At 45.2% G+C, this 72,089-nt stretch overlaps 3 protein-coding genes and 2 long non-coding RNA genes across 5 annotated transcripts in view; all 5 read right to left on the bottom strand.

The window, feature by feature from the left end:
• Window positions 1-5,833: 5,833 nt before the first annotated feature.
• Window positions 5,834-7,057, bottom strand: LOC123420248. Its single transcript, XR_006618925.1, has 4 exons — window positions 6,966-7,057; window positions 6,776-6,888; window positions 6,432-6,465; window positions 5,834-6,325 (listed from the first exon to the last, which is right to left on the bottom strand). It is a non-coding gene; the product is annotated as an uncharacterized LOC123420248 (long non-coding RNA).
• Window positions 7,058-27,392: 20,335 nt separating this feature from the next.
• LOC123420245 lies at window positions 27,393-30,012 on the bottom strand. The gene is made up of 2 exons (XM_045107309.1): window positions 29,838-30,012; window positions 27,393-29,516 (listed from the first exon to the last, which is right to left on the bottom strand). The coding sequence occupies exon 2, from the start codon at window positions 29,468-29,470 to the stop codon at window positions 27,443-27,445; it is 2,028 nt and encodes a 675-aa protein (XP_044963244.1). The 5' UTR covers window positions 29,471-29,516; window positions 29,838-30,012; the 3' UTR covers window positions 27,393-27,442.
• A 4,049-nt stretch (window positions 30,013-34,061) lies between these two features.
• LOC123420241 lies at window positions 34,062-37,221 on the bottom strand. The gene is made up of 2 exons (XM_045107307.1): window positions 36,946-37,221; window positions 34,062-36,624 (listed from the first exon to the last, which is right to left on the bottom strand). Exon 2 carries the CDS (start codon window positions 36,576-36,578, stop codon window positions 34,530-34,532), a length of 2,049 nt encoding a protein of 682 aa, XP_044963242.1. The 5' UTR covers window positions 36,579-36,624; window positions 36,946-37,221; the 3' UTR covers window positions 34,062-34,529.
• An 11,711-nt stretch (window positions 37,222-48,932) lies between these two features.
• On the bottom strand, window positions 48,933-50,156 carry LOC123420246. Its single transcript, XR_006618923.1, has 4 exons — window positions 50,065-50,156; window positions 49,875-49,987; window positions 49,531-49,564; window positions 48,933-49,424 (listed from the first exon to the last, which is right to left on the bottom strand). It is a non-coding gene; the product is annotated as an uncharacterized LOC123420246 (long non-coding RNA).
• Window positions 50,157-70,489: 20,333 nt separating this feature from the next.
• Window positions 70,490-72,089, bottom strand: part of LOC123420244 — a 2,620-nt gene continuing 1,020 nt past the window's right edge. The window contains exon 2 of the mRNA XM_045107308.1: window positions 70,490-72,089. This exon is cut by the window's right edge and continues 524 nt beyond it. Coding sequence (XP_044963243.1) covers window positions 70,540-72,089 — 1,550 coding nt within the window. The 3' untranslated portion in view covers window positions 70,490-70,539.

Below are 72,089 nucleotides of genomic sequence, written 5' to 3'. Positions count from 1 at the left end.
AAAACAACAAGTGCACACTTGGCAACTAGGGTGATAGAACCAGAAAGTTAAGCGTGCTCAGGCTGAAGCAGTGAAAGGATGAGTGATCGACCGGAAAGTTAGACGACTTGAAATGAGTGATCCATGCTAGAGCAGTGAGGATGGGTGATTAGAGATTAAATTGTCAAATAATTCAAAGATTAGAAAATTGGAATAAAACATAAAAAATATTCAAAAATAAAATTTGAAAAAAAATAAAAAAAATATACCTGTTCGGGTCAAAAAAACAAAAAAAACAAACGGATCCTTTAGTCCCGGTTCGTAAGTAGAACCGGGACTAAAGGTACTCCCTCCGAGGCGGCCACGTGGAGCACCTTTGGTCCCGGCTTGGAACAGGGCCGGGACTAAAGGTTAGGCCTTTAGTCCCGCCCCTTTAGTCCCGGTTGGTGAACCGGGACTAAAGGCCCTGTCCCCACTAGTGATTTTGGGAACTTTTTCGCAACACCACTTGTCTAGTGTATTACTCATGCGTAAAATTTCACAATAAAATGACTTGGGGTGAACGGATAAAAACAAAACTGACACTCCTATATTAACCTTACTATTCACACATTTTGTAGTTGCAGTTTTGTCTTTTTTGCCAACAATACCATGCAAGTCATTTTGTTGCGGAACTGTACACGTGAGTAATACACTAGACAATGACAAATTTTGTTACAAAAAGTTTCAAAATTATTCTACTATTTAAACATTTTTAATGCTAAGGTACATGTGCACTAAGGTTGCAAAAATCTGCACCGGTTAGATTGTTTTGTTCTATTGCGATTTGTCATCTCTTTCTTTGAATAGCTCGACGATGTCTGAAGTCAAATAGTAGTAAGCAAATACTGAGAAGGCCATGCATTTTGGATTGACCGATTAACCTAGAACAATCTTGTCCCTCGATTAAGAAACATTCTGAAGCATAAATACATATGTGCCAAAAAAATGCATGTTAAAGCAAGTGCGTGTTGGAATAAACCAAAAACAGTCTTCACTGCAGATTTACAAAGGTAACTAACACCCGAAGTCACCATGGCAGTTTCAGGAAAGGGATACGAAGGATGAAATTCACCTTTCCATTTCCTCCTGGACGTGCATCCTTTCCTTCACCTGCAGTCCAACATTTACTCAGTCCAATAAAATTGAATCGTCAAGACTACAAGTATTTTACCCTCGTTGTTGGATCTTGGGGCCCATGGATCCTGGGCTCGTGCAATTAACATGGCAGGTGACCATTCCGGCGTCGACTTTGCATATTTCTAGCAAGCAACTAACCAAGTGGTAATCCTTGCAAAGCCCCCGTAAGGGTCATTTTTGGTCGGTTGTGACACGCTCTTAGCTGTCATCACATGTTGCGCGTTAAACGCTTTCTTGCAATTATTTTTCTATACACGTCTTCAGGTTTTAGATGTGTATTTCCGGTTTTAAGGTTTTTGTCTGCTTTTCCCTAGGTTTTTGAAATACTGATAACTGAAAAACAAATTTGCCGTGAAAACACACGTTTACTTGCTTCCGGTAGATGCACAAATTTACTTCCGCAACAGACACGGGAAGAAAACAAACGTGTTTTTCATCCTTGCGTGAGGGGAACATATTTACTTCTGCAACAGACACGAAAAAAAAACATGTTTTTTCTTTGTTTTTGCAAGAGGCACATATTTTCTTTTTATGAAGGCACATGTTTGATTCTGCAAGAGGCATGTTGTGTCTCTCAGAAAAAAAAGCCTTTTTTTCTTTTAGGAGAGCCAAAGATGTGTTTCTTGTGGAGGCACCTGTTTGCTTCTATCTCAGAGAGGCAAATCATATCGCCTTTTTTGTTTCACGAGAGGCAAAGATTTGCTTCTCGTGGAAAAATATGAAAAACCCGTGCTTTCGGTTTCTTTTTTAATTTTGGTTTTCCTTATTTTTTCATGGAAAGAAAGTTCATTAAAATCCATTGATATCGGATCTAGTTCTTAAAAACATGATATGAGAAATCTAACAGTGAACACTTCTTGATTTAAACGCCCTTTAAGAGGTAAAACATTTTGAATAAATAAATCTATTAAAAAGGAAAAAACTCACATGCTGCAACATGTGGCGTACATGCAGTAAGCCACTTGTCACAATCTGGAATATGAGAGTGACCTTTCCAAGGGATACCCCTTATTAGTGATTTCGATATTTCTCGCTAGTCAAATTCTGCTCATAAAATAAGAACTCTTTCAAATTTCCTATATGACGCTCTCTGCACCAGTGAGTCAATCAAACACATAGGAACGACCGACCGAGCGACGTACTGGGATGGCCCATTAGCTAGCTTTAGCTTAGGGTTTTCTTTCAGTTAGGGAACCTTAGGAAGGTTCTTGAACAGGTTTTTTCCTACTGGTTACTTTTATTAATTTTTATTCGTTCTCCTAGGATTTTTTTGTAGTCTTTTTTCTTTTCTTTCTTCTGTTTCTTTTATTTATATTTATGTTTTTCCATAAATTCACAATTTTAAAAATTAAAATCTTCAAATTTTGTGTATAATTCCAAATGTTGTTCATTGCTTTTAAAAATAATATTTGGATTCAATTTTTTTGTTCTCCACTTTCTCGGCTTTTCACCGTACATTTTCCTCATCGATCGCGAGCTTCTTTTTTTGAAGGTCAAAGAAGTTCTTCATGGCCTCCTATTTCTCTTGGCGCTTCTTCTCTTTACTCTTCTCAGTTTACACCTCCTTTTGGGTTATGAACCCCTTCTAAGTTTCTTGCAACATGGGTGTCGCCGCATCATACTTTGGATGTACCTGGCAGTTGGTCGTCCGCCTTTGCCTCTTTGCACTTGTGTCAAAGATCGATGAGCCCCCCACCCCCCAGCCTTATTTATGGTTGGCATGTTGTTCCTTTCACTTTTCTCAATCCTTGTTTTTCATCCAACAATGGGTCAAGGTAAATGGATTGCTCCCATGCATATAGGGCCTTGAAGGTTTCCGTAGCTTGGGAACACTTACATATCACATGAAACCAACGAAATACATGCACTTGCGTAGACGGACAAGTTATGCTCATACAAAGAGGGGAATGGAAACATACCGATTCCTTGACACCAATGCCACTATCGAGACGACCAACGAGATGTTTATAGAAGCCACAATTTTTTTTAATCTTATTGGATTAAGCTCCACCTCTTTTGAAGTGACAAATCACCCGTTCTTAAATTTGCAGGGATCAAATTAACTTCCTATGTTCATGGAAGAAAGCATGGAGCCTCTTTCAAAATGTTGAACCTTTTTGCTCGGAGCCGCTTTGGGGATTTTGTCCAATTTCCACCCAAACTTCGCAAATCAACTTGTCCTCATCCTTCGTGTATGCTCCATTCCTCACGCTTTGGGGCCTCTTCTGTGACCAAGCTTGATGAAATAGCTCCTCCCCAAACAATGATTCTTCCTCGTTGTCGACACTCTCATGGCCTTCAGTCTCATGGTCTTGATTGTCTTGGGCTTGAGGTTCTTTCCCTTGATTATCTGCGGGCGTGCGGGACTGTGGGCTAGGACACCGGACGTGCGGGCATGTCGGGGTTACTTGTTTTCCCACATGTAGGGATCTGGAAGGGACCGCGAGACACGAGGCTGGACGTGTGGACATTATCTGTTTGGTCCACACGTAGGCGTGTGGGCTGGTTTTCTTAGATACCACACAAAACGTGTGGCAAGACCCCTTAACGCCCACACGAGTGTGCATTATCGCGACCCTATTTTTATGCTCAAAGTCACGCATGTCGTTTTTGTAGTGACTATGAAAAAAAAAAAGATATCCTTAAAAGTGGATAAAAAAGGAATCTTTATAGACAAACGGTCAACTACTCAACCTTGGGAAACTGACTCTACAAGAGAAATAGCTTATACCATCCTCCAATTCAACTACTCGAGGACAATGCATATAGGGGCATCCTCATAAAACAAGTTTGTAAAGTAGTCATCTCCTTTTGTTCATTATGTATTATGGTGCGGCTGCCTGTGAGGGACGCTCTTAGGGATGGCATCCGCAGGTATGAGTATGGATGGAGCCTTTCCATACCCTTACCCGCCCCGTCTGATACTATCCATAATCCTTACCCATACCCGTCAACGGATACAATTTTCCCCATACCTGTTACCCGACAAGGTAGACGGATACCCATGGGTAAAATTCATTGTTTAATAATTCGTCCGATTAATCCGTTAACTTGCCAGTTAATCGCTACTCTTAGGGTGACCGAATCGAATAACACATATTCATCGTGTTCACTTGTCACGTCGATTAATTGGCCAGTTAGACGATTAATCAGTTATCATACCGATTAATCAGTTGCCAGACCGATTAATCACTACTAGCCCATTAACTGATGGGCAAATGAATCCCAAAATTTTGGCACATAACCCTTCCCACCCCTCTTGCTACTAAATATCTAGGGTTTGGCCCTCCTCCCGCTTCCTCATGCTCCTTTCATCCCCTCCTAACCTGGTTGGTGGCTAGTCGTGTCCTCACTAGTGCGAGTCACCACACTACACCTGCAAGATCTAGTTGATCCGCCATTCTTCTCGCCTGCCTGGACCCCACCCCCTTGTCCACTCCCCATCCTCTCCCATGGGATGCTCGCCAATCTCTTCCTCACTGGCGTCACCAGCCAGCAAGGTACTACCATCTTCCCCTCGATCTTAGTGGAGAATCCAATATTCATATATTAGAAAATTACGAATTACAATTTCGTAGATGGGTGGATGGAACTGTTGGTTTTGGTTGTTATGTGTAGTACATTGTGTGATGTATGTTAGCAAGTATATGTATAAATTAAAATGCTTAATTGATTACATTTTGAGATTTTCTATATTTGGTGTATAACGATTATCAATTTTACCTCTTGTTTATTTTTTATATACCTATAATAGAATATTTTGGTATATTACATAGCTAGGTGCCTGGAATTATGGTATAATACATAAAAAATCTAGATATTAGTTGGAAAGTTTTTATTTAATCTAATAATTAATCCAGTTAATAGGTCGATTCACCGATTAATCGCTACTCCCAAACCGACCGAGCAACTACCAGTTACCGATTTCTTAAACATTGGTAAAATTACCCATATTTACAAAACATCAATTTAAGTAATTTATAGTTATAAACTGCATTGTATCATATAGTTTACAAAGATAGATTATAACTACAACACATACTTATAAAACAACATCATATAGTCACAAACAACAACACATAGGCATACACTTTTAATTCATAAATTATTGACATAGTGTATATTGTAGAGAAATTTTTTAGTTTACATAGATTTTATATGGTGCATGGGTATATAGGTACGGGTTATATGATCCATATCCGTACCCGCTCTATCCGAAGGGTTTCAGATTTTTCTATTTACATATTAATGGATAAATTTTTGTTCCATGCCCTTACCCTAATAGGATTTTTACCAGCAGGGTTCGTGGGTAATGGGTACCCATTTCCATCCCTAGACGCTCTCATGCTCTCCCATGACGCCGAACCGCGTGGATGATGTGGAGCACAATCCTTGAAGCTTGACCAGAGAAAGAGTTACCCTCTCCTTCCGTGGATCTTGGTGGTTAAGTTTCGTTTCCCTAGCTCTACGGAGTTTTCCAGGAATCTTCCTTCCTTGATCGAGGTTGCTTAATTTGCAAATGTTGTGTGAACAATTCGTTTTCTTCATTTATTGCAAAGTACTTCAATATCTTCTTTTTGTTTGAGGAATTATATATGAAAAGGTACGAAATCTCATATTCAACTACTAGTAGCACTGACTAGAGACGACAACTGAAACGAAGTGTGGAAGATATTCCATGATGCCATATTATTTACACACATGCATGCGCGCGCACACACACACATGCTTCAGAGTACATATGGCTTCACCAGCAGTTCATATGTCGCAAATAGGGAGTACAGAAACAGCAAGTACATGTGTTACAAGTCGATTTCTCGCCACTTGTTCAAGAATCCAAGATATATACAAGCAATCACGACAACACTCCTCGGCCTCAAATCAGCAGGTACGGCATGAGGACAGGTAAATAGGCGATACAGTCATTGATGAGATGCGTGGTCGAAGGGGTGACCGAGACGATGGCAGCATGGTTTTGGCAGCAACAGCGGCGACCGAAAAAGACGAGGATTGGGACGCTTGTCGGGGTTGTAGAGGACCACAATTCTGCGGGCAGTTCCGGTCGGCGTCGGCAAGATACAACCCATCGGCAACAAAGGATGAGTGGGCACAAGAGAGAGGTTGGTATGTCGTGTGCGTAGCAGCGCTGTGTTGAAAGTTTCCATATCTTCAGAAGAAACATATTCGAATTACTGAAAGGACAAAGAGGATATAGGAGACCAAATTGAACGGAAAGCACACCCGATGTAAAGAGAAGTAAAGGAAATACTCACTGAATATTCCTGTAATCTCAACTGTAGGTCCCGCCTGTTAAACAACCAGCCGACAGGATAATAAACAACCAGCCGATTAGAGACAATTAGACACAGACGGGCTAATCAACTAGCGCTCATGGTCAACTTCATAACTAAATAAGCTAGTTGACTGTAAATTGTAGCATAGGATAACTGCAAGTATGTATATGAAGCATATGTATTTCAGTGGATAAAAACATAACAATGGAAATTTATATAGAGATGTAGTACTAGTTGATTACTTGTAGGTTGTAGCCATCTGAGTATGTACGGGGAAACATAATAGATAGCAAAGGAATTAAGACAAGAGGTCGAAATATCACCGGCTATTCAGTGTCGTCGTCGCTGCTGATATAGATCCGTCCATCTTTTTCGACAATAATCCTGACATGGTCGTACCTAGGAACCGGCGTCTGCGGCGCCATATAGTAGGCGTCTAGAGAAAACCAGAACACGCATGCATCAACGACACACGAAAGAAGCCAGAAGAAGGAAGGAAATTTAAGAGAGTACCGTGGCACGGCACGGCGGAGATCGTCGGCTGTATGGAGGTCGATCGTCGCTGGGCGGTTGATGAGGAGGTCGAGCAGTATCACAGGTTTGCGAGAATGGAGGGGAGGAGACGACGTGGTTGCCCTATTTATAGTCAAGAGTTGCCCTAATGGGCCGGCCGGCGGTGGGGCTGACGTCCGGCACGAGGCGGGCCGGGCACGTTTCCGATGCGGATATTCTCCTGCTGCTGCCGTCTGCATGTGGACGTGGAGACAATGAGTTATCTTCTGGCTCTCATCTGCCTGTGATGCTGAGGAGGTGACACCGTGTGTGGACGTGGAGCACGTATCTGAGATCTCAGATCACTAATATATTTCCATTTCCATTCCGTGACGTACGACGCTACGACTACCATGCCCATGCATGCGTAGGTGATGGTCGTGCCGGTGGATCTTGCGTGCGATGCTTGATGCCTAAGTTTCGTGCTGGGTCAGCCGTCAGCGGTATATATCGCCCCACAGGCTACGTTGCAACACCAATGTTCCATACGTACGTACGTTCATCGCCATGACCGGCAGCAGGTGGACGTCAAAGAGCTCGATCGGTCAGTCTGCTCGGCCGGGGGAACGGCCGGGGGAGCGTCATCACCTGAGCATCAACAACCGCGCCACGTTGAAGGAGGAGGAATTTGGTTATTTGCCACTTTACAAAAATAGGGTTTTCCTCCGTTTTATATTATAAAGCCTCGATCAAAGCATACAAGACACCACACGATTCAGCATGACACACGCATACGAGGTTTAAAACGCACATAGGCCGGCTGGCAGCCGCCTAGTGGCAGAGTACAACTCAGACTAAAACGTCATGATCGGGGCACAACGCATGGAACCCCAAATAAAGAAACAAAGTAGCGAAGCTAATCCGGCTTCGAAGGTGATGGTGGAAGTGGCGTCGAAGGGGACGTCAGGCGAGTGGCGACCGCTCTCAAAGCAGTGGGATGGGTAATCCTTGGCCTATTAGACCAAGGCCATCCACGATTAGACGGCCTTTGACAAAGGCCGTCTGGTTGGGATGGGTAATTCTTGGCGCTAAAAGGGCCGCCCTACTAGTGTGCCCTTTAGCTAAAATCCTGAAGATTACATTGATGACAGTTATTGGTCGGAACTGCCCACTATCCGAGGCCCGGGGCACCTTCGGGATGAGGGAGATTATCCCGAAATTCAACCGCGAGAGGTCGGCAACACCCTGTTTAAACTCGCGAAAGAGCACCATGATCTCTCCCTTGATGAAATGCCAGAATGTCTGCAGATGTCGGCTCTCTTAAATAATCATGACCAAACACTGCAATCACAGCCTTGTAGAATCTGTATAACAATTCTTGGCATGTAGACTCACTCATACGGACGTATTCATTGATAAGATCACCGAGTACTCCATAAGCAAACATCCGGATGACAGCAGTGCATTTTTGGTGAGATGAGAAGTCAATCCTTCCAATGGCATCTTCTTTTCACTCGAAGTACCTATCGTATCCGACCACCCCCTCTCGAATCCGGTTGCAAACATGCCTAGCCATATGGAAACGAAGCCGGAATTTCAGATGTTTGAAGAGCGGATTGCTTGTGTCAAAGTAGTCCTCCCATAGAAGAAAATGGCCGCTCTCTCGGTTGCGATTCAAAGCCAGAACATGCCCCCGAATCGAGCCCCAGAACAGCGGCCGATGCATGTTAATGTGGTCATGGACCAACACGGCGAGCAGCATCTCCTCATCGTCGGATGAGGAATCGTCGGAGTCGCATAGAACATTATGGAAAAAGAACTCGTCGGCGCAGCCCATTTTGTACCTTAAGGCAACCCGTGAAACAGCTTGCGGGCGTGGACGAGAAGCTGACCAGTGACGGCGGGTTGCGGTCGGGGAAGCTGCGGTGCCCCGGCGGCGCTGCGGCCGACGGCGTGGGGTAGGCGTTGCGGTACAAGAGGATGCAGCCAGAACTGGGCGGCGACAACAGCAGCGAGGGGACTGGGGCGAGGCGAGGCGAGGACTAGATGGGGTGGAGAACGACCAATGTACCACCGGGTAGCGGGCCAGGGAATGGCGGAAGCGCGCGTCGTCCGCGCCCGTTTTGTGTCCGCGCCGACCCAAATCAGGCTAAAAATTAAACCGGAAATGGATCGGCAAGCGAACGAAAAGCGGACACGCGTCCGTTCGGGTCGGCGCGTTGGAGTTGCTCTTAGGCCTTCCCCGCCAAAAAAAACGCTTAGGTCTTAGGGTGTGACCACTAACCAGTCCACAACATCTTAATTAACCGAACTGTATGTGTGTACAGATTTAAGAACGTAGTTGCAGGAAAATATACTTTGGTTTCTAGTTGTACATGCACCTTATATGGTGATTTTTTAATAATTAATTAAAAATCTAAATAGTTTTGAAGTATCTTTATATTAAACATGACTTCGTTTTGCACTAGTATATAAATTTTTACGAAAAAAAGTCAACATTGACATCTGGGTAAAAAGACAAAATACACTATATTTTGATTAAAAAATTATCTTTTTGAAAAGAAGTCAAAATATAATTTTCTTTTTATGGACCTGTTCTCACAAGTATAATGAAAGGTCAAGTTTATTTCAAAAAAATTTAACATTTTGTTGAATTGCTATATTTTCTTTGCATATAATATGTATATACAACCAGGTTCCAAAAGTCCCCTTCCCGTTATTGTACTCCCTCTTAGAGTGGAGACCGAAAGGAGCGTGGAAGTTTCTAGCCGATATGTTGATGTGACAATATACATGCTCCCTCGGTTTTAATTTACTTTGCATGTTAGTTTTCTCTTAAGTCAAAATTCATAACTTTGAACTAAGTTATTAATATTTTTTATTATTATCTACAATAACAAATTAATATGTGTAGATTCACCATTGATTATTATTTTCATATTATTTTATTTTTGTTGTTGTAAATGTGCATATTATTTTTTATATACTTGATCAAATTGTATAAGATTTGACTAAGGACAAACTTACTTTGGAGAATAAATAAAGAAAGAGGAGTACTATGTTTTATACTACATGTGTTTCTAAACATAAGTCTCTTTAGATATTTCACTACAGCCTACATACAGAGCAAAATAAATGAATCTACATTTTAAACTATGTCTATATATATCCGTATGTAATTTGTAGTAAAATCTCTAAAAATACTTTTGTTTAGGAACAGAGGGAGTACTTACCTGTGGAAGCTACTTTGATCACTGAACGAGTCAGTTGCATGAATGACTTACCGTGTCCATGTACTTGTTTTTAGAAAAGGAGGCATCGCCGCGGTCTCTGCATCGAGTGATGCATGCAGCCTTTTAATTGAATAATGTAAAAAGAGTCCGATCCGAGTATAGCAATCTGAGAAAACCAAAAAATAAAGATACAAAGCGCCATATGCGCCACAACCAACAATGGTAATAGAACTAGATGACTAGCCACCTTTCCTATTATTGAGTCGTCATCCAAACCGGTTGAAAATATCCTGAGCTACCATCTCTCAGCGGGCACACCCAGTAACCATAGGCTCCCTGGCTTCCGCAGGAGTGAGTAATAACCACGTGCGGATCAAGGCGGTAGCCCTGAAGATAACCTGCAAAAAATTGATAGATTTGCATCTGTTAAATACTAAATCATTCCTGCAGTTCCAACTAGCCCACATCAATGCACAGGTTCCCACACAAATAATCTTTGTCAAATTAGCATCAACACCCACTACCCACGTCCCAAACAATGTGTTAATACTATTAGGGGGATGATATTAAAAGCAATGTGAATAGAACGCCATAAGAGTTTAGCCATAGGGAAGGCGAGAAAGAGGTGTTTAATGGTTTCACTGTTGTGACAGAAGTTGCATCTTTGGTTGCCTTTCCAATTACGTTTTGCCAAATTGTCCTTCGTTAGAATAACTCCTTTGTGGACAAACCACATGAAGATCTTTATCCTCAACGGTACTTTGACCTTCCATATATGTTTGGATTCTGGAATCGGCCCCAAATCTATGAGATGAAGATACATAGATTTTACAGTAAAAGCTCCATTTTTAGTCAACTTCCATTGAATAGTGTCTGGTATATCCGAAACTTGGATGTCCATTAACCTTCTGACAAGGTGAAGCCAACTGGTCCATCTGTGACCTATTAAGGATCTGCGAAACTGAATAATATTTAGAGGCGCGTGGCTCAATATTGTCGCAACGGATGCTTGTCTATGTTGGACAATATTGTATAATTGCGGATATTGCAGGGCTAGTGGCACTTCCCCTAACCATGTATCTTCCCAGAATCTAGTAGATTCACCATTACCAATGATAAACCTAGTCCGTTGGAAAAAGGCATTTTTTGACCTCATTAATCCTTTCCAGAAAGGAGAGTCATTCGGTCTTATGGTCGCCTGTGCTAAGGTCTTATTTTGCAAGTACTTATTCCTCAGAATTTGTACCCACATGCCTTTAGTTTCCACTGATATTCTGTACAACCACTTACTTAGTAGGCATATGTTTTTAACCTCTAAATTCTCAATCCCTAAACCCCATTGCTCCCTAGGTATGCAAATCATATCCCACTTAGTTAGCCTATACTTTGTTTTAACTTCGTCACTCTGCCAGAAGAAACGGGACCGATAGAAATCCAACCTTTTCCGTACCCCAACGGGTATCTCGAAAAAGGAAAGAATGAACATGGGCATACTGGTTAAGACCGAGTTAACTAGTACCAAACGTCCTTCATAGTATAAAAGCTTGCCTTTCCAGCAACTTAGCTTTTTTCAAATCGGTCTTCGATACATTTCCACTCCTTATTTGTTAACTTCCGGTGATGAATAGGAATACCTAAATAGGTAAACGGTAGGTTCCCACTGTCGCAACCAAACAGTTGGTTGTAAGTGAGTTGTTCAACTTTAGCCTGGCCAAAGCAAAACACTTCACTTTTGTTAAAGTTAATTTTCAACCCAGATAGTTGTTCAAATAAGCATAAAATGAGCATACCGTAAGATTGAGACACCCCCATCCACGAGATGCGGGACAAGTCCCCCTATTAGATCTTTGTCACAGGCCCTCCTGATCATTAAAGCCAACATATCTGCAACAATGTTGAATTAAATCGGTGACATAGGAGCGCCTTGTCGAAGACCCTTCAGAGTCTGAAAGAAATGACCCACGTCATCGTTGACTTTGATACCAACACTTCCTTTTTTTATGAAACAATCGACATGCTTCCTCCAAAGCTGGTCGAACCATTTCATACGCAAGGTCTGCTATAGGAAGGACCATTTGAATTTATAATATGCTTTTTCAAAATCCATTTTGAAGATTACCCCATCTAGTTTCTTCGAGAGAATCTCATGTAAGGTTTCATGCAGGACTACAACCCCTTCTAGGATGTTACGTCCAGGCATAAAAGCTGGCTGAGTAGATTGAACCACCGAGTGGGCGACCTGAGTTAGCCGATTAGTTCCCACCTTTGTGAAAATCTTGAAGCTAACATTAAGCAGGCAAATAGGACGAAATTGTTCAATACGTGTCGCCCGCACCTTCTTTGGTAGCAGCGTGATTGTACCAAAATTCAGATGAAATAGTTTTAATCGCCCACAGAACAGGTCATGAAACATTGGCATAAGGTCATCCTTAATTATATGCCAGCATTTCTTATAAAACTCAGTCGGGAACCCATTCGGTCCAGGAGCTTTGCTGTTTTTCATCTGCCCAATAGCCTCAAGCACCTCTTTCTCCGTAAAAGGAGCGGATAAGAGCTCATTATCGGCATCTCCGATTTGAGGAATATCCGCTACCATTTGCTCATCCATAATGATAAAACTATTAGCCGACGCTCCAAAGAGTTGTTTATAGTATGTTGAGATGTACAATTTTAAGTTCTCTTGACCTACTATCGTACCCTCATCCTGTTCTAGTTGCAAAATCCTCTTTTTCCTATGTTTGCCATTCGCAATCAAATGGAAAAAAATTGTATTATCATCCCCCTGGACAATGGCCCGCACTTTGGCTCTAAGTGCTCATTTCATTTCCTTCTCTCGAAGGAGAACACGCACTCTCTGTTCAGCCTCATCTTTGGAAGCCCGTTCATTTGCATCCAACAACCAAATCTCAGCTTTGCGATCTAGATCATCTATAAGTTTGAGAAGCATGTCCTGCTCCTCCTTATAAATCCCAAATTCGTTTTTTGCCCATCCCCGGAGGAACTGTCTAAGATGTCTAATTTTGTTTTCCATCTATCAACATTAGACGTCCCTCCGCACTCAGTACTCCATTGCTTAGCAATCATGTCCATGAATCCTTCTCTTAGAAACCAACTTGATTCGAAAGAGAAACTATTCTTCTTACCCATGTGAATTGCATCCCCGGAATCTAGGAGGAGTGGGGTATGGTCAGAGAAAGCTCGCTGAAGTGCACATACCGAAACTAGTGGGAACTTCTGTTCCCATTCGATGCTAGTATGTACCCGGTCTAGCTTTTCGAATGTCTGATTTTGTAAGGAATTCGCCCAGGTGTACTTTCTTCTTGAAAGTTCAATCTCCCTGAGATCCAAGCTTTCAATAATTGTGTTAAACATAAATGGTCATCTGCCACCAAAATTATCATTGTTTTTTCATCAGAGCGGCGAATGATATTCAAATCACCGCCAACTAATAGAGGTAACTTTTCATCACATATTCGGACCAGATCAGCCAAAAAGTCCGGGTTCAACTCTGACTGGGCTGCACCATACACAGCCACATGAACCCATTGAAAACCGTCATTTTTGATCTAATCCTAAACTTAACCGCAAATTCCTCCATCACCACTTCACGCACCTGAAGTGATTCACACCGCACACCAAGTAAGATCCCACCGGATCTTTCTCTTGGAGGGAGACAGTGCCAATCAAAATCCACACGTGCGGATAAAGTGTTCAGGAACTGTGATGTAAAATTATCTCGCCCCGTCTCCATGAGTGCGATAAAATCTAATTTGTACTCTAGAGTAGCCTCAGCTAGGAATCTAATTTGCAAATAAAGAAAAGGTTGCACACTACCGCAAGCCTTCCTGAGATGTGGTTTGACCCGTGATGGTTTTTATTCTAGAAATGACGAGCCTTCTTTTAAATTGGGATGTTACACAAATTGAACTTCAACAGCTGCCGAGGCGGACAACATATGGATCTTGTGGTCGTTGAGATGGAATATGGCCTGACCTCCACCAGTAAACTCACTAATATATGGCCTTTTTTGCAACAACAAAATATACTAACTCTTGAGGTATCGGAGAAGGAGAACTGAAAATAATTTGGAAGATATAGTTGTCATATTGCCATTCTTTGCATATATATATTAACTTTCAGTGTACAGATGGGTTCACAAACTGTTTACTTCACAAGCAGTTCATATGTCATGAACATGGTACATAAACAACCCATTCATATGAATCATCCTATCTTACAAGTGAATTTCTTGCCACTAATTGACCAATCCAAGATAGGCACCATCTGCACAACTCTCCCCAGCCTCATATGATCATGGATAGGAGGACTGTGGGCCGACGATGCAGTCACTGATGAGATGCACAGAGGCTGTGGCAGTGGTGCCGAAGACGGCTTGAATCTCTGTGGACAGAGTCTTCACTTCCCCGTACAAGAAGGCTTCCTGCAACGCTGCCACATATAATATGCATCCATTGTGTAGCAGCGCCATGTAGACAATTTCCATGCCTTAATTAAGAGGAAACAACCATGAATACTAGGTTCCTACCATGGAGCAATCCAATTGTAAATAGTAGTAGTACAAGTAACTAACAGACCAGCTAAGCGATTGCTAGGAGTGCGAAAAAAATTCCCCTAGCCAAAACTAGGGTTTTACCTCCCTGCGGCGACTCCACGCCGTAGGTCCCCCGTCCGCCCTAGGTCTACCGTCGACTTGCAGTCGCCCGATCTACTCCCGCGATTTTTCCCCCGTCGTCCCGAACGCCTCGTTCTCGGCGAGGGTTCTTCTCTCGAGCTGCGTCATGGCATCGGCTCCAGATGCATTCTCTTCGACAAACCTGGGTTCCCAGGGGAAACAAGACGAGGAGCTTGGCGATTTCTTCGAGAAGCTGGATCTACATGAGGAAGATTTCGATGATGTGATCGTGGAAGAGGAGGCTCCTGATCTCGCGGAGGTGATTCCATGGCTTGCCCTAGCCAGGGTCCAAACCTTCAAAAACTTTAGTCAAGTTGCGTTCTTCAAGGATATGAGAGCGGCCTAGAATACGGCTAAACCTGTCAGGTTCCGTCCCATCGGCGCCAATCTGTTTGTGATCCAAGCACAATGCCTGGGGATTGGGATCGGATCATGTCACAGGGTCCGTGGCTGTTTCGCAATATGGCGGTGATTTTTGCTCCATATGATGGTTACTCTGAGGCTACGGACGTTCTTATGGTCCATATGCCCATATGGCTCCAGATCCATAAACTCCCGGATGGATATTGTACAGTGGATGTGGTAGAGAAGTTGCTTCGATCATCAGGGGAGATACTGGAAACAAGGATTGCAGGAAACTCCAGGGAAGATTATATCCGGGTTAGGGTTAAACATGATGTCAGGAAACCCCTTACGAAATTCGTGAGTATTGTCAAAGGTAAAGTGAGATCAGCATATGCCGTTAGGTATGAGAAGCTAGCAAGGTTTTGCAAAGCCTGTGGTATCATTGGTCATGATCATAAGGAGTGTGGTAGTGGCGTGTATGAGGAAAGTGATCTCAAATTCGGCGACTACCTGTATGCCGATCCCCCGGGGAAGTTCAAGAGTGATTGGGAGCCGAGCCGCTCTGACAAAACTGTCCTCGATTCCCCTGCGGCCAAAGTGTCAACGAACAAAGGGGTGGCGGCCATTGACAGGGAGTTGAAAGACACTGCATCTAACCCTGTTAAGAAGGACACCTCCCTGGCCATGGAGGTCGATAAATCTGCTCGCAAGCGTCTACTTGTGGAACAGGATGAAGTGGTGGTGCATGCTCAGGAGGGGAAAATGCTGTTGATTACCGATGGGAAGGACGCTGCAAATTTAGAATCCCCATCTACCAGTTCAGACAGTAAACGTGCTAAGAAGGATGATGCTCAATCAGACTCGGACAACCTTTCGGCGGGCTCCCAGGTGGAGCGCCGCCAGGCCTAATGAGTCACTTATATTGGAACTGTCGGGGGGCGGGGAACCGCCGGACAGTTCGTGAAGTTGGGGCTCTTGTAAAAGCCCATTCCCCAAGCTTTGTCTTTCTTGCGGAAACAAGACAAACCTGTGCAAAAATTGAGAGTCTTAAATGGAGGTTAGGCTTAAAGGGTTTTAGTGGTGTTGACTGTATCGGTCATAGTGGTGGTCTGGCCTTGTTCTAGGAGGAATCCTATCATGTCACGGTGTTAGATTCCTGCCAGCGTTACATTGATGTTCTTATATCTGATCCAGGGTCAGGGAAGCAGTGGAGATCAACTTTTGTTTACGGGGAACCACGAGTCGAGAATCGGCAGTGCATGTGGAACCATCTGCTCAGACTTAGGGGCTTGTCCATGTTGCCATGGATGGTGGGGGCGACTTTAACGAGGCCCTGTGGCAGCACGAGCACTTCTCCAGGACGGCCAGGCGTGAAATTCAGATGGAAGCCTTCCGGGATACTCTAGAACTTTGTGAGCTGATTGATTTAGGGTTCTCGGGTGTGCCTTACACATACGATAATGGGCGACTAGGTATTGATAACACACGAGTCCGCCTGGATAGGGTATGCGCCTTCGACGATTGGCGGGATATGTTTCCCTATGCAAAAGTACAACACCTGACTTCTCCTAGATCGGATCACTGCCTCCTGTTCTTGCACCTAGAAGAGGTGGTTGACGTACGGCGTACGGGGAATCCCAAGTATGAAATTATGTGGGAACGCGATTGCCGTCTCTCCCAGGTTATCGCGGCAGCTTGGGCGAAAGTAAAGCCTACTGGTGATCTTGGAAACGTGGCAGATTCCTTAAAATCAGTCATGTCAGATCTTCGTAAGTGGAGTAAGGACAACTTTGGCCATGTGGAGAAACAGATCATGAAACTGCGCCGGGAGTTTGAGGTTTTACAGCTTAATGACGCCGATCGGTTGCTAGTAAAGAAGAAAATGGAGGAATTGGATGAACTGCGCTATAGGGAGGAAATGATGTGGCTCCAACGTAGGCGCATCACCTGGTTGAAGGAAGGTGATCGCAACACTAAACACTTTCATCGACATGCGGTATGGCGGGCCAAGAGAAACAACATCCACCATCTTCAGAAAGATGATGGTTCATGGTGTGTGTCGCCATCGGAGATGGAACGGATGGCCTCTTCATATTTTAAGGAGGTGTACACCAAAGACCCAACGTTAACTCCGGAGGTTATGTTAAACAAGATAGTGCCTAAAGTTACAGATGTCATGAATGAGGAACTACTTGCACCTTACTCAGAGAAGGAGATATCAGACGCGTTGTTCCAGATTGGACCACTGAAAGCCCCAGGGCCGGATGGATTCCCAGCAAGATTTTATCAGCGGAACTGGGGGGTGTTGAAAGAAGATGTTGTGAAGGCAGTTCGTGACTTCTTTTCGTCGGGGGTAATGCCGGAGGGTGTAAATGAAACGCTCATTGTTCTTATACCCAAGGTCCAGCACCCTTCCTCCGTGAAGGAGTTCCGTCCTATCTCGTTGTGTAATGTTATTTACAAGGTGGTATCCAAGTGTATGGTGAATAGGCTCCGGCCTTTCTTAGTTGATCTCATCTCGGTAAATCAGAGCGCCTTCATCCCTGGCAGGTTGATATCGGATAATTCCATCATTGCCTTCGAATGTTGGCACCACCTCCAAACAGGATCCACAAGGAGTGATTACTGCGCTTACAAGCTGGATCTATCAAAAGCTTACGATCGTGTTGATTGGGACTTCTTGGAACAAGCCCTATTGAAGTGGGGTTTTGCAAATGCCTGGGTCACCAGGATCATGGCATCGGTGCGCTCGGTAAAGTTTGCGGTCAAGCTTAATGGGAAGTCTCTCCATCAATTTACACCCTCAAGGGGCCTTAGGCAAGGTGATCCACTATCCCCCTTTTTGTTCCTATTTGTTGCTGATGCACTATCTGCTCTACTGCATGAGGCGGTTCAGGAGCGTGGCCTGGTTCCGCTGGAAATATGCCGAGGGGCGCCTGCTATATCACATATCTTATTTGCGGAAAATTTTCTCTTATTCTTCCGGGCTGCTGCAGACCAAGCTGAGATCATTAAGGAAGTGTTACATACTTATGCACTTGCGACGGGCCAACTGATCAATCCCTCAAAGTGCTCGATCCTGTTTAAAGATAGTTGTGATCCATTGGTGATTGATGAGATTAAGGGTATTCTGCAAGTGACACAGCAGGAGTTCGAAGCTAAATACCTGGGTCTCCCGGTTCCGGATGGACGGATGCATAAGGGTAGGTTTGAATCCTTACAGGCGACACTGAGCAAGCGGCTAGTTGAGTGGAGCGAAAAGTATGCGTCACAAGCAAGCAAGGAAGTTCTGATTAAGGCTGTAGCACAAGCTATCCCGGTTTATTTCATGAGCATCTTCAAACTCCCCTTCTCGGTGTGCGATGAGCTTACCAAACTGATTCGGCAGTATTGGTGGGGAGTGGACAAGGGGAAGAGGAGAATGGCATGGATGTCTTGGAACAAGCTACTACTACCAAAATCTCAAGGGGGGCTTGGATTCCGTGACATGAGGGCATACAATCAAGCGTTGTTGGCCAAGCAGGTGTGGCGCTTACTCATGTCACCGAATTCTTTGTGTGCATCTCTCCTTCATGCTAAATACTATCCTAATGGGAACTTGGTCGACACGGTCTTCACTGGGAATGCCTTGGCTGTATGGCGTGGCCTTGAATATGGGCTACAACTCGTGAAGAAAGGAATGTTATGGAGGGTGGGCAATGGTATGAACATCAAGGTTTGGTGTGACCCATGGATACCGAGGGGTATGCCGTTTATACCCATCACACCTAGGCGGAATTGCAGGCTGAAAAGAGTGCACGAATTCCTGAATGAGCAGGGCGGATGGAGGGTTGATCTGCTTCGTCAGTACTTCTGGCAACCGGATGTGGAGGCCATCCTAAAGATAAGAACGTCAGCAAGGTGGGACGATTTTATCTCTTGGCCATGGGAGAAGTTAGGAATTTTGATAGTTAAAAGCGCTTATCATGTGGCAATGGTAATTCACTATGATCAGTTCAATCCAGGCTCAACTAGTGCAGACCCTTCTGGTGACAGACCACTTTGGAAGCTAATATGGGATACAAAGGTCCCTCCAAAGCTCAAGAATTTTGCCTGGCAAGTTGCTTCGGGCTCCCTCCCTACTGATGTTGAGAAGAAGAGACGACATTTTGACCTGAATGGCTTTTGCCAGGTCTGTGATCGGGAGCAGGAATCATCATTTCATGCTCTCCTTGCCTGTCCGCATGCAGCAAACCTGTGGGATACAATGCGATTCTACTGGCCATTACCCGACAGATTGCACATCAACTACACAGGCAAGGAATGGCTCTTCAATCTCCTCGACAAAGCTCAGGTATCGGTGCGTAGCAGAATTATCATGGTCCTATGGCGTTCCTGGTATGTTCGTAACAAGATTGTGCACGGGAAGACACCTCCACCACATTTAAGGATCCGACCTTCAAAAGCGCGTAGACTAGAACCCCTTAACCCTCAAAAAAATTTAAGGATACGACCTTCAAACCCTTTCCCAAATTGTACAAGTGAGGATTAGGGAGCAAAACCTATCCCAACCCTCACTTACGAGCCATCCGAGCACGGGAGGGAAATTTCCCGTCCCCAACTCCTGCCCGCGCCCACCCGAGTCGTCGCTGCCGCCGTCCCGCCCCCCGGCCGCCTCCACTCCACCTCCACAGCCGTCGCCGCCATCCCACCCCCGGTTGCCTCCCCTCCACCTCCGTAGCCGCGGCCGCCGTCCCGCCCCCGACCGCCTCTCCTCACATCCAAGCCCGCCCCGGCCGGCCCCCCGACCGCCGCCCGCAGCAGGCCGGCTGTCGCGCCCGCCCCACGCCTCCCCTCGACCTCCCCGGCCGCCGCCCGCCTTCCGCCCGCAGCAGACCGACCGCCTCTCGTCCACCTCCTCCCGCCCACGCCCCCCCCCCCCCCACGCCCCTCGGCCGCCGCCCGCCCCTTCGGTGTTTTGCAAGCAAGGTTTGCCATAGTTCGGGGTGCAGCTCGTTTTTGGGATAAAAAAACCTTGGAGAACATCATCAAATGTTGTGTGATTCTACACAACATGATCCTCGAGGATGAGAGAGTGTTAAAACTTCCTTGTTTCTAGGACAATGTTGGTGCCCGTGTGTAACCGAAAAGAAACCCTTGTCGCGTACAATCTTTTCTTCAAGCACATCGTCAGACTGAGGATGCAAACACTCATGGTTAGCTCCGGGATGATCTAGTAGAGCACCAGTGGGAGTTGGCTGGGCGGTGCCAAGGCCCATGATCTATCTTTGTTTACTTTTCTATGTCCTACTTGATTCGAGCAATTATTGTAATTTGCTAGAAAACATTGTTGCAATAACTTGAATGACTATTATGTGTTTGAAAGTATTATTCGGTGTTGTAATTATAACTAGAATGATTATTGTTTTCTTCAAACCGTTATTAGATGATGAAAATTGTGATATGTCAAATGGTAGTTTTAAGGGTTTGAGATGCGGCAAAGACTAGAACCTTCAAACTCAACCCTTATAACGGAATATTCCGTTATAAGGGTTGGGTTGCCCGTGTTTTTTAACCCTTAAAAGTGTCAAAAAATGCCAATTTTCAACCCTTAAACTGGTTTGAGGATTTGAAGATTTGAGGGCACTACTAATGATGCTCTAAGTAAGTCCACACTTCAAAGTTGAGCCTAAACATTTGGTCATAAGTAACCTCAGAAGAAATCGGTGCATTTTACAGGAAGTGTATTCCGCTGGATCAAAAAACATAACACAAAACGGTGCATGTTTTACGTGGCTGCTATGAGTATCTAGTATGATCGCATCTTACTTACGCAAAGCCACAACGGTGATATGCAAATTGCTGTTTAACCTTCTCCAAGGACCGCCTCGGTCAAATCTGATTCAACTAAAGTTGAAGAAACTGACAACCGCCATTCATATTTATGCAACAACTTGCATGTCATTCGATGAAACCGGTCTCTCGTAAGCGTACGAGTAAGGTTGGTCCGGGCCGCTTCAATCCAACAATACCGCCAAATCGAGAAAAGACTAAGGAGGGAATCAAATTGAATATCAATGCCCACAAACTCTTTTGTGTTCTACTCAAGATTTCATCTACGCATGAACCTATCTCATGATGCCACTGTTGTGGAACGTCGATGGGAAACAAAAAAAAATCCTACGCACACGCAATACCTATCCATGGTGATGATCATCTATGAGAGGAGAGAGTGCATCTACGTACCCTTGTAGATCGCTAAGCGGAAGCGTATATAACGCGGTTGATGTAGTGGAACATCTTCGCGATCCAAATCGCTGCCCGTCCCGTGATCTCATCACGATCCGTCCCACGATCCCATCACGATCCATCCCGATCTAGTGTCGAACGGACGACACCTCCGCGTTCAGCACACATACAACTCGATGACGATCTCCGCCTTCTTGATCCAGAAAGAGGGCGGAGAGGTAGATGAGTTCTCCAGCACGGCGGCGTGGTGGTGGTAGTGGTGAAACTATTCCAGCAGGGCTTCGCCAAAGCACTGCTGAAACTAGACTAGAGGAGAAACAGATCAAGAGAGAGAGGGCAACACGTGGTTTTTTTTATGTGTCTCAAAACCCTCAAAAACCTCTAGTATATATAGGAGGAGGGAGGGAGGAGTCTGCGCCCTAGGGCTGGCCCCTTTCCTTGGCGCAAGGAGGAGAGGAGGAGTCCTCCTCCAATCCTAGTAGGATTAGGACTCATCCTTCCCACTTGGAAACTCTTTCCACCTTGTGTTTTTTTCCTTCTCAAACCTCATGGGCCTAAGTGGGAGCTTATGTCAGCCCACTAGGGGCTGGTTTGTATCCTCCCACAACCCATAAGGCCCCTTGGGGCGTGACACTCCTCCCGACGGTCCCCTGTACGCTCCTTGCACTCCCGGTACACTACCGATGAGATTGAAACTTTTTCGGTGACCAAAACATGACTTCCTATATATAAATCTTTACCTCCGGACCATTTCGGAGCTCCTCGTGACGTCCAGGTTCTCATCCGGCACTCTGAACAACCTTTGGTCACCAACACCTATAACTCAACTATACCAAAACGTCACCGAACCTTAAGTGTGCAGACCCTGCGGGTTCGAGAACTATGCAGACATGACCTGAGACACTCCCCGGTCAATAACCAATAGCGGGACCTGGATGTTCATATTGGCTCCTACATATTCTACGAAGATCTTTATCGGTTGAACCTCTATGTCAAGGATTCAGTTAATCCTGTATGCTATTCCCTTTATCCTTCGGTATGTTACTTGCCCGAGATTCGATCATCGGTATCTCTATACCTAGTTCAATCTCGTTACCGGCAAGTCTCTTTACTCGTTCCGTAATAAAAGATCCCATGACTAACTTCTTAGTCACATTGCTTGCAAGTCTTATTGTGATGTTGTATTACCGAGTGGGCCCCGAGATACCTCTCCGTCACACGGAGTGACAAATCCTAGTCTTGATCCATGCCAACCCAACTAACACCTTTGGAGATACCTATAGAGCACCTTTGTAGTCACCCAGTTACGTTGCGATGTTTGATAACCCACAAGGTATTCCTCCTGTGTCTGGGAATTGCAAGATCTCATGGTCATAGGAACAGATACATTGACATGCAGAAAACAGTAGCAATAAACTGACACGATCATATGCTACGTTCATAGTTTTGGGTCTTGTCCATCACATCATTCTCCCAATGATGTGATCCCGTTATCAAGTGACAATAATTGTCTATGGCCAGGAAACCTTGACCATCTTTGATCAACGAGCTAGTCAACTAGAGGCTCACTAGGGACAGTGTGTTGTCTATGTATCCACACATGTATTTGAGTTTTCGATCAATACAATTCTAGCATGGATAATAAATGATTATCATGAACAAGGAAATATAATAATAACCAATTTATTATTGCCTCTAGGGCATATTTCCAACACTATCTATAAGATTTTTCCTACTGGTGTTTGCCATGGTGCATTTGGGAACTCATGCGGAGAGGACTCTTACTTGGATGACCAACGGTAAGCTGCTTTCTGCTCCCTGGAAGACGTTCATGAAATTGCTTGGCTTTGATGATAAGGGACTCTTGTGAGGTTATGTCATATGGTGTGAGACATATGTTACCTTAATTTTATCATATGACTTAAGTTTGTGAGATGCTTATCTTGTGCCCTATTATTAATGCTCACACCACTTGTTGCATCTATATTACTTTCAGTTTCCCCTAGTGCAAGTAGTGTCTATCTATAAAATATAGGGGGAGTGTTGATCCTAGTGTGTGCACTTTGCATTCCAAAAGCATACTTAAATAGTGCACACATCTAGGGGGGCCTATCTATTTTTGTAGAGAGTGGGGTTTGCATTCTATCTTATATATATCTTCTGTGCAAATCTCGTGTTGTCATCAATCCACCAAAAAGGCGGAGATTGTAAAGGTATATTTATACCCTAGAGGTTTTGGTGATTGATGACAATGCGTTTGCGAACTAATCGTGTGCACTAAGCCTTTCAGGTATTTCATCATTTGGCACAAGACGACTCATGCCCCTCGATGTATTTATAGGGAGACGGTTTTCTCTCTTACTTTTCATTATCGGTGGACTTGAGTCTTAGTTAAAACCGTACTATTAAGAGGGGCCTGCTTCGGAAAGGTTTGGGTGGAATCATCATGTGCTCATTCCTTCGCACCCTCTTTCCCACCTCAATGGACCATCCTTCCTAGCCCTATCCTGCCTAGAAAGATCCAAGTTGTAGTACCGCTCTGTTGAGCGTACTACCTATTGTGAGTGGTAGTACCGCCTTGGCCGGTGGTAATACCGCTCCAGGGCGGAAGAGGTCTAGCTAGTTCCGTTGTCTAGTGCCACTGCCCTTGGGTCTCGACACTTTTTTGTGTCGGACTGAGCGTTTCCTGGAGCGGTACTGCAGGTCGGTAGTACCGCCCAACAAGCGGTAGTACCGCTTGTTACTACCGCGCAGAACCCCTTGGTACTTATGGGCTAGGTCTGCAACATATCATGAGCAGATATAGGAGGTGGTACTGCCTCTTATGAGTGGTAGTACCACTCCGGCTGTACTACCGGCCTCTGCCTCCATCTTTGATTTCTGTCTTGTGCCCCAGCGGTAGTACCACCCCTCACTGGAGCGGTACTACCTCTTATCATCGATAGTACCTCTCCCTGGAGCAGTAGTACTGCTCTGATGCGGGCAGAGAAAGTGGGTAACGGTTGGATTCACCCCCACTATATAAAGGGGTTTTTCTTCCCTGAGAAGACCACCTTTCCCAACCCTAAGCTCCGTTGTTGCTCCAAGCTCCATTTTCACCTGATCACTCTCCCTAACCAACAAAACTTGTTGATAATGTTGGGTTTGCTTGAGAGGGCCTTGATCTACACTTTCACCAAGAGAAATTTGATTTCCCCCACCAATCCCTCGCGGATCTTGTTACTCTTGGGTGTTTGAGCATCCTAGACGGTCGAGGTCACCTCGAAGCCATATTCCATTGTGGTTAAGCTTCATGGTCTCGTTGAGAGCCTCCAATTCAATTCTGGAGATTGCTCCAACCTTGTTTGTAAAGGTTTGGTTGCCTCCTTCAAGGGCACCACTAGTGGAATCACGACACATCGTATTGTGTGAGGACGTGAGGAAAATATTGTGGCCTTAGTGGAATCTTGGGGAGCATTGTGCCTCCACACCGCTTCAACGAAGACGTACTTCCACTCAAAGGAAAGGAACTTCGGAAACACATCCTAGTCGTCATCGGTTCCACTTGTGGTTACTTCCTACCTTTACTTGTATTTGTTACTTACTTGTTATTATTGTTGCTAGCATCATATAGGTTGCTCACTTAGTTGCATATCGAGACAACATATTTGTTGCTAAACTTAATTTGTTAAAGAAAAGCTTAAAAAAATTGTTAGTTGTCTATTCACCCCCGTCTAGTCAACCATATCAATCCTTTCAGCTAGGGATACCACTGTCCCTCTAACCATCCAACCACTAGTTGATTTGAAATTTATTTATTTATTTAGCGGTAGTTGTACCTCCTGATGAGCCTGTACTAAAACTCTTTCAAGATTCACTAGTTAGGAGGCTAGTCCCACGGATTTATTTTTTAGGTAAAAGTCTCACAGATGTCGATGAAGGCTAAGTAAGTGGGCTTTTAAGTGTAGTCTGGCCCTCACGCTCACATTCTGGAATACTGTTTGCTATACTTATATGTAACTTTACACAAACAATATAAATATATGAAGTAGGATTTTCAAAAATAAATAAATACATGAAGTAGGATACAATTTTTGTCAAAAACATTATATTACCTCATCTCTTTCCGGAGCCGGTGCTAGGTATATGTGTTCCGTCATAAGGCTAGTTGTAATGAGAGTATCATAGGTAGTATCATGAATGCCAACTAGACAATTTTGATGAGGTGTCATATAATTAAATGAAGAAAAAAAGAGTTGAATATCATATTACAATAATGCATCATATTAAATGATGTGTTATTATGTGTCACGCATGGCAATAAATAAACTATATTATGATATTAATATATAATACTATGCATTACAGATGTAATATCATACACTAGTATCGTATGTATGATACTAACATATGATATTCCCCATTATAACAAGCCTAAGCCATACAATGATTGTCAACTCGCCACCGCTATTGAGCTTCTGGGCATGTGATTCCATGCTGTACTTGTAGCTCGCGTAAATAAGAATGTCCATCGGAGTTGCTCCTAGAAAGTGAAATCATTAATTAAGGGATACTCCTTTCAAAGATCAATCATACTTTTTTAAGTTGAAACAAGTGACGCACTCATGTGTATCATTTATTCCCGTTTATTCCCGCACTTTTTTATCTTTTTCCATCAAAAAGCTAATGAAGACCAATAAAAAAACAAAACACAAAAAAACCGGGAAAAAATCCAATCAAAAAAGCCAAAAAAATGTGTGCGGGGAAATAAAAAATGAAATCCGAAGCAAATGTTCAAAGCATGACACGTGGCAGCGACTGAGAACGCGCTAAGTGACGGCGTGTGGGAGTGATCATTGTGGGGCTCTCGAAGAAGTGTTCGCTAACTAGTTGCTCTCGTGAGGAGGCTAGTCCCATGGATATCCACGAAGGCTAACTAAGGGTGTGTTTGGTTGGAGAACCAACTGTCATGGAATGGAATGGTTCCATTCCAGAGGAACGGGTCGGTTCCGTTCCTGTGTTTGGTATGAGCAAAAAAGTGGAACGGGATGGTTCCGTTCGAGTGTTTGGTTGGGAGGCATGGAATGAAAAATGGAAGGGAGAGGGCCGGCGGCGACGCAGAAGAGAGGAAGGGAGAGGGCCGGCGGCATGGCGCGGCAGCAGAGAGGGAGGGGGCCGGCGAGGCGGCGACGCAACAGAGAGGGAGGGAGAGGGCCGGCGGCGTGGCGCGGCAGCAGAGAGGGAGGGGGCCGGCGGCGCGGCAGCAGAGAGGGAAGGGGCCGACGGCGCGGCGATGCAGCAGAGAGGGAGGGAGAGGGCCGGCAGCGCAGCGCGGCAGCAGAGAGGGAGGGGGTTGGCGGCGCAGCGCCGCAGCAGAGAGGGAGGGGGCCGGCGGCGTAGCTGGGGAAGGAGGAGCTCGAGCGGCGCAGCTGGGGAAGGAGGAGCTCGAGCGGCGCAGCTGGGGAAGGAGGAGACGAGTTGCGCGAGACGAGCCTTTCCGTGTGATTCCGTCAATTTTGTGGTACTAGCACGTTCCGGATCTGAGTGAAATATTTCTAAAATGGAATGAGTGGGTTCTGTTCCAGTTGGTAAACCAAACGCAGGAGCGAGGACTAGGAACGGGTCCGACCCGTGATATTCCAACCCATGACAGCAACCAAACACACCTTAAGTGGGCTTTTAAGTAGACACTGGGCGGCGCATGTCCACGTGAAATTTGGCCCTCGCGATGAAATACAACCAGAAATCAAAGTGTATTTCCTCACTGAAGAGCCTGTACTAAAACTATTTCAAAATTTACTGGTGAGGAGGCTAGTCCCACGGATGTCCACAAAGGCTAATTAAGTGAGCACTGGGCGGCCCATGTACGTCCATGTGTAGTCTGACCCTCACTCTCACATTGTTGAATACCCTTTTTTATAACTATATGTAACTTATGCACAAACAATATAAATACATGAAGTAGGATTCTCAAAAAATAAATAAATACATGAAGTAGGATGCAATTGTTATCAGAAACATTATATTACATCATCTCTTTCTGGGGCCGACGCTAGGTATATGTGTTCTGCCATAAGCCACACGATGGTTGTCAACTCGCCACCACTATTGAGCTTCTGGGCGTGGGACTCCCTGCTGCACTTGTGGCTCGCGTAAATAAGAATGTCCATCCACACTTCCAGGACAAGCTTCAAAGAGTCGGTCGTGCCATCCCTCTCCTTCTCCAGTAGCTCTTTGGCAAGTTGAGCCATGTGAATGAGGCGAGGAGCAACTTCGCCATACTCTCGATCTTGGTACTCATCGTACAAGTTGTTTGCAAGCTCCACTCTCTCCGCGACCCTGGAAGTGCTAGAGTTTGGGCCATCATACACACAGAACAGATCCGTGATGCGTGCACGACTCGGGTACCTAGGATCAGCCGATCGCATGGTGACCAGCCTCTCGCAGGTCCGCCGGTACAACTTCTTTTGGGGCTGTCCTGGCAGCATGTAGGGACGATCCACTAATAGGAACATCATATAGTCGGACATCATCCTAATAAAATGCACCTCAGGCGCAGCATCCACTGCCTTGGCTCTCTTGCTTTTGGCAAGGAAGATCTCGGTGGCGATGTGCCAGATGATGATGCCCTCCTGGAACTCGAAGCCGAGGGAGTCCTTGAGGATGCCTTTGTGGTAAAGCCCACGGCTCTCCAGCGGATCCTCGCCCCACTTCTTCCTTAGCATGCCCGTGCTGAACCTCCCCTTGCTGTACAACCGCTTCATGTAGAGAGCGATACGGAACTTGATCTCACCAGACATCTCGACGGTCCCCGAGTAGTGCTTCCGGTTCCACCACTCGTCGAGTCCCATTGCCTTGGCCAGCCTACCGAGCGGCATGTCGGCGGGGCGCGTGCAGAAATGCAGCAAGTTGTACTGCCCGATGGTGTATGACCACCTTCTTGACTTGTACCTACTGTCACCGCCAACTCGTCCCTTGACAAGATTACGAAGCCACACGACGGCGCGCCGGAGCCTGTCCCATCTCTCGTTGCACAGGGTGGTGTACCGAAGCCAGCTCCACCTGGTAGTGCTCAGGAACGCAAAGGTCCAGGATGACGCCAACGCGTTCAGGAGCGACGCCGTCTCCATGAACACGGCGCCGCCCAGCAGGACGTAGGTGATGGCGACGTCGGCTCTGTCGTAGCCGTCCTTGGAGGTGAACTGGAACAGCAGCATCGAGGTGATGGCGCTAAGAGGCCCGACGAAGCGGACCAGGTAGCCGAAGAAGGTGTGGATGACGGCTGCCTTGGTGTAGAGGACGTCGTACATGAGGGAAAGCTCGATCTCCATCAGCGTCCACAGCTCCACGCCCTGTACTGCTGTACCGAAATGCACGGTGATCTCCACGGAATCCTCCTCGACCACTGAGGAGTCGCCGATGGCGCGCTTGCAGATGTGGAACAGCGAGTGGGCTCGTCGCAGGTGGAACTCCCCCTCCGTGGCTATGTCCTGAGGATGGTTATGGTTGTGGATGGCGGGCGGCTGGGTCTTGACGGAGGCGCCGATGCTCTCCAGGGTGCTGCACTTGAGCGCCCACGTCCTCTCCCCGTACTTGACCAAGCCGAGGGCGAACATCAAAATGGAGGCGATCAGGAGCAGCTTCCCGTCCTGGCCGCGGGCGACGGTGATGTGCTTCTTGAGGACGTAGCCCGCTCCGAGGACCTGCACGATGAGGATGGTGAGGTGTCGGAGCCAGAGCTGGTTGTCCTGGAGCGCATAGGCGGTGATGTTGTCCGGGCCGCCGAGGTGGAGCAGCAGGAACGGCGCCCAGAACGCGACGAGCTGGTTCTCACGCACGGCGCTGCCAAATGACAGGTGGCCGACGGCGTACACGGCGGTGGAGTCGGCTATGAGGTACGCTAGCCACAGGAGGAACCTCCGCACGGGGAGCGTCTGACGCCGGCGGATCCCGGCAAAGACGAAGAGGACGAGCTGGAGCCCAAGGCTGAGGAGGACCAGGATCTGCATCGACCGGTGGTTCCATAGCACCAGCGGCCCTGCAGCCATACTAATTGATCTTCTCCTCTTGACACTCTGGTCTCCACTGCACTGCCTGGAATTGGATGAATTTCCGCGGCTTTGTTTCAGGCACATGATCAGGAGTAATAAACCAAAAGGAATGTATAGATAACAGTACATTATCATGTATGATAAATGCAGGATTTCGTCCGTGAATTTGCTAATACTCAGTCGCCTGAAGTACTCACAAGTGATTGTAATCTAGAATTGCACAAAATGTACAGTGCACACAGTAGACATGTGAATTTTCATACGCATAGCAAAAGGCACACTCCCCTCACAAATGTACTTATATGTAACTAATGCTCGCGATCGACTGCAATTGACAAGCGATGGTGTATGCATAATTACATACCGGCTGTGTGCGAGTTAGGTTGCAGCTCCGAATTCAGAAACCCAGCCGATCTTGAGACGAGGGAGGGGCGAAGGAAACTAACGGAGAAAAGCACATAGGTGCAGTGGCCAGCGGATGTCACTCCACACTAGCTAACCAGTGTGGATCGACATCCAAAGTCTACCACAAGTTTCAGTTTGATCTGCTTCTTAAGAAAGGGATAAGGAAGCTTCGTTCGTGGTTTATAGTTGTAGATGTAGATGGATCTGACCGAACTCAGTGCTAAGCTGGCAGGATCAAGTATGTACTAATGGGGATCACTAGTAGTCCGTATTTATTTATTTATTTTATTCTCAATTTTTTTACTAGGCCGGGTACGTACACTTGCAGATTAGACTAAAGTTGCAGTTGCAAGTAGATTAGATTAAGGAGATGCTACCCAAACTTTTCTCTCTGCAAGTGTACCTACAAACCATCACAGGGCCCAAACTTTGACTATTTCTTGCTGCACTCGCACACAGAAACAATGGCGGCAGCAATGGGGTTGCCGAAGTTTCCGGCCGGCGATGGGAGCTACAATTTCCACATTTCTTTTGCAGGGTAAAGAGCTTGATTGCTCTTTGGCCTTTTGTAGTACATATATATGAATAATAACAACCTGAAGAGTCAGCCTTCAAAAGCTCTGCCTTTTAGTCTTTTACTGGTCAGCCCTATATCAAGAATGATTATTACACATGACTAGGTTATAAACGAATCCAGGATGAACATCAGGCAAACTGCAAGTATTATGCCTGTGGCACGCCGTCTTTGTTGATGCAAGAAAATCATGTGAATAAATAAGGCATCACACTTATAAGAATTCTGTGGTACTTCTCCCGGACGGCTTATGAAAGCTAACCACATGCAGTGCAAGAGCAAGGTGATGTTTATGAGAAGAATAATGGAACTTTATTCATAGCATGATTAGCTATTTTTATTTTAAAATAGTAATAAAGATATGAAAAAATTCTAACCAAGTTGACAATGAAGTCCCAACTTATCTGGCTGGTAAAACATCAACTTGCTATTGCATCATTAGCAGGACAATGGAGATTGGTAAAAGATAGTGATATTTTGCTTTTCAAAGGTTGATGGAGTAGAGAAAGAAGAATTTTATGTATATATGAGGTGAGAGGGAACAAAAGATGAGAGATGTAGATAGTGGACTTTGGCATGACCTCATTCAAATTAACACAGGCATGAGTGACTACGCTCAAATTAATAAATAATTATCATAGTTAACCTATAGCTAAATAAATTTAAGCACCTAATCAACCTAAACCTAACAAATCTAATCCAAGATGGAACCATTGCAATTAGTTGAACCTAACCGGTCATAGAAAATTAGCATAACTAAGCATACCAAAAATCTAGCAAACAAATAAAATCCTCATCGCCAAGGTTGGTACCGCGTGGAACTATACCTCGTTGTGGGAGGATGGCGATCTTGGGAGGCCTTTTTCTTGTGCGGTGTCGGGGTCGAAGATTCAGCGGCCATGCCCTCCGAGTGGCCTAGGGAATCGCCTAGGGGGGATACGAGGCGACAACAACGACAGGTTCTAGTCCTTGGGATAGCATACAGAATCTATCGGCTTCGTCCACCAAGTAGTCTCATCCACGACGAGGAAGCCATCTTGCCGATGGTGGGCTCCATGGATGATAGACGGTGTGAGGGGTCAGTGGAGGCCATGTCATGGGCGGGGAGAGGGGGTCAGGTGGCGGCGGCACGAATGCTTTGGCTGGCGATGATTGGGGATCAGTGCACATTTTTGGTGGAGGGCGGTGCAAAGTGGACCAGTGGTGAAGCAGCAACGCTAGGGTTTGATAGCGGCAGATAACGAAAGAGAAGGGTAAAGATGAGGCTAGTGTTTGAATATGAGGAGTATGTTTTCTCATAATTTCGTTTCTTTTCTTGGTATTGTTCAAGGCGGTTGCATAGAAGAAAGGACCTAAGTAATTTCTGCATGTGGTTTCTCTAAAATTAGCATTTGTGGCCTTTACTGATGTGGGCTGAAATTATTTTCCCGAAAAACAACTAGATGGGATTCTACTAGTCAAATTTTACATGTTGAGTTATTTGCGAGAAACAAAAAAGATAATTTTCTATGAAGTGAAAATAGTGAGCTATTACGATTCACAACACAAGAAGGGTGTCGGTGAATATGTGTTCAGGAAACCCACTCTAAAGAAGAGTTGATTGCATGATGTTCTATGGCAGTTCATGTCAAAATATATTACATTCAGATGCCAGCCCGCGTGTTGATTTTTTTTGGCACTTAATGGTAAATTCAACTCCCAGTCGGATCAACTCAATGGCCATCTCGACGGTGGCGGCTTCTCCGGTGACGTGGTGGTCTAGGCAGGATGGAGACATGTGCAACTTCTACCTGTAGGTGGAGTGGGGACACAGTGTGGCTCCCATTGGAGCCGAGAATGGTTCTACATGCAGGAGCCGTTACATTCCTAGAAGAATCAGGATTGCAGTTTCCCCCTTCCTGGCCAAGATGCTTTGGGGGAAAGCTTTGATTGGGTCTTCTCAGATGTGACGATGGCGGTGCCCAACAAATTGTAGCCTATCGAGGGCATCGTTTTTTTTGAAATTCTTCCGGCTAGAAGGGTCCTTGGATGGAGGTGGTTGTCGATGGGATTTTCAAGATTGTTGTGTCGCAGCAAAGTTGCGGTAGTTAGCTCTCTGTTCTTTTTGTGGTTTCACACTGGGCATTTGTTGCCAGAACCAAAGATCCAAGCAGTGACGATGGCAGGCGAAGGTGGTCCAGCAATGACGAATGTAGGACATAAATGCAGGGTAGGCTCAACTTCAAGAATACTCGCATACACCATAATGCATGAACAATAAGAGTGGCCCGAGGTGCATAATTTTTTTGTCATGACGACATTGATGTGGATTCATGCACTTTATGCTCATCCAATCCAAGAGTGCATGAATAAGATAAATTCAACATGGAATAGACAAAGAGATACCTTGCTAATTGATAACTTCCTCTAATATTTAGATGCTCCGATTCCGAAACGGCATGCCATCTATCAAAAAATAGCTTGTATCCATTACATTACATGTCAGTCAGTAAAAACTAAAAAGACGCTCTAATATTATATACAGTAGATGGCATTGGGTAAGCTAGTAGATTGTTTTGTTCTAACCTTGTCGTTGATTATGATCCAACAAACTTTCCTTGTGTTGTAAGTTGACACATCTTTCTTTGAATAGCTTGTCGATGTCTGAATTCAAAATAGCAGTAAGAAAATGCTGAGAATGCCATGCACTTTGGATTAACCTAGAACAATCTTGACCTCAGATTAACAACCATAAGCAACACTCCAAAGCACAATACGTTCAAAGACAAAATTGCATGTGAAAGCAAGTGCAGTTTGGATACAAAGGTAACGAGCACTCCCAAGTCACCATTGCAGTTTCAGGACAAGGATATATACTAAGGATGAAATTCACCGTTCCATTTTCCTCCGGAACGTGCATCGATTCCTTCACCTGCATTGCAACATTTACTCAGGCCAATAAAGTTGAATCGTCAAGATTACAAGTACTTTACCCTCGTTGTTGGATCTTGGGGTATATAACAATCTGTGGTTCTGGACATGGCCTCTTCCTTCCGGCAGCGGTGGCCCAGTCTCCCTCTCCCGGTGCCGTCCAACCTGCCGGCTAGGGTCCGCTGGCAAGCCGTGCGTCATGGGGCGGCGGCGGCGGCCTGCGAATGCGTCCCGTGCGCGTGGGGTGCCGCGGTCAGTTCTCTGGGCTGGTGCGATTTGGATGTGCGACGGTTTTCTGGGGCTGGGCTGCCTACGTGCTAAAGATTAATAATAGAATATTTTTTGGCGATTTTGCAGAGGAGGCTTGAGGCCGGTCCAATCGATCGTGGGCTCGTGCGATTAACATGGGCTGGTGATCAGCCCGTGTCAAGGGAAGAAACTAGTTGGCGAGGGCTTCTTCGAAATCCTATGGTAGCTAGCTGCACAATACAAAATTTGGGATCAGAGGGGAGGCCGATAGGTAGATAAAAATATGGTCTCAAGCATCAACCCAGATCTGAATGCAGAGTACACTTGTCTCTCTACAAAAGCAATTGATTGAGCATTTTATTCAAGAAGCGTTCTTTACAACAACAAAAGTCTGTAGTGATCTATTCATACGAGCTGAGAAGGAAGAGTGAAAGACAGAAGCCATGTATATAGATGCTACTATAAAAGCATTGACTTTATTTAGCAAGTTGTATATACCACAGTACTAAATTTACAAGATGAATGATCCACCGTTGCAGCCACCTTGTCATTGCCCAGATGTGCACTTCATCGACCCCTGGGTTGAGAGCCTGACTACATTCGACCCCAGCCCCGGAACTACCCGTGGCCTATCGACTTACCCCAACCACACCGCAGAGGAGATCTGCCACCAGATTGATCTGTGCCAAGGCCATCTCTTTGTCAACGATGAGGGCCTCCACCGTCGCCGTCCAGCTTGAGCCACGACGATGAGGGGCCGACACCTGCCCGTCTGAGAGAACCGGTCTTCGCCACCACTGAGGGGAGAGGACGGTGACAGGGGTGGCACGGTGGCGAGACGCTTCCAGGATGCGCGCGGGTTACATCCATGTTCCTTACACATGATGGTAACATGCTTACATGCACGACATTAATGAATTATACTACATCATCTCTTTGGGCAACCGATGCTTGGTAGATGTACTCTGCCATGAGCCACAAGATGGTGGTCAGCTCGCCACCACTGTTGAGCTTCTGGGCATGGGACTCCCTGCTGCACTTGTTGCTGGCATAGACGAGAATGTCCATCCACACATCAAGGACAAGCTCCAAGGAGTCTATGGTGCCATCCTTCTCCTTCTCCAGCAGCTCCTTGGCAAGTCCCGCCATGTGAGTGAGACGAGGAGCAAGGTGGCTGTACTCCTTATCCTCGTATTCATTGTACAGGTTGTTGGCGAGCTCCTCTCTCTCGGCAACCCTAGAAATGCTGGAGTGTGGGGCATCGCGCACACGGAACAGATCCTTGAAGACGCGTGCACGGCTCGGGTACCTAGGATCAGCCGATCGCCTGGTGACCAGCCTCTCGCAAGTCCGCTGGTACAACTTTTTCTGGGGCTGGCCCGGCAGCATGTAGGGACGTTCCACCAGGAGGAACATCATGTAGTCGGACATGACCCTAATGGCGTGCACCTTAGGCTCGGCGTCCATGGCCTTGGCTCTCTCGCTCCTTGTGAGGAAGACCTCGGTGGCAATGTGCCAGATGATGATGCCCTCCTGGAACTCGACGCCGAGGGAGTCCTTGAGGATGCCTTTCTGGTAAAGCCCACGGCTCTTGAGCGGGTTCTGGCCCCATTTCTTCCTCAGCATGCCCATGTTGAACTTCCCTTTGCTGTACAGCCGCCTCATGTAGATAGCGATACGGAACTTGATCTCAGCAGACATCTCGACTGTCGCCGAGTAGTGCTTCCGGTTCCACCACTCGTCGGGTGCCAGTGCCCTCGCCAACCTCCCGAGCAGGGGGCTGGTGAAGAGCGTGTCGGCGGGGCGCGTGCAGAAGTGCAGCAAGTTGTACTGCCCGATGGTGTATGACCACCTTCTTGACTTGTACCTGCTGTTACCGGCAATTCTTCCCTTGACAAGATCGTGAAGCCACACGACGGCGCGGCGTAGCTTGTCCCATCTCTTGTTACACAGGGCCGTGTACCGAAGCCAGTGCCAGTTGGTGGTGCTCAGGAACGCGAACGTCCAAGACGATGCCAGCGCGTTCAGGAGCGACATCGTCTCCATGAACACGGCGCCACCCAGCAGGATGTAGGTGATGGCCACATCGGATCTGATGTAGCCATCCTTGGGGGTGAACCGGAACAGCAGAAGCGAAGTGGTGACGGCGAGCGGAGAGATGAAGCGGATTAGGTAGCCGCGGAAGGTGTGCACCACTGCCGCCTTGGTGTAGAGGATGTCGTACATGAGGGAGAGCTCGATCTCCATCAGCGTCCACAGCTCGACGCCTTGTATCAGCTTGCTGGTGACCTCTTCTTGGCCGTCCATGGAGTCCTCCTCGACCACCGAGGAGTCGACCATGGCGCGCTTGCAGATATGGAACAGCGAGTGGGCTCGTCGCAGGTGGAACTCCTCGTCCGTGGCTATGTCCTGAGGGTGGTTATGGTTGTGGATGGCGGCCGGCTGCGTATTGACGGAGGCGGCGATGCTCTCCAGGGTGCTGCACTTGAGCGCCCACGTCCTCTCCGCGTACTTGACGAAGCCGACGACGAACATCAAAATGGAGGCGATCAGGAGCAGCTTCCCATCCTGGCCGCCGGCGACGGCGATGTGCTTCTTGAGGACGTAGCCCGCTCCTAGTACCTGCACGATCAGGACGGTGAGGTGTCGGAGCCAGAGCTGGTTGTCCTGGAGCGCATAGGCGGTGATGTTGTCCGGGCCGCCGAGGTGGAGCAGCAGGAACGGCGCCCAGAACGCGACGAGCTGGTTCTCACGCACGGCGCTGCCAAACGACAGGTGGCCGACGGAGTACACGGCGGTGGAGTCGGCTATGAGGTACGCTAGCCACAGGAGGAACCTCCGCACAGGGAGCGTCTGACGCCGGCGGATCCCGGCAAAGACGAAGAGGACGAGCTGGAGCCCGAGGCTGAGGAGGACCAGGATCTGCATCGACCGGTGGTTCCATAGCACCAGCGGCCCTGCAGCCATACTAAATGATCTTCTCCTCTTGATACTCTGGTCTCCACTGCACTACCTGGAATTGGATAAATTTCCGCGGCTTTGTTTCAGACACATGATCAGGAGTAATAAACCAAAAGGATCCACACAAATGCGAATGTATAGATAACAGTACATTATCATGTATGATAAATGCAGGATTTCGTCCGTGAATTTGCTAATTCTCAGTCGCCTGAAGTACCCACAAGTGACTGTAATCTAGAATTGCACAAATGTACATTGCACAGTAGACACGTGAATTTTCATACGGATAACAAAAGGCACACTCCCCTCACGAATGTACTTATATGTAACTAATGCTCGCGATCGAGTCGATGGTGTATGCATAATTACATACCGGCTGTGTAGGAGTAGCGTTGCAGCTTCGAATCCGGAAACCAGCCGATCGATCGTCTCACGATCGAGGGGGCGGCGAAAGAAATTAACAGAGAAAGGCACAGAGGTGCGGCGGCCAGTGGATGTCACTCTCCACACTAGCTAACCAGTGGACATGCCGATTGATCGGAAGTTCCAATTGGATCTGCTTCTTAAGAGAGGAATAAGGAAGCTTCACTCGTGGTTTGTAGTTGTAGATGTAGATGGATCAGCCCGAATCACTGCTAAGCTGGCAGGATCAAATATGTACTAGAGTACGAGAGTATTTATTGTTTTATTCTTGATCTCTTTTACTAGGGTACGTACACTTGTACACTTGTAGATTAGATTAATTAAATTAAATTGCAGTTGCAAGTAGATTAGATTAAGGGAGCTGCTGCTACCCAGTGGCATGCCGGGGCGAAGCCTGATGGAGCTCCAGCTTCCAGCCTCCCACCTTCGCTTGCTCTTTGGCCTTTGGATGTACGAATAAGTTTAACAACTTGTAGGCTCCATTCTCGAAAAAAATAACAACATGAAGAGTCAATCTTCAAAAGGGCTGCCTTTCACTGATTAACTCTGAAATCACGAATAATTATTGCATGTGACTAGGTTGTAAATGAATCTAGTGCAAAAAGCAGGCAAACCGCAAATATTGTGCCTGCATCACGAAATCACAATGCCTTCCTTGATGCAATAAAAGCATGCGAACAAGGCATAACACATAATAATTTGGGGTGTTTCTCACGGACGGCTTATGAAAGGGAACCATATGTCGTGCAAGAGCAAGCCAATGTTTATCAGAAGAATAAATGGGAAAATTATTCGTAGCATGGTTAGTAATTTATATTTTAAATCATTATCAAATTATAAAAACTCCTAACCAAGTTGAGAATGAAGTCCCAACTTATCTGGCTGGTAAAACATCAACTTGCTATTGCGTCATTACCAGGACAAGAAAGGTTAGTAAAAGGTAGTGATATGTTTCTTTTCAACCCTTGATGGAGTAGTGAAAGAAAAAAATTAAGTATATATAAGGTGAGATGGAGCAGAAGAAAATATATAAACAGTGGACATAGGCATGACCACATTTAAATTAACATAGGCACAAGTGACCACACTCAAATTAACAAATAAATAGCATGTACTTAACTTGTAGCTAAATAAACTAAGCACCTAATCAACCTAAACCTAACTAATCCAATCCAAAGCGGATCCATTTCAGTTAGTTGAATCTAACTACCGCTAGCAAAATTTTCTTAACAAAACATAACAAAAAATAAAACCATCGACACAAACGTGAGCAACACGGCATTATACTACACTACGGGAGGGTGGCGACTGCGAGAGGCTTTTCTCGTGCACAACCTCGGTGTCCGTGATTTGCGGGCCACCCCTTTCGAGCGGCCTCGGGGATCGGCTAGGGGGAGAAGAGGTGACATCATTGACGGGGTCAAGTCCTCCAGAAACCATAAGGAATCTCTTGGCCTCTACCGCAAACAGAGTTGTCCACGACGAAGAAGCCACCCCTGTCGATGGTGGGCCATATGGATGGTGGCCGGCATGAATATCTATTGAAGTCCGTGTCGAGGGAGGGCAAAGAGGGCTCACTGTTGGCAGTACAAAGGCTTAATTAGGCTAGCAATAATGGGGATCCGTGAAAGTTGTCAGTTGAGGGTCTGCAAAGCGGATCAGTGAAACATGTCGCGGAAAGGAGGGCTAGGTGGTGGTGAAGCAGCAGTAGGGTTCGATAGCTATGGATGGAGAGAGAGAAGGGTGAAGATGAGTCTAGGGTATGAATATGAGGAGAATGTTTCCTCATAATTGTGTTTTTCTTGGTATTAACCAAGCTGACAGGATATAATGTGTTTTCTCTAAAACCGCCTAATGTTACCTTTATTGATGTCAGCTGAAATTATTTCGCAAAAAACAACTGGATGGACCAACCAAAAATCTTGAATTTCTACTAGTCAAAGTTTATATATTGAGTTGTTCGTGAGAAACAAAAAATAGTTGAAGTGAAAATAACGAACTATTATGATTCAAACCACAAGAAGGGTTTTGGTGCATGTGTTCAGGAAACACGCTCTAAAGAAGAGTTGTTCAAAGTATATTCCATTCATATGGTAGGACGTGTTGATTTTTTGGCACTCGGTGGGAAATACCATTTTCTGTTGGATCAACTCAATGGTCACCTCGACAGCTTCGACTTCGTTTGTGGTGTGCTGGTTTAGGCAGGATGGTGTCATGTGCAATTCCTCTCTGTCGGTGGAGTAGTGACATAGCGTTGCTCCCATTGGAGCTGAGAATGGTTGTTGAAAGGATCAAGATGGCCCTAGAGGGAGGTGGAGGGGTGATTAGGTACAATTACTTAGCAATTTTAGGCAATATTGCAGAATATGAAAGTGAGCCTAACAATTCCAACAATTATTCCAGTGTTAAGCAAAGTGAACAAATACAACAAGTATTAAGATAAACAAGCACAATATAATGTAAGTAAAGGCTAAGGGACAAATAAACACAAGTAGGGAGCTAGGGTTAGGGATAAACACAACTCCGAGTGAGGACAATGTCTTCCGATGTTCATTTCTTTGGAGAAAAACTACTCTTCGTTAGAGAGGTGGATGTTACCAGCAAATAACACAAATGCCACAAAGGCTCACCCTAGTAACACCCTGAGACAACACACCACATGAAGGCGTTTCTCAATCACTAGTTGTAGACCTTGAGGTGATCTCTAACCCTTCACAAACTTTCGGGGGCAATTTTAATGGTTGATTCCTCACCGAAGAACACCTACAATCTTGGGGTCTTCAGTCTCCAAGCGTAACAAGATAAAGGGAAAACACTCAAGACTTTCTCTTATCACAAATTTATGTGGTCAAAGGAGGGAGAAGGAGAAAATCTATCTTTTGATTGGATCAACAAAGAATCCTCACAAATGCACTAGAGATCTGGGATTTGGTGTGAGAACAAGAGTGTGGGAGGACTAGGGTTCTTGAGGATCTTCTCAATGTATTGGATAGCCCTCTTACGGATTGGTACAAGGGTATTTATAGTGGGAGTGCAAAAGTGGTTGTTGGAGCAACTTATATAAGAAGTTATAGGACGTCGAGTGAATAAAAACATCTGACGCCAAAACATAGATTGGACGGCCGAAAGATTGGCCGGTCGTCCGCCACTAGTAAATGCAAACGGATCAGTTAAGAGTGAATATAGGCACATACAGTGTTTTGTCGGGTGTTCGGTTATTGTCGGTTGTTCGGTGCCTCGAGAGGTATCGTAAGTACAGTGAGTACCGGAAATCCATCAATTTGTTTCTGTTGACCGGATTTCTCGGACGGGGCCGGTCATCTGATGACACGGGAGACCGAACGTCCATTGGGGACCGAAGATTCGACATTTCGGCTTTGTAAGGATAGACCGGTTATTACCGTATTTTTGGTGTAGGACGGAAGTTCGGTGATTAGTGAGTTACCAGACGTCCGGTGACTACTAGTCGTTAGGCGAGACAAAGACTAAAAAGACCAAGCCTAGGCAAGAATTCATGGATGAAATGGTGGTGATACTAGGACTGGGATGTAGGTGTAGAAAAGAGAGAAAAGGAATATATATGGGTTTTGAGCAAGTCTTTCACAAGAAACAAGGATCCCCTATTAATAGTGCGGTGAGCAAACCGAAAAAGCCTAAGCTATTTGTCTTGTTTCTCTGTTCTTGAGCATTGTATATTTACTAGTCATGATCCAAACATCAATCCTTGGGGACTAAAACCTGAGATATACTTGACAAATATGATTAGTCCCTTGTATGAATATTTTCATCAACATCAAAATATGGTTAAGGGCACGATTGCACTTTCAGTTGTGCTTGCAGGAGCCGTTACCTTCTTGGAGGCATCAGGATTGCAGTTGTCGCCTTCCTATCTGAGATGCTCCAGAGAAAGCCTTGATCTAGGTCTTCTCAGATGTGATGATGGCGGCGCCTAAATATTTGCTGTCTATTGGGGGCATCTTTTTCGAAATGTTTCCATCTACAAGGTCCCATGGTTTGAGGCAGTTTTCGACGTATTATCAACATTGGGTCGCCACAAAGTGGTGGTAGCTAGCTATTCGGTGTGTTTGTGGTTTCACAGTGGGCTATTTGTTCACAGAATTGAATGTCCAAGCGGTGATAATGAGAAGTGGAGGTGATCATGATGAATCTATGACATAAATGCAGGGTAGGTTCAACGTCAAGGACACTAATGTTTTTAGCATGAAGACAACACACAACATACACACACCTTGACACAACCTCATAATACCACAATATGCATGAACAATAAGAGTGGCCTGGGTTGCATGAAAGTTTTGGCATGACGACGTCTATGTGGACTCATGCACTTTATGTTCATATTAAGAACATCAATTCAACATGGAAGAAACAAAGAGATGCCTTGCTGATTGAAATCTTTGTCTAATATCTTGATGCTCCAATTCTGAAAGGCCTTGCATCTGCCAAAAAGTAGCTTATACACATTACATTAGATGTCATTCAATAAAAACATGTTCTAATAATTATATACCCCCTCCGTTTCTAAATATAAGACGTTTTAGAGGTTCTACGATGGCCTAAATATCGAGCAAAATCGGTGAACCTACGCTCTAAAATGTGTCTACATACATCCGTGTATAAGTGGGTTAGCGAAAATACCATGGTCAACATTGGTGCACATGCACCCGAGTTGCAAACAAATAAAAATAGTAAAAAAGGTCAAATATTCACTAGTAGAAATAAGGGCTTTCATCCCAGCTCGAAAAACACATTAGTCCCGGTTCCTTTACGAACCGGGACTAATGTTAGTATGAGTCCTGGTTCGAGCGGCAAAGGCGCCGGTCGGGCATTAGTCCCGGTTCAAATGGGACCTTTCGTCCCGGTTCGTGTCTCGAACCGGGACTAAAGGGTTTGGAGGATTTAGTCCCGGTTCGTGTCTTGGACTTTAGTCCCGGTTCGTGTCTCGAACCGGGACTAAAGGGTTTGGAGGATTTAGTCCCGGTTAGTGTCTTGAACCGGGACTAAAGGGTAGACCTTTAGTCCCGGTTCGTGACACGAACCGGGACTAAAGGTGTTCAGTTTTTTTTTCTATTTTTAAATTCTTGTTCGTAGTTTCTGTTTTAAATTGCTTATATCTTTTAGGATATTTGATGTTTTTGATTGATTCTTTTTGCATTAGATTCAAAATTTTGTCTAGTTTCTGTTTGTGCCATTAGTTTTCAAATTTGAATGGTTCAAATTTGAATTTGTTTAAATTTGCTTCAAACCCAGTTTTTGAATAACTTGAGTTTAGAAATAGTTTTTAATTTAATTCTTTTTGCTCCCACTCATGTGTTAGATTGTTGTCACAGTAAGATTTATTTGGTTACTTTTAGAATAATTTAAATTAGGATTTTAATTAAAGAAATATTGTTTTGCTTATATAGTTGTTTTAGTCTTTTAATTGTTGTTTTTTATTATTTTTAGTTAGTTCTTTCTGTAGATTTTAACATGTTGTAGTATGGTGCATATTTAATGCACAAAAAAAATCTATAGTTCAATTAATTTTAAAAAAATGCCTTTGTAGCAGATGGGTTTTCGTCTGAAACCTTGATACTTTGAGTTTTGTAGAAAATAAAAAAAAATGATAAAATCTTCAAAAAATAAACAAAAATGATAAAACCTTCAAAAAATAAAATCCTTTGAGATGTTGTTAGGTTTTAGTGTCTAGTCGGTATAGAAATTTTGAGATATGAATTTTGACCGTTTTTGCAAAAAAAGGAAAAAAAGAAACGACCATAACTTTTGCATACGACGTCCAAAAAATATTAATATATAAAAAAAACTAGAAAAAATTGGTACTCGATTTCACCCGGGCTTGCCCGGTGAAGTTTTCTCACATGCTCAAAATTCCAAATGGAAAAAAAGTTATTTCAAAAAGAAGTTTTTTTCAAAAAAAAGAAAAATAATTTTATTTAAAAATATTAGGTTGTTTTCATTGAAATTCACTATTATTGTTACTTATTAAGTTTATTTTAATAATTGTTTGTAATTCAAAAAATTAAATCATGTGACATGACATCAAGACCCAAGTTGTTTAGGATTGATAGCTTACTATTTTCAGGAAAACAACAAGTGCACACTTGGCAACTAGGGTGATAGAACCAGAAAGTTAAGCGTGCTCAGGCTGAAGCAGTGAAAGGATGAGTGATCGACCGGAAAGTTAGACGACTTGAAATGAGTGATCCATGCTAGAGCAGTGAGGATGGGTGATTAGAGATTAAATTGTCAAATAATTCAAAGATTAGAAAATTGGAATAAAACATAAAAAATATTCAAAAATAAAATTTGAAAAAAAATAAAAAAAATATACCTGTTCGGGTCAAAAAAACAAAAAAAACAAACGGATCCTTTAGTCCCGGTTCGTAAGTAGAACCGGGACTAAAGGTACTCCCTCCGAGGCGGCCACGTGGAGCACCTTTGGTCCCGGCTTGGAACAGGGCCGGGACTAAAGGTTAGGCCTTTAGTCCCGCCCCTTTAGTCCCGGTTGGTGAACCGGGACTAAAGGCCCTGTCCCCACTAGTGATTTTGGGAACTTTTTCGCAACACCACTTGTCTAGTGTATTACTCATGCGTAAAATTTCACAATAAAATGACTTGGGGTGAACGGATAAAAACAAAACTGACACTCCTATATTAACCTTACTATTCACACATTTTGTAGTTGCAGTTTTGTCTTTTTTGCCAACAATACCATGCAAGTCATTTTGTTGCGGAACTGTACACGTGAGTAATACACTAGACAATGACAAATTTTGTTACAAAAAGTTTCAAAATTATTCTACTATTTAAACATTTTTAATGCTAAGGTACATGTGCACTAAGGTTGCAAAAATCTGCACCGGTTAGATTGTTTTGTTCTATTGCGATTTGTCATCTCTTTCTTTGAATAGCTCGACGATGTCTGAAGTCAAATAGTAGTAAGCAAATACTGAGAAGGCCATGCATTTTGGATTGACCGATTAACCTAGAACAATCTTGTCCCTCGATTAAGAAACATTCTGAAGCATAAATACATATGTGCCAAAAAAATGCATGTTAAAGCAAGTGCGTGTTGGAATAAACCAAAAACAGTCTTCACTGCAGATTTACAAAGGTAACTAACACCCGAAGTCACCATGGCAGTTTCAGGAAAGGGATACGAAGGATGAAATTCACCTTTCCATTTCCTCCTGGACGTGCATCCTTTCCTTCACCTGCAGTCCAACATTTACTCAGTCCAATAAAATTGAATCGTCAAGACTACAAGTATTTTACCCTCGTTGTTGGATCTTGGGGCCCATGGATCCTGGGCTCGTGCAATTAACATGGCAGGTGACCATTCCGGCGTCGACTTTGCATATTTCTAGCAAGCAACTAACCAAGTGGTAATCCTTGCAAAGCCCCCGTAAGGGTCATTTTTGGTCGGTTGTGACACGCTCTTAGCTGTCATCACATGTTGCGCGTTAAACGCTTTCTTGCAATTATTTTTCTATACACGTCTTCAGGTTTTAGATGTGTATTTCCGGTTTTAAGGTTTTTGTCTGCTTTTCCCTAGGTTTTTGAAATACTGATAACTGAAAAACAAATTTGCCGTGAAAACACACGTTTACTTGCTTCCGGTAGATGCACAAATTTACTTCCGCAACAGACACGGGAAGAAAACAAACGTGTTTTTCATCCTTGCGTGAGGGGAACATATTTACTTCTGCAACAGACACGAAAAAAAAACATGTTTTTTCTTTGTTTTTGCAAGAGGCACATATTTTCTTTTTATGAAGGCACATGTTTGATTCTGCAAGAGGCATGTTGTGTCTCTCAGAAAAAAAAGCCTTTTTTTCTTTTAGGAGAGCCAAAGATGTGTTTCTTGTGGAGGCACCTGTTTGCTTCTATCTCAGAGAGGCAAATCATATCGCCTTTTTTGTTTCACGAGAGGCAAAGATTTGCTTCTCGTGGAAAAATATGAAAAACCCGTGCTTTCGGTTTCTTTTTTAATTTTGGTTTTCCTTATTTTTTCATGGAAAGAAAGTTCATTAAAATCCATTGATATCGGATCTAGTTCTTAAAAACATGATATGAGAAATCTAACAGTGAACACTTCTTGATTTAAACGCCCTTTAAGAGGTAAAACATTTTGAATAAATAAATCTATTAAAAAGGAAAAAACTCACATGCTGCAACATGTGGCGTACATGCAGTAAGCCACTTGTCACAATCTGGAATATGAGAGTGACCTTTCCAAGGGATACCCCTTATTAGTGATTTCGATATTTCTCGCTAGTCAAATTCTGCTCATAAAATAAGAACTCTTTCAAATTTCCTATATGACGCTCTCTGCACCAGTGAGTCAATCAAACACATAGGAACGACCGACCGAGCGACGTACTGGGATGGCCCATTAGCTAGCTTTAGCTTAGGGTTTTCTTTCAGTTAGGGAACCTTAGGAAGGTTCTTGAACAGGTTTTTTCCTACTGGTTACTTTTATTAATTTTTATTCGTTCTCCTAGGATTTTTTTGTAGTCTTTTTTCTTTTCTTTCTTCTGTTTCTTTTATTTATATTTATGTTTTTCCATAAATTCACAATTTTAAAAATTAAAATCTTCAAATTTTGTGTATAATTCCAAATGTTGTTCATTGCTTTTAAAAATAATATTTGGATTCAATTTTTTTGTTCTCCACTTTCTCGGCTTTTCACCGTACATTTTCCTCATCGATCGCGAGCTTCTTTTTTTGAAGGTCAAAGAAGTTCTTCATGGCCTCCTATTTCTCTTGGCGCTTCTTCTCTTTACTCTTCTCAGTTTACACCTCCTTTTGGGTTATGAACCCCTTCTAAGTTTCTTGCAACATGGGTGTCGCCGCATCATACTTTGGATGTACCTGGCAGTTGGTCGTCCGCCTTTGCCTCTTTGCACTTGTGTCAAAGATCGATGAGCCCCCCACCCCCCAGCCTTATTTATGGTTGGCATGTTGTTCCTTTCACTTTTCTCAATCCTTGTTTTTCATCCAACAATGGGTCAAGGTAAATGGATTGCTCCCATGCATATAGGGCCTTGAAGGTTTCCGTAGCTTGGGAACACTTACATATCACATGAAACCAACGAAATACATGCACTTGCGTAGACGGACAAGTTATGCTCATACAAAGAGGGGAATGGAAACATACCGATTCCTTGACACCAATGCCACTATCGAGACGACCAACGAGATGTTTATAGAAGCCACAATTTTTTTTAATCTTATTGGATTAAGCTCCACCTCTTTTGAAGTGACAAATCACCCGTTCTTAAATTTGCAGGGATCAAATTAACTTCCTATGTTCATGGAAGAAAGCATGGAGCCTCTTTCAAAATGTTGAACCTTTTTGCTCGGAGCCGCTTTGGGGATTTTGTCCAATTTCCACCCAAACTTCGCAAATCAACTTGTCCTCATCCTTCGTGTATGCTCCATTCCTCACGCTTTGGGGCCTCTTCTGTGACCAAGCTTGATGAAATAGCTCCTCCCCAAACAATGATTCTTCCTCGTTGTCGACACTCTCATGGCCTTCAGTCTCATGGTCTTGATTGTCTTGGGCTTGAGGTTCTTTCCCTTGATTATCTGCGGGCGTGCGGGACTGTGGGCTAGGACACCGGACGTGCGGGCATGTCGGGGTTACTTGTTTTCCCACATGTAGGGATCTGGAAGGGACCGCGAGACACGAGGCTGGACGTGTGGACATTATCTGTTTGGTCCACACGTAGGCGTGTGGGCTGGTTTTCTTAGATACCACACAAAACGTGTGGCAAGACCCCTTAACGCCCACACGAGTGTGCATTATCGCGACCCTATTTTTATGCTCAAAGTCACGCATGTCGTTTTTGTAGTGACTATGAAAAAAAAAAAGATATCCTTAAAAGTGGATAAAAAAGGAATCTTTATAGACAAACGGTCAACTACTCAACCTTGGGAAACTGACTCTACAAGAGAAATAGCTTATACCATCCTCCAATTCAACTACTCGAGGACAATGCATATAGGGGCATCCTCATAAAACAAGTTTGTAAAGTAGTCATCTCCTTTTGTTCATTATGTATTATGGTGCGGCTGCCTGTGAGGGACGCTCTTAGGGATGGCATCCGCAGGTATGAGTATGGATGGAGCCTTTCCATACCCTTACCCGCCCCGTCTGATACTATCCATAATCCTTACCCATACCCGTCAACGGATACAATTTTCCCCATACCTGTTACCCGACAAGGTAGACGGATACCCATGGGTAAAATTCATTGTTTAATAATTCGTCCGATTAATCCGTTAACTTGCCAGTTAATCGCTACTCTTAGGGTGACCGAATCGAATAACACATATTCATCGTGTTCACTTGTCACGTCGATTAATTGGCCAGTTAGACGATTAATCAGTTATCATACCGATTAATCAGTTGCCAGACCGATTAATCACTACTAGCCCATTAACTGATGGGCAAATGAATCCCAAAATTTTGGCACATAACCCTTCCCACCCCTCTTGCTACTAAATATCTAGGGTTTGGCCCTCCTCCCGCTTCCTCATGCTCCTTTCATCCCCTCCTAACCTGGTTGGTGGCTAGTCGTGTCCTCACTAGTGCGAGTCACCACACTACACCTGCAAGATCTAGTTGATCCGCCATTCTTCTCGCCTGCCTGGACCCCACCCCCTTGTCCACTCCCCATCCTCTCCCATGGGATGCTCGCCAATCTCTTCCTCACTGGCGTCACCAGCCAGCAAGGTACTACCATCTTCCCCTCGATCTTAGTGGAGAATCCAATATTCATATATTAGAAAATTACGAATTACAATTTCGTAGATGGGTGGATGGAACTGTTGGTTTTGGTTGTTATGTGTAGTACATTGTGTGATGTATGTTAGCAAGTATATGTATAAATTAAAATGCTTAATTGATTACATTTTGAGATTTTCTATATTTGGTGTATAACGATTATCAATTTTACCTCTTGTTTATTTTTTATATACCTATAATAGAATATTTTGGTATATTACATAGCTAGGTGCCTGGAATTATGGTATAATACATAAAAAATCTAGATATTAGTTGGAAAGTTTTTATTTAATCTAATAATTAATCCAGTTAATAGGTCGATTCACCGATTAATCGCTACTCCCAAACCGACCGAGCAACTACCAGTTACCGATTTCTTAAACATTGGTAAAATTACCCATATTTACAAAACATCAATTTAAGTAATTTATAGTTATAAACTGCATTGTATCATATAGTTTACAAAGATAGATTATAACTACAACACATACTTATAAAACAACATCATATAGTCACAAACAACAACACATAGGCATACACTTTTAATTCATAAATTATTGACATAGTGTATATTGTAGAGAAATTTTTTAGTTTACATAGATTTTATATGGTGCATGGGTATATAGGTACGGGTTATATGATCCATATCCGTACCCGCTCTATCCGAAGGGTTTCAGATTTTTCTATTTACATATTAATGGATAAATTTTTGTTCCATGCCCTTACCCTAATAGGATTTTTACCAGCAGGGTTCGTGGGTAATGGGTACCCATTTCCATCCCTAGACGCTCTCATGCTCTCCCATGACGCCGAACCGCGTGGATGATGTGGAGCACAATCCTTGAAGCTTGACCAGAGAAAGAGTTACCCTCTCCTTCCGTGGATCTTGGTGGTTAAGTTTCGTTTCCCTAGCTCTACGGAGTTTTCCAGGAATCTTCCTTCCTTGATCGAGGTTGCTTAATTTGCAAATGTTGTGTGAACAATTCGTTTTCTTCATTTATTGCAAAGTACTTCAATATCTTCTTTTTGTTTGAGGAATTATATATGAAAAGGTACGAAATCTCATATTCAACTACTAGTAGCACTGACTAGAGACGACAACTGAAACGAAGTGTGGAAGATATTCCATGATGCCATATTATTTACACACATGCATGCGCGCGCACACACACACATGCTTCAGAGTACATATGGCTTCACCAGCAGTTCATATGTCGCAAATAGGGAGTACAGAAACAGCAAGTACATGTGTTACAAGTCGATTTCTCGCCACTTGTTCAAGAATCCAAGATATATACAAGCAATCACGACAACACTCCTCGGCCTCAAATCAGCAGGTACGGCATGAGGACAGGTAAATAGGCGATACAGTCATTGATGAGATGCGTGGTCGAAGGGGTGACCGAGACGATGGCAGCATGGTTTTGGCAGCAACAGCGGCGACCGAAAAAGACGAGGATTGGGACGCTTGTCGGGGTTGTAGAGGACCACAATTCTGCGGGCAGTTCCGGTCGGCGTCGGCAAGATACAACCCATCGGCAACAAAGGATGAGTGGGCACAAGAGAGAGGTTGGTATGTCGTGTGCGTAGCAGCGCTGTGTTGAAAGTTTCCATATCTTCAGAAGAAACATATTCGAATTACTGAAAGGACAAAGAGGATATAGGAGACCAAATTGAACGGAAAGCACACCCGATGTAAAGAGAAGTAAAGGAAATACTCACTGAATATTCCTGTAATCTCAACTGTAGGTCCCGCCTGTTAAACAACCAGCCGACAGGATAATAAACAACCAGCCGATTAGAGACAATTAGACACAGACGGGCTAATCAACTAGCGCTCATGGTCAACTTCATAACTAAATAAGCTAGTTGACTGTAAATTGTAGCATAGGATAACTGCAAGTATGTATATGAAGCATATGTATTTCAGTGGATAAAAACATAACAATGGAAATTTATATAGAGATGTAGTACTAGTTGATTACTTGTAGGTTGTAGCCATCTGAGTATGTACGGGGAAACATAATAGATAGCAAAGGAATTAAGACAAGAGGTCGAAATATCACCGGCTATTCAGTGTCGTCGTCGCTGCTGATATAGATCCGTCCATCTTTTTCGACAATAATCCTGACATGGTCGTACCTAGGAACCGGCGTCTGCGGCGCCATATAGTAGGCGTCTAGAGAAAACCAGAACACGCATGCATCAACGACACACGAAAGAAGCCAGAAGAAGGAAGGAAATTTAAGAGAGTACCGTGGCACGGCACGGCGGAGATCGTCGGCTGTATGGAGGTCGATCGTCGCTGGGCGGTTGATGAGGAGGTCGAGCAGTATCACAGGTTTGCGAGAATGGAGGGGAGGAGACGACGTGGTTGCCCTATTTATAGTCAAGAGTTGCCCTAATGGGCCGGCCGGCGGTGGGGCTGACGTCCGGCACGAGGCGGGCCGGGCACGTTTCCGATGCGGATATTCTCCTGCTGCTGCCGTCTGCATGTGGACGTGGAGACAATGAGTTATCTTCTGGCTCTCATCTGCCTGTGATGCTGAGGAGGTGACACCGTGTGTGGACGTGGAGCACGTATCTGAGATCTCAGATCACTAATATATTTCCATTTCCATTCCGTGACGTACGACGCTACGACTACCATGCCCATGCATGCGTAGGTGATGGTCGTGCCGGTGGATCTTGCGTGCGATGCTTGATGCCTAAGTTTCGTGCTGGGTCAGCCGTCAGCGGTATATATCGCCCCACAGGCTACGTTGCAACACCAATGTTCCATACGTACGTACGTTCATCGCCATGACCGGCAGCAGGTGGACGTCAAAGAGCTCGATCGGTCAGTCTGCTCGGCCGGGGGAACGGCCGGGGGAGCGTCATCACCTGAGCATCAACAACCGCGCCACGTTGAAGGAGGAGGAATTTGGTTATTTGCCACTTTACAAAAATAGGGTTTTCCTCCGTTTTATATTATAAAGCCTCGATCAAAGCATACAAGACACCACACGATTCAGCATGACACACGCATACGAGGTTTAAAACGCACATAGGCCGGCTGGCAGCCGCCTAGTGGCAGAGTACAACTCAGACTAAAACGTCATGATCGGGGCACAACGCATGGAACCCCAAATAAAGAAACAAAGTAGCGAAGCTAATCCGGCTTCGAAGGTGATGGTGGAAGTGGCGTCGAAGGGGACGTCAGGCGAGTGGCGACCGCTCTCAAAGCAGTGGGATGGGTAATCCTTGGCCTATTAGACCAAGGCCATCCACGATTAGACGGCCTTTGACAAAGGCCGTCTGGTTGGGATGGGTAATTCTTGGCGCTAAAAGGGCCGCCCTACTAGTGTGCCCTTTAGCTAAAATCCTGAAGATTACATTGATGACAGTTATTGGTCGGAACTGCCCACTATCCGAGGCCCGGGGCACCTTCGGGATGAGGGAGATTATCCCGAAATTCAACCGCGAGAGGTCGGCAACACCCTGTTTAAACTCGCGAAAGAGCACCATGATCTCTCCCTTGATGAAATGCCAGAATGTCTGCAGATGTCGGCTCTCTTAAATAATCATGACCAAACACTGCAATCACAGCCTTGTAGAATCTGTATAACAATTCTTGGCATGTAGACTCACTCATACGGACGTATTCATTGATAAGATCACCGAGTACTCCATAAGCAAACATCCGGATGACAGCAGTGCATTTTTGGTGAGATGAGAAGTCAATCCTTCCAATGGCATCTTCTTTTCACTCGAAGTACCTATCGTATCCGACCACCCCCTCTCGAATCCGGTTGCAAACATGCCTAGCCATATGGAAACGAAGCCGGAATTTCAGATGTTTGAAGAGCGGATTGCTTGTGTCAAAGTAGTCCTCCCATAGAAGAAAATGGCCGCTCTCTCGGTTGCGATTCAAAGCCAGAACATGCCCCCGAATCGAGCCCCAGAACAGCGGCCGATGCATGTTAATGTGGTCATGGACCAACACGGCGAGCAGCATCTCCTCATCGTCGGATGAGGAATCGTCGGAGTCGCATAGAACATTATGGAAAAAGAACTCGTCGGCGCAGCCCATTTTGTACCTTAAGGCAACCCGTGAAACAGCTTGCGGGCGTGGACGAGAAGCTGACCAGTGACGGCGGGTTGCGGTCGGGGAAGCTGCGGTGCCCCGGCGGCGCTGCGGCCGACGGCGTGGGGTAGGCGTTGCGGTACAAGAGGATGCAGCCAGAACTGGGCGGCGACAACAGCAGCGAGGGGACTGGGGCGAGGCGAGGCGAGGACTAGATGGGGTGGAGAACGACCAATGTACCACCGGGTAGCGGGCCAGGGAATGGCGGAAGCGCGCGTCGTCCGCGCCCGTTTTGTGTCCGCGCCGACCCAAATCAGGCTAAAAATTAAACCGGAAATGGATCGGCAAGCGAACGAAAAGCGGACACGCGTCCGTTCGGGTCGGCGCGTTGGAGTTGCTCTTAGGCCTTCCCCGCCAAAAAAAACGCTTAGGTCTTAGGGTGTGACCACTAACCAGTCCACAACATCTTAATTAACCGAACTGTATGTGTGTACAGATTTAAGAACGTAGTTGCAGGAAAATATACTTTGGTTTCTAGTTGTACATGCACCTTATATGGTGATTTTTTAATAATTAATTAAAAATCTAAATAGTTTTGAAGTATCTTTATATTAAACATGACTTCGTTTTGCACTAGTATATAAATTTTTACGAAAAAAAGTCAACATTGACATCTGGGTAAAAAGACAAAATACACTATATTTTGATTAAAAAATTATCTTTTTGAAAAGAAGTCAAAATATAATTTTCTTTTTATGGACCTGTTCTCACAAGTATAATGAAAGGTCAAGTTTATTTCAAAAAAATTTAACATTTTGTTGAATTGCTATATTTTCTTTGCATATAATATGTATATACAACCAGGTTCCAAAAGTCCCCTTCCCGTTATTGTACTCCCTCTTAGAGTGGAGACCGAAAGGAGCGTGGAAGTTTCTAGCCGATATGTTGATGTGACAATATACATGCTCCCTCGGTTTTAATTTACTTTGCATGTTAGTTTTCTCTTAAGTCAAAATTCATAACTTTGAACTAAGTTATTAATATTTTTTATTATTATCTACAATAACAAATTAATATGTGTAGATTCACCATTGATTATTATTTTCATATTATTTTATTTTTGTTGTTGTAAATGTGCATATTATTTTTTATATACTTGATCAAATTGTATAAGATTTGACTAAGGACAAACTTACTTTGGAGAATAAATAAAGAAAGAGGAGTACTATGTTTTATACTACATGTGTTTCTAAACATAAGTCTCTTTAGATATTTCACTACAGCCTACATACAGAGCAAAATAAATGAATCTACATTTTAAACTATGTCTATATATATCCGTATGTAATTTGTAGTAAAATCTCTAAAAATACTTTTGTTTAGGAACAGAGGGAGTACTTACCTGTGGAAGCTACTTTGATCACTGAACGAGTCAGTTGCATGAATGACTTACCGTGTCCATGTACTTGTTTTTAGAAAAGGAGGCATCGCCGCGGTCTCTGCATCGAGTGATGCATGCAGCCTTTTAATTGAATAATGTAAAAAGAGTCCGATCCGAGTATAGCAATCTGAGAAAACCAAAAAATAAAGATACAAAGCGCCATATGCGCCACAACCAACAATGGTAATAGAACTAGATGACTAGCCACCTTTCCTATTATTGAGTCGTCATCCAAACCGGTTGAAAATATCCTGAGCTACCATCTCTCAGCGGGCACACCCAGTAACCATAGGCTCCCTGGCTTCCGCAGGAGTGAGTAATAACCACGTGCGGATCAAGGCGGTAGCCCTGAAGATAACCTGCAAAAAATTGATAGATTTGCATCTGTTAAATACTAAATCATTCCTGCAGTTCCAACTAGCCCACATCAATGCACAGGTTCCCACACAAATAATCTTTGTCAAATTAGCATCAACACCCACTACCCACGTCCCAAACAATGTGTTAATACTATTAGGGGGATGATATTAAAAGCAATGTGAATAGAACGCCATAAGAGTTTAGCCATAGGGAAGGCGAGAAAGAGGTGTTTAATGGTTTCACTGTTGTGACAGAAGTTGCATCTTTGGTTGCCTTTCCAATTACGTTTTGCCAAATTGTCCTTCGTTAGAATAACTCCTTTGTGGACAAACCACATGAAGATCTTTATCCTCAACGGTACTTTGACCTTCCATATATGTTTGGATTCTGGAATCGGCCCCAAATCTATGAGATGAAGATACATAGATTTTACAGTAAAAGCTCCATTTTTAGTCAACTTCCATTGAATAGTGTCTGGTATATCCGAAACTTGGATGTCCATTAACCTTCTGACAAGGTGAAGCCAACTGGTCCATCTGTGACCTATTAAGGATCTGCGAAACTGAATAATATTTAGAGGCGCGTGGCTCAATATTGTCGCAACGGATGCTTGTCTATGTTGGACAATATTGTATAATTGCGGATATTGCAGGGCTAGTGGCACTTCCCCTAACCATGTATCTTCCCAGAATCTAGTAGATTCACCATTACCAATGATAAACCTAGTCCGTTGGAAAAAGGCATTTTTTGACCTCATTAATCCTTTCCAGAAAGGAGAGTCATTCGGTCTTATGGTCGCCTGTGCTAAGGTCTTATTTTGCAAGTACTTATTCCTCAGAATTTGTACCCACATGCCTTTAGTTTCCACTGATATTCTGTACAACCACTTACTTAGTAGGCATATGTTTTTAACCTCTAAATTCTCAATCCCTAAACCCCATTGCTCCCTAGGTATGCAAATCATATCCCACTTAGTTAGCCTATACTTTGTTTTAACTTCGTCACTCTGCCAGAAGAAACGGGACCGATAGAAATCCAACCTTTTCCGTACCCCAACGGGTATCTCGAAAAAGGAAAGAATGAACATGGGCATACTGGTTAAGACCGAGTTAACTAGTACCAAACGTCCTTCATAGTATAAAAGCTTGCCTTTCCAGCAACTTAGCTTTTTTCAAATCGGTCTTCGATACATTTCCACTCCTTATTTGTTAACTTCCGGTGATGAATAGGAATACCTAAATAGGTAAACGGTAGGTTCCCACTGTCGCAACCAAACAGTTGGTTGTAAGTGAGTTGTTCAACTTTAGCCTGGCCAAAGCAAAACACTTCACTTTTGTTAAAGTTAATTTTCAACCCAGATAGTTGTTCAAATAAGCATAAAATGAGCATACCGTAAGATTGAGACACCCCCATCCACGAGATGCGGGACAAGTCCCCCTATTAGATCTTTGTCACAGGCCCTCCTGATCATTAAAGCCAACATATCTGCAACAATGTTGAATTAAATCGGTGACATAGGAGCGCCTTGTCGAAGACCCTTCAGAGTCTGAAAGAAATGACCCACGTCATCGTTGACTTTGATACCAACACTTCCTTTTTTTATGAAACAATCGACATGCTTCCTCCAAAGCTGGTCGAACCATTTCATACGCAAGGTCTGCTATAGGAAGGACCATTTGAATTTATAATATGCTTTTTCAAAATCCATTTTGAAGATTACCCCATCTAGTTTCTTCGAGAGAATCTCATGTAAGGTTTCATGCAGGACTACAACCCCTTCTAGGATGTTACGTCCAGGCATAAAAGCTGGCTGAGTAGATTGAACCACCGAGTGGGCGACCTGAGTTAGCCGATTAGTTCCCACCTTTGTGAAAATCTTGAAGCTAACATTAAGCAGGCAAATAGGACGAAATTGTTCAATACGTGTCGCCCGCACCTTCTTTGGTAGCAGCGTGATTGTACCAAAATTCAGATGAAATAGTTTTAATCGCCCACAGAACAGGTCATGAAACATTGGCATAAGGTCATCCTTAATTATATGCCAGCATTTCTTATAAAACTCAGTCGGGAACCCATTCGGTCCAGGAGCTTTGCTGTTTTTCATCTGCCCAATAGCCTCAAGCACCTCTTTCTCCGTAAAAGGAGCGGATAAGAGCTCATTATCGGCATCTCCGATTTGAGGAATATCCGCTACCATTTGCTCATCCATAATGATAAAACTATTAGCCGACGCTCCAAAGAGTTGTTTATAGTATGTTGAGATGTACAATTTTAAGTTCTCTTGACCTACTATCGTACCCTCATCCTGTTCTAGTTGCAAAATCCTCTTTTTCCTATGTTTGCCATTCGCAATCAAATGGAAAAAAATTGTATTATCATCCCCCTGGACAATGGCCCGCACTTTGGCTCTAAGTGCTCATTTCATTTCCTTCTCTCGAAGGAGAACACGCACTCTCTGTTCAGCCTCATCTTTGGAAGCCCGTTCATTTGCATCCAACAACCAAATCTCAGCTTTGCGATCTAGATCATCTATAAGTTTGAGAAGCATGTCCTGCTCCTCCTTATAAATCCCAAATTCGTTTTTTGCCCATCCCCGGAGGAACTGTCTAAGATGTCTAATTTTGTTTTCCATCTATCAACATTAGACGTCCCTCCGCACTCAGTACTCCATTGCTTAGCAATCATGTCCATGAATCCTTCTCTTAGAAACCAACTTGATTCGAAAGAGAAACTATTCTTCTTACCCATGTGAATTGCATCCCCGGAATCTAGGAGGAGTGGGGTATGGTCAGAGAAAGCTCGCTGAAGTGCACATACCGAAACTAGTGGGAACTTCTGTTCCCATTCGATGCTAGTATGTACCCGGTCTAGCTTTTCGAATGTCTGATTTTGTAAGGAATTCGCCCAGGTGTACTTTCTTCTTGAAAGTTCAATCTCCCTGAGATCCAAGCTTTCAATAATTGTGTTAAACATAAATGGTCATCTGCCACCAAAATTATCATTGTTTTTTCATCAGAGCGGCGAATGATATTCAAATCACCGCCAACTAATAGAGGTAACTTTTCATCACATATTCGGACCAGATCAGCCAAAAAGTCCGGGTTCAACTCTGACTGGGCTGCACCATACACAGCCACATGAACCCATTGAAAACCGTCATTTTTGATCTAATCCTAAACTTAACCGCAAATTCCTCCATCACCACTTCACGCACCTGAAGTGATTCACACCGCACACCAAGTAAGATCCCACCGGATCTTTCTCTTGGAGGGAGACAGTGCCAATCAAAATCCACACGTGCGGATAAAGTGTTCAGGAACTGTGATGTAAAATTATCTCGCCCCGTCTCCATGAGTGCGATAAAATCTAATTTGTACTCTAGAGTAGCCTCAGCTAGGAATCTAATTTGCAAATAAAGAAAAGGTTGCACACTACCGCAAGCCTTCCTGAGATGTGGTTTGACCCGTGATGGTTTTTATTCTAGAAATGACGAGCCTTCTTTTAAATTGGGATGTTACACAAATTGAACTTCAACAGCTGCCGAGGCGGACAACATATGGATCTTGTGGTCGTTGAGATGGAATATGGCCTGACCTCCACCAGTAAACTCACTAATATATGGCCTTTTTTGCAACAACAAAATATACTAACTCTTGAGGTATCGGAGAAGGAGAACTGAAAATAATTTGGAAGATATAGTTGTCATATTGCCATTCTTTGCATATATATATTAACTTTCAGTGTACAGATGGGTTCACAAACTGTTTACTTCACAAGCAGTTCATATGTCATGAACATGGTACATAAACAACCCATTCATATGAATCATCCTATCTTACAAGTGAATTTCTTGCCACTAATTGACCAATCCAAGATAGGCACCATCTGCACAACTCTCCCCAGCCTCATATGATCATGGATAGGAGGACTGTGGGCCGACGATGCAGTCACTGATGAGATGCACAGAGGCTGTGGCAGTGGTGCCGAAGACGGCTTGAATCTCTGTGGACAGAGTCTTCACTTCCCCGTACAAGAAGGCTTCCTGCAACGCTGCCACATATAATATGCATCCATTGTGTAGCAGCGCCATGTAGACAATTTCCATGCCTTAATTAAGAGGAAACAACCATGAATACTAGGTTCCTACCATGGAGCAATCCAATTGTAAATAGTAGTAGTACAAGTAACTAACAGACCAGCTAAGCGATTGCTAGGAGTGCGAAAAAAATTCCCCTAGCCAAAACTAGGGTTTTACCTCCCTGCGGCGACTCCACGCCGTAGGTCCCCCGTCCGCCCTAGGTCTACCGTCGACTTGCAGTCGCCCGATCTACTCCCGCGATTTTTCCCCCGTCGTCCCGAACGCCTCGTTCTCGGCGAGGGTTCTTCTCTCGAGCTGCGTCATGGCATCGGCTCCAGATGCATTCTCTTCGACAAACCTGGGTTCCCAGGGGAAACAAGACGAGGAGCTTGGCGATTTCTTCGAGAAGCTGGATCTACATGAGGAAGATTTCGATGATGTGATCGTGGAAGAGGAGGCTCCTGATCTCGCGGAGGTGATTCCATGGCTTGCCCTAGCCAGGGTCCAAACCTTCAAAAACTTTAGTCAAGTTGCGTTCTTCAAGGATATGAGAGCGGCCTAGAATACGGCTAAACCTGTCAGGTTCCGTCCCATCGGCGCCAATCTGTTTGTGATCCAAGCACAATGCCTGGGGATTGGGATCGGATCATGTCACAGGGTCCGTGGCTGTTTCGCAATATGGCGGTGATTTTTGCTCCATATGATGGTTACTCTGAGGCTACGGACGTTCTTATGGTCCATATGCCCATATGGCTCCAGATCCATAAACTCCCGGATGGATATTGTACAGTGGATGTGGTAGAGAAGTTGCTTCGATCATCAGGGGAGATACTGGAAACAAGGATTGCAGGAAACTCCAGGGAAGATTATATCCGGGTTAGGGTTAAACATGATGTCAGGAAACCCCTTACGAAATTCGTGAGTATTGTCAAAGGTAAAGTGAGATCAGCATATGCCGTTAGGTATGAGAAGCTAGCAAGGTTTTGCAAAGCCTGTGGTATCATTGGTCATGATCATAAGGAGTGTGGTAGTGGCGTGTATGAGGAAAGTGATCTCAAATTCGGCGACTACCTGTATGCCGATCCCCCGGGGAAGTTCAAGAGTGATTGGGAGCCGAGCCGCTCTGACAAAACTGTCCTCGATTCCCCTGCGGCCAAAGTGTCAACGAACAAAGGGGTGGCGGCCATTGACAGGGAGTTGAAAGACACTGCATCTAACCCTGTTAAGAAGGACACCTCCCTGGCCATGGAGGTCGATAAATCTGCTCGCAAGCGTCTACTTGTGGAACAGGATGAAGTGGTGGTGCATGCTCAGGAGGGGAAAATGCTGTTGATTACCGATGGGAAGGACGCTGCAAATTTAGAATCCCCATCTACCAGTTCAGACAGTAAACGTGCTAAGAAGGATGATGCTCAATCAGACTCGGACAACCTTTCGGCGGGCTCCCAGGTGGAGCGCCGCCAGGCCTAATGAGTCACTTATATTGGAACTGTCGGGGGGCGGGGAACCGCCGGACAGTTCGTGAAGTTGGGGCTCTTGTAAAAGCCCATTCCCCAAGCTTTGTCTTTCTTGCGGAAACAAGACAAACCTGTGCAAAAATTGAGAGTCTTAAATGGAGGTTAGGCTTAAAGGGTTTTAGTGGTGTTGACTGTATCGGTCATAGTGGTGGTCTGGCCTTGTTCTAGGAGGAATCCTATCATGTCACGGTGTTAGATTCCTGCCAGCGTTACATTGATGTTCTTATATCTGATCCAGGGTCAGGGAAGCAGTGGAGATCAACTTTTGTTTACGGGGAACCACGAGTCGAGAATCGGCAGTGCATGTGGAACCATCTGCTCAGACTTAGGGGCTTGTCCATGTTGCCATGGATGGTGGGGGCGACTTTAACGAGGCCCTGTGGCAGCACGAGCACTTCTCCAGGACGGCCAGGCGTGAAATTCAGATGGAAGCCTTCCGGGATACTCTAGAACTTTGTGAGCTGATTGATTTAGGGTTCTCGGGTGTGCCTTACACATACGATAATGGGCGACTAGGTATTGATAACACACGAGTCCGCCTGGATAGGGTATGCGCCTTCGACGATTGGCGGGATATGTTTCCCTATGCAAAAGTACAACACCTGACTTCTCCTAGATCGGATCACTGCCTCCTGTTCTTGCACCTAGAAGAGGTGGTTGACGTACGGCGTACGGGGAATCCCAAGTATGAAATTATGTGGGAACGCGATTGCCGTCTCTCCCAGGTTATCGCGGCAGCTTGGGCGAAAGTAAAGCCTACTGGTGATCTTGGAAACGTGGCAGATTCCTTAAAATCAGTCATGTCAGATCTTCGTAAGTGGAGTAAGGACAACTTTGGCCATGTGGAGAAACAGATCATGAAACTGCGCCGGGAGTTTGAGGTTTTACAGCTTAATGACGCCGATCGGTTGCTAGTAAAGAAGAAAATGGAGGAATTGGATGAACTGCGCTATAGGGAGGAAATGATGTGGCTCCAACGTAGGCGCATCACCTGGTTGAAGGAAGGTGATCGCAACACTAAACACTTTCATCGACATGCGGTATGGCGGGCCAAGAGAAACAACATCCACCATCTTCAGAAAGATGATGGTTCATGGTGTGTGTCGCCATCGGAGATGGAACGGATGGCCTCTTCATATTTTAAGGAGGTGTACACCAAAGACCCAACGTTAACTCCGGAGGTTATGTTAAACAAGATAGTGCCTAAAGTTACAGATGTCATGAATGAGGAACTACTTGCACCTTACTCAGAGAAGGAGATATCAGACGCGTTGTTCCAGATTGGACCACTGAAAGCCCCAGGGCCGGATGGATTCCCAGCAAGATTTTATCAGCGGAACTGGGGGGTGTTGAAAGAAGATGTTGTGAAGGCAGTTCGTGACTTCTTTTCGTCGGGGGTAATGCCGGAGGGTGTAAATGAAACGCTCATTGTTCTTATACCCAAGGTCCAGCACCCTTCCTCCGTGAAGGAGTTCCGTCCTATCTCGTTGTGTAATGTTATTTACAAGGTGGTATCCAAGTGTATGGTGAATAGGCTCCGGCCTTTCTTAGTTGATCTCATCTCGGTAAATCAGAGCGCCTTCATCCCTGGCAGGTTGATATCGGATAATTCCATCATTGCCTTCGAATGTTGGCACCACCTCCAAACAGGATCCACAAGGAGTGATTACTGCGCTTACAAGCTGGATCTATCAAAAGCTTACGATCGTGTTGATTGGGACTTCTTGGAACAAGCCCTATTGAAGTGGGGTTTTGCAAATGCCTGGGTCACCAGGATCATGGCATCGGTGCGCTCGGTAAAGTTTGCGGTCAAGCTTAATGGGAAGTCTCTCCATCAATTTACACCCTCAAGGGGCCTTAGGCAAGGTGATCCACTATCCCCCTTTTTGTTCCTATTTGTTGCTGATGCACTATCTGCTCTACTGCATGAGGCGGTTCAGGAGCGTGGCCTGGTTCCGCTGGAAATATGCCGAGGGGCGCCTGCTATATCACATATCTTATTTGCGGAAAATTTTCTCTTATTCTTCCGGGCTGCTGCAGACCAAGCTGAGATCATTAAGGAAGTGTTACATACTTATGCACTTGCGACGGGCCAACTGATCAATCCCTCAAAGTGCTCGATCCTGTTTAAAGATAGTTGTGATCCATTGGTGATTGATGAGATTAAGGGTATTCTGCAAGTGACACAGCAGGAGTTCGAAGCTAAATACCTGGGTCTCCCGGTTCCGGATGGACGGATGCATAAGGGTAGGTTTGAATCCTTACAGGCGACACTGAGCAAGCGGCTAGTTGAGTGGAGCGAAAAGTATGCGTCACAAGCAAGCAAGGAAGTTCTGATTAAGGCTGTAGCACAAGCTATCCCGGTTTATTTCATGAGCATCTTCAAACTCCCCTTCTCGGTGTGCGATGAGCTTACCAAACTGATTCGGCAGTATTGGTGGGGAGTGGACAAGGGGAAGAGGAGAATGGCATGGATGTCTTGGAACAAGCTACTACTACCAAAATCTCAAGGGGGGCTTGGATTCCGTGACATGAGGGCATACAATCAAGCGTTGTTGGCCAAGCAGGTGTGGCGCTTACTCATGTCACCGAATTCTTTGTGTGCATCTCTCCTTCATGCTAAATACTATCCTAATGGGAACTTGGTCGACACGGTCTTCACTGGGAATGCCTTGGCTGTATGGCGTGGCCTTGAATATGGGCTACAACTCGTGAAGAAAGGAATGTTATGGAGGGTGGGCAATGGTATGAACATCAAGGTTTGGTGTGACCCATGGATACCGAGGGGTATGCCGTTTATACCCATCACACCTAGGCGGAATTGCAGGCTGAAAAGAGTGCACGAATTCCTGAATGAGCAGGGCGGATGGAGGGTTGATCTGCTTCGTCAGTACTTCTGGCAACCGGATGTGGAGGCCATCCTAAAGATAAGAACGTCAGCAAGGTGGGACGATTTTATCTCTTGGCCATGGGAGAAGTTAGGAATTTTGATAGTTAAAAGCGCTTATCATGTGGCAATGGTAATTCACTATGATCAGTTCAATCCAGGCTCAACTAGTGCAGACCCTTCTGGTGACAGACCACTTTGGAAGCTAATATGGGATACAAAGGTCCCTCCAAAGCTCAAGAATTTTGCCTGGCAAGTTGCTTCGGGCTCCCTCCCTACTGATGTTGAGAAGAAGAGACGACATTTTGACCTGAATGGCTTTTGCCAGGTCTGTGATCGGGAGCAGGAATCATCATTTCATGCTCTCCTTGCCTGTCCGCATGCAGCAAACCTGTGGGATACAATGCGGTTCTACTGGCCATTACCCGACAGATTGCACATCAACTACACAGGCAAGGAATGGCTCTTCAATCTCCTCGACAAAGCTCAGGTATCGGTGCGTAGCAGAATTATCATGGTCCTATGGCGTTCCTGGTATGTTCGTAACAAGATTGTGCACGGGAAGACACCTCCACCACATTTAAGGATCCGACCTTCAAAAGCGCGTAGACTAGAACCCCTTAACCCTCAAAAAAATTTAAGGATACGACCTTCAAACCCTTTCCCAAATTGTACAAGTGAGGATTAGGGAGCAAAACCTATCCCAACCCTCACTTACGAGCCATCCGAGCACGGGAGGGAAATTTCCCGTCCCCAACTCCTGCCCGCGCCCACCCGAGTCGTCGCTGCCGCCGTCCCGCCCCCCGGCCGCCTCCACTCCACCTCCACAGCCGTCGCCGCCATCCCACCCCCGGTTGCCTCCCCTCCACCTCCGTAGCCGCGGCCGCCGTCCCGCCCCCGACCGCCTCTCCTCACATCCAAGCCCGCCCCGGCCGGCCCCCCGACCGCCGCCCGCAGCAGGCCGGCTGTCGCGCCCGCCCCACGCCTCCCCTCGACCTCCCCGGCCGCCGCCCGCCTTCCGCCCGCAGCAGACCGACCGCCTCTCGTCCACCTCCTCCCGCCCACGCCCCCCCCCCCCACGCCCCTCGGCCGCCGCCCGCCCCTTCGGTGTTTTGCAAGCAAGGTTTGCCATAGTTCGGGGTGCAGCTCGTTTTTGGGATAAAAAAACCTTGGAGAACATCATCAAATGTTGTGTGATTCTACACAACATGATCCTCGAGGATGAGAGAGTGTTAAAACTTCCTTGTTTCTAGGACAATGTTGGTGCCCGTGTGTAACCGAAAAGAAACCCTTGTCGCGTACAATCTTTTCTTCAAGCACATCGTCAGACTGAGGATGCAAACACTCATGGTTAGCTCCGGGATGATCTAGTAGAGCACCAGTGGGAGTTGGCTGGGCGGTGCCAAGGCCCATGATCTATCTTTGTTTACTTTTCTATGTCCTACTTGATTCGAGCAATTATTGTAATTTGCTAGAAAACATTGTTGCAATAACTTGAATGACTATTATGTGTTTGAAAGTATTATTCGGTGTTGTAATTATAACTAGAATGATTATTGTTTTCTTCAAACCGTTATTAGATGATGAAAATTGTGATATGTCAAATGGTAGTTTTAAGGGTTTGAGATGCGGCAAAGACTAGAACCTTCAAACTCAACCCTTATAACGGAATATTCCGTTATAAGGGTTGGGTTGCCCGTGTTTTTTAACCCTTAAAAGTGTCAAAAAATGCCAATTTTCAACCCTTAAACTGGTTTGAGGATTTGAAGATTTGAGGGCACTACTAATGATGCTCTAAGTAAGTCCACACTTCAAAGTTGAGCCTAAACATTTGGTCATAAGTAACCTCAGAAGAAATCGGTGCATTTTACAGGAAGTGTATTCCGCTGGATCAAAAAACATAACACAAAACGGTGCATGTTTTACGTGGCTGCTATGAGTATCTAGTATGATCGCATCTTACTTACGCAAAGCCACAACGGTGATATGCAAATTGCTGTTTAACCTTCTCCAAGGACCGCCTCGGTCAAATCTGATTCAACTAAAGTTGAAGAAACTGACAACCGCCATTCATATTTATGCAACAACTTGCATGTCATTCGATGAAACCGGTCTCTCGTAAGCGTACGAGTAAGGTTGGTCCGGGCCGCTTCAATCCAACAATACCGCCAAATCGAGAAAAGACTAAGGAGGGAATCAAATTGAATATCAATGCCCACAAACTCTTTTGTGTTCTACTCAAGATTTCATCTACGCATGAACCTATCTCATGATGCCACTGTTGTGGAACGTCGATGGGAAACAAAAAAAAATCCTACGCACACGCAATACCTATCCATGGTGATGATCATCTATGAGAGGAGAGAGTGCATCTACGTACCCTTGTAGATCGCTAAGCGGAAGCGTATATAACGCGGTTGATGTAGTGGAACATCTTCGCGATCCAAATCGCTGCCCGTCCCGTGATCTCATCACGATCCGTCCCACGATCCCATCACGATCCATCCCGATCTAGTGTCGAACGGACGACACCTCCGCGTTCAGCACACATACAACTCGATGACGATCTCCGCCTTCTTGATCCAGAAAGAGGGCGGAGAGGTAGATGAGTTCTCCAGCACGGCGGCGTGGTGGTGGTAGTGGTGAAACTATTCCAGCAGGGCTTCGCCAAAGCACTGCTGAAACTAGACTAGAGGAGAAACAGATCAAGAGAGAGAGGGCAACACGTGGTTTTTTTTATGTGTCTCAAAACCCTCAAAAACCTCTAGTATATATAGGAGGAGGGAGGGAGGAGTCTGCGCCCTAGGGCTGGCCCCTTTCCTTGGCGCAAGGAGGAGAGGAGGAGTCCTCCTCCAATCCTAGTAGGATTAGGACTCATCCTTCCCACTTGGAAACTCTTTCCACCTTGTGTTTTTTTCCTTCTCAAACCTCATGGGCCTAAGTGGGAGCTTATGTCAGCCCACTAGGGGCTGGTTTGTATCCTCCCACAACCCATAAGGCCCCTTGGGGCGTGACACTCCTCCCGACGGTCCCCTGTACGCTCCTTGCACTCCCGGTACACTACCGATGAGATTGAAACTTTTTCGGTGACCAAAACATGACTTCCTATATATAAATCTTTACCTCCGGACCATTTCGGAGCTCCTCGTGACGTCCAGGTTCTCATCCGGCACTCTGAACAACCTTTGGTCACCAACACCTATAACTCAACTATACCAAAACGTCACCGAACCTTAAGTGTGCAGACCCTGCGGGTTCGAGAACTATGCAGACATGACCTGAGACACTCCCCGGTCAATAACCAATAGCGGGACCTGGATGTTCATATTGGCTCCTACATATTCTACGAAGATCTTTATCGGTTGAACCTCTATGTCAAGGATTCAGTTAATCCTGTATGCTATTCCCTTTATCCTTCGGTATGTTACTTGCCCGAGATTCGATCATCGGTATCTCTATACCTAGTTCAATCTCGTTACCGGCAAGTCTCTTTACTCGTTCCGTAATAAAAGATCCCATGACTAACTTCTTAGTCACATTGCTTGCAAGTCTTATTGTGATGTTGTATTACCGAGTGGGCCCCGAGATACCTCTCCGTCACACGGAGTGACAAATCCTAGTCTTGATCCATGCCAACCCAACTAACACCTTTGGAGATACCTATAGAGCACCTTTGTAGTCACCCAGTTACGTTGCGATGTTTGATAACCCACAAGGTATTCCTCCTGTGTCTGGGAATTGCAAGATCTCATGGTCATAGGAACAGATACATTGACATGCAGAAAACAGTAGCAATAAACTGACACGATCATATGCTACGTTCATAGTTTTGGGTCTTGTCCATCACATCATTCTCCCAATGATGTGATCCCGTTATCAAGTGACAATAATTGTCTATGGCCAGGAAACCTTGACCATCTTTGATCAACGAGCTAGTCAACTAGAGGCTCACTAGGGACAGTGTGTTGTCTATGTATCCACACATGTATTTGAGTTTTCGATCAATACAATTCTAGCATGGATAATAAATGATTATCATGAACAAGGAAATATAATAATAACCAATTTATTATTGCCTCTAGGGCATATTTCCAACACTATCTATAAGATTTTTCCTACTGGTGTTTGCCATGGTGCATTTGGGAACTCATGCGGAGAGGACTCTTACTTGGATGACCAACGGTAAGCTGCTTTCTGCTCCCTGGAAGACGTTCATGAAATTGCTTGGCTTTGATGATAAGGGACTCTTGTGAGGTTATGTCATATGGTGTGAGACATATGTTACCTTAATTTTATCATATGACTTAAGTTTGTGAGATGCTTATCTTGTGCCCTATTATTAATGCTCACACCACTTGTTGCATCTATATTACTTTCAGTTTCCCCTAGTGCAAGTAGTGTCTATCTATAAAATATAGGGGGAGTGTTGATCCTAGTGTGTGCACTTTGCATTCCAAAAGCATACTTAAATAGTGCACACATCTAGGGGGGCCTATCTATTTTTGTAGAGAGTGGGGTTTGCATTCTATCTTATATATATCTTCTGTGCAAATCTCGTGTTGTCATCAATCCACCAAAAAGGCGGAGATTGTAAAGGTATATTTATACCCTAGAGGTTTTGGTGATTGATGACAATGCGTTTGCGAACTAATCGTGTGCACTAAGCCTTTCAGGTATTTCATCATTTGGCACAAGACGACTCATGCCCCTCGATGTATTTATAGGGAGACGGTTTTCTCTCTTACTTTTCATTATCGGTGGACTTGAGTCTTAGTTAAAACCGTACTATTAAGAGGGGCCTGCTTCGGAAAGGTTTGGGTGGAATCATCATGTGCTCATTCCTTCGCACCCTCTTTCCCACCTCAATGGACCATCCTTCCTAGCCCTATCCTGCCTAGAAAGATCCAAGTTGTAGTACCGCTCTGTTGAGCGTACTACCTATTGTGAGTGGTAGTACCGCCTTGGCCGGTGGTAATACCGCTCCAGGGCGGAAGAGGTCTAGCTAGTTCCGTTGTCTAGTGCCACTGCCCTTGGGTCTCGACACTTTTTTGTGTCGGACTGAGCGTTTCCTGGAGCGGTACTGCAGGTCGGTAGTACCGCCCAACAAGCGGTAGTACCGCTTGTTACTACCGCGCAGAACCCCTTGGTACTTATGGGCTAGGTCTGCAACATATCATGAGCAGATATAGGAGGTGGTACTGCCTCTTATGAGTGGTAGTACCACTCCGGCTGTACTACCGGCCTCTGCCTCCATCTTTGATTTCTGTCTTGTGCCCCAGCGGTAGTACCACCCCTCACTGGAGCGGTACTACCTCTTATCATCGATAGTACCTCTCCCTGGAGCAGTAGTACTGCTCTGATGCGGGCAGAGAAAGTGGGTAACGGTTGGATTCACCCCCACTATATAAAGGGGTTTTTCTTCCCTGAGAAGACCACCTTTCCCAACCCTAAGCTCCGTTGTTGCTCCAAGCTCCATTTTCACCTGATCACTCTCCCTAACCAACAAAACTTGTTGATAATGTTGGGTTTGCTTGAGAGGGCCTTGATCTACACTTTCACCAAGAGAAATTTGATTTCCCCCACCAATCCCTCGCGGATCTTGTTACTCTTGGGTGTTTGAGCATCCTAGACGGTCGAGGTCACCTCGAAGCCATATTCCATTGTGGTTAAGCTTCATGGTCTCGTTGAGAGCCTCCAATTCAATTCTGGAGATTGCTCCAACCTTGTTTGTAAAGGTTTGGTTGCCTCCTTCAAGGGCACCACTAGTGGAATCACGACACATCGTATTGTGTGAGGACGTGAGGAAAATATTGTGGCCTTAGTGGAATCTTGGGGAGCATTGTGCCTCCACACCGCTTCAACGAAGACGTACTTCCACTCAAAGGAAAGGAACTTCGGAAACACATCCTAGTCGTCATCGGTTCCACTTGTGGTTACTTCCTACCTTTACTTGTATTTGTTACTTACTTGTTATTATTGTTGCTAGCATCATATAGGTTGCTCACTTAGTTGCATATCGAGACAACATATTTGTTGCTAAACTTAATTTGTTAAAGAAAAGCTTAAAAAAATTGTTAGTTGTCTATTCACCCCCGTCTAGTCAACCATATCAATCCTTTCAGCTAGGGATACCACTGTCCCTCTAACCATCCAACCACTAGTTGATTTGAAATTTATTTATTTATTTAGCGGTAGTTGTACCTCCTGATGAGCCTGTACTAAAACTCTTTCAAGATTCACTAGTTAGGAGGCTAGTCCCACGGATTTATTTTTTAGGTAAAAGTCTCACAGATGTCGATGAAGGCTAAGTAAGTGGGCTTTTAAGTGTAGTCTGGCCCTCACGCTCACATTCTGGAATACTGTTTGCTATACTTATATGTAACTTTACACAAACAATATAAATATATGAAGTAGGATTTTCAAAAATAAATAAATACATGAAGTAGGATACAATTTTTGTCAAAAACATTATATTACCTCATCTCTTTCCGGAGCCGGTGCTAGGTATATGTGTTCCGTCATAAGGCTAGTTGTAATGAGAGTATCATAGGTAGTATCATGAATGCCAACTAGACAATTTTGATGAGGTGTCATATAATTAAATGAAGAAAAAAAGAGTTGAATATCATATTACAATAATGCATCATATTAAATGATGTGTTATTATGTGTCACGCATGGCAATAAATAAACTATATTATGATATTAATATATAATACTATGCATTACAGATGTAATATCATACACTAGTATCGTATGTATGATACTAACATATGATATTCCCCATTATAACAAGCCTAAGCCATACAATGATTGTCAACTCGCCACCGCTATTGAGCTTCTGGGCATGTGATTCCATGCTGTACTTGTAGCTCGCGTAAATAAGAATGTCCATCGGAGTTGCTCCTAGAAAGTGAAATCATTAATTAAGGGATACTCCTTTCAAAGATCAATCATACTTTTTTAAGTTGAAACAAGTGACGCACTCATGTGTATCATTTATTCCCGTTTATTCCCGCACTTTTTTATCTTTTTCCATCAAAAAGCTAATGAAGACCAATAAAAAAACAAAACACAAAAAAACCGGGAAAAAATCCAATCAAAAAAGCCAAAAAAATGTGTGCGGGGAAATAAAAAATGAAATCCGAAGCAAATGTTCAAAGCATGACACGTGGCAGCGACTGAGAACGCGCTAAGTGACGGCGTGTGGGAGTGATCATTGTGGGGCTCTCGAAGAAGTGTTCGCTAACTAGTTGCTCTCGTGAGGAGGCTAGTCCCATGGATATCCACGAAGGCTAACTAAGGGTGTGTTTGGTTGGAGAACCAACTGTCATGGAATGGAATGGTTCCATTCCAGAGGAACGGGTCGGTTCCGTTCCTGTGTTTGGTATGAGCAAAAAAGTGGAACGGGATGGTTCCGTTCGAGTGTTTGGTTGGGAGGCATGGAATGAAAAATGGAAGGGAGAGGGCCGGCGGCGACGCAGAAGAGAGGAAGGGAGAGGGCCGGCGGCATGGCGCGGCAGCAGAGAGGGAGGGGGCCGGCGAGGCGGCGACGCAACAGAGAGGGAGGGAGAGGGCCGGCGGCGTGGCGCGGCAGCAGAGAGGGAGGGGGCCGGCGGCGCGGCAGCAGAGAGGGAAGGGGCCGACGGCGCGGCGATGCAGCAGAGAGGGAGGGAGAGGGCCGGCAGCGCAGCGCGGCAGCAGAGAGGGAGGGGGTTGGCGGCGCAGCGCCGCAGCAGAGAGGGAGGGGGCCGGCGGCGTAGCTGGGGAAGGAGGAGCTCGAGCGGCGCAGCTGGGGAAGGAGGAGCTCGAGCGGCGCAGCTGGGGAAGGAGGAGACGAGTTGCGCGAGACGAGCCTTTCCGTGTGATTCCGTCAATTTTGTGGTACTAGCACGTTCCGGATCTGAGTGAAATATTTCTAAAATGGAATGAGTGGGTTCTGTTCCAGTTGGTAAACCAAACGCAGGAGCGAGGACTAGGAACGGGTCCGACCCGTGATATTCCAACCCATGACAGCAACCAAACACACCTTAAGTGGGCTTTTAAGTAGACACTGGGCGGCGCATGTCCACGTGAAATTTGGCCCTCGCGATGAAATACAACCAGAAATCAAAGTGTATTTCCTCACTGAAGAGCCTGTACTAAAACTATTTCAAAATTTACTGGTGAGGAGGCTAGTCCCACGGATGTCCACAAAGGCTAATTAAGTGAGCACTGGGCGGCCCATGTACGTCCATGTGTAGTCTGACCCTCACTCTCACATTGTTGAATACCCTTTTTTATAACTATATGTAACTTATGCACAAACAATATAAATACATGAAGTAGGATTCTCAAAAAATAAATAAATACATGAAGTAGGATGCAATTGTTATCAGAAACATTATATTACATCATCTCTTTCTGGGGCCGACGCTAGGTATATGTGTTCTGCCATAAGCCACACGATGGTTGTCAACTCGCCACCACTATTGAGCTTCTGGGCGTGGGACTCCCTGCTGCACTTGTGGCTCGCGTAAATAAGAATGTCCATCCACACTTCCAGGACAAGCTTCAAAGAGTCGGTCGTGCCATCCCTCTCCTTCTCCAGTAGCTCTTTGGCAAGTTGAGCCATGTGAATGAGGCGAGGAGCAACTTCGCCATACTCTCGATCTTGGTACTCATCGTACAAGTTGTTTGCAAGCTCCACTCTCTCCGCGACCCTGGAAGTGCTAGAGTTTGGGCCATCATACACACAGAACAGATCCGTGATGCGTGCACGACTCGGGTACCTAGGATCAGCCGATCGCATGGTGACCAGCCTCTCGCAGGTCCGCCGGTACAACTTCTTTTGGGGCTGTCCTGGCAGCATGTAGGGACGATCCACTAATAGGAACATCATATAGTCGGACATCATCCTAATAAAATGCACCTCAGGCGCAGCATCCACTGCCTTGGCTCTCTTGCTTTTGGCAAGGAAGATCTCGGTGGCGATGTGCCAGATGATGATGCCCTCCTGGAACTCGAAGCCGAGGGAGTCCTTGAGGATGCCTTTGTGGTAAAGCCCACGGCTCTCCAGCGGATCCTCGCCCCACTTCTTCCTTAGCATGCCCGTGCTGAACCTCCCCTTGCTGTACAACCGCTTCATGTAGAGAGCGATACGGAACTTGATCTCACCAGACATCTCGACGGTCCCCGAGTAGTGCTTCCGGTTCCACCACTCGTCGAGTCCCATTGCCTTGGCCAGCCTACCGAGCGGCATGTCGGCGGGGCGCGTGCAGAAATGCAGCAAGTTGTACTGCCCGATGGTGTATGACCACCTTCTTGACTTGTACCTACTGTCACCGCCAACTCGTCCCTTGACAAGATTACGAAGCCACACGACGGCGCGCCGGAGCCTGTCCCATCTCTCGTTGCACAGGGTGGTGTACCGAAGCCAGCTCCACCTGGTAGTGCTCAGGAACGCAAAGGTCCAGGATGACGCCAACGCGTTCAGGAGCGACGCCGTCTCCATGAACACGGCGCCGCCCAGCAGGACGTAGGTGATGGCGACGTCGGCTCTGTCGTAGCCGTCCTTGGAGGTGAACTGGAACAGCAGCATCGAGGTGATGGCGCTAAGAGGCCCGACGAAGCGGACCAGGTAGCCGAAGAAGGTGTGGATGACGGCTGCCTTGGTGTAGAGGACGTCGTACATGAGGGAAAGCTCGATCTCCATCAGCGTCCACAGCTCCACGCCCTGTACTGCTGTACCGAAATGCACGGTGATCTCCACGGAATCCTCCTCGACCACTGAGGAGTCGCCGATGGCGCGCTTGCAGATGTGGAACAGCGAGTGGGCTCGTCGCAGGTGGAACTCCCCCTCCGTGGCTATGTCCTGAGGATGGTTATGGTTGTGGATGGCGGGCGGCTGGGTCTTGACGGAGGCGCCGATGCTCTCCAGGGTGCTGCACTTGA

Source organism: Hordeum vulgare, unplaced genomic scaffold (genome assembly GCF_904849725.1).
Source record: "Hordeum vulgare subsp. vulgare unplaced genomic scaffold, MorexV3_pseudomolecules_assembly, whole genome shotgun sequence".
Classification (NCBI taxonomy): Eukaryota; Viridiplantae; Streptophyta; class Magnoliopsida; order Poales; family Poaceae; genus Hordeum; species Hordeum vulgare.
This window is presented reverse-complemented; position numbering and strand designations above follow the sequence as displayed.

What these genes read in the sequence shown, in the direction of transcription:
- LOC123420241 (XM_045107307.1), bottom strand. Translation starts at nt 36,578, where the DNA reads ATGGCTGCAGGGCCGCTGGTGCTATGGAACCACCGGTCGATGCAGATC.
- LOC123420245 (XM_045107309.1), bottom strand. Translation starts at nt 29,470, where the DNA reads ATGGCTGCAGGGCCGCTGGTGCTATGGAACCACCGGTCGATGCAGATC.